Below are 72,089 nucleotides of genomic sequence, written 5' to 3' on the forward strand. Positions count from 1 at the left end.
CAGGGAGTAAACTCATTTCCCGAACGATTTTTTAAATTACTTTTTCACCACTAAAACGCATGAGACTTGTAGTTTTTAAAAATGTTTTCATTTTTGATGAGACGCTGAATAAAAGAAGTTTAATCGCCGGCAAACGAAAACCTGCGATTTTCCGTAAATCCCGGCTTGGCCCGTATAGTCAAAAGTATACAAAGAAAGTACCCAGGGAGTAAACTCATTTCCCGAACGATTTTTTAAATTATTTTTTCACCACTAAAACGCATGAGACTTGTAGTTTTCAAAAATGTTTTCATTTTTGATGAGACGCTGAATAAAAGAAGTTTAATCGCCGGCAAACGAAAACCCGCGATTTCCCGTAAATCCCGGGCTTGGCCCGTATAGTCAAAAGTATACAAAGAAAGTACCCAGGGAGTAAACTCATTTCCCGAACGATTTTTTAAATTACTTTTTCACCACTAAAACGCATGAGACTTGTAGTTTTTAAAAATGTTTTCATTTTTGATGAGACGCTGAATAAAAGAAGTTTAATCGCCGGCAAACGAAAACCTGCGATTTTCCGTAAATCCCGGCTTGGCCCGTATAGTCAAAAGTATACAAAGAAAGTACCCAGGGAGTAAACTCATTTCCCGAACGATTTTTTAAATTATTTTTTCACCACTAAAACGCATGAGACTTGTAGTTTTGAAAAATGTTTTCATTTTTGATGAGACGCTGAACAAAAGCAGTTTAATCGCCGGCAAACGAAAACCTGCAATTTCCCGTAAATCCCGGGCTTGGCCCGTATAGTCAAAAATATACAAAGAAAGTACCCAGGGAGTAAACGCATTTCCCGAACGATTTTATATATTATTTTTTTACCACTAAACGCATGAGACTTGTAGTTTTCAAAAATATTTTCATATTTGATGGGACGCTGAATAAAAGAAGTTTAATCGCCGGCGAACGAAAATCCGCGATTTCCCGTAAATCCCGGACTCGGCCCATATAGTCAAAAGTACACAAAGAAAGTACCCAGGGAGTAAACTCATTTCCCGAACGATTTTTTAAATTATTTTTTCACCACTAAAACGCATGAGACTTGTAGTTTTTAAAAATGTTTTCATTTTTGATGAGACGCTGAATAAAAGAAGTTTAATCGCCGGCAAAAGAAAATCCGCGATTTCCCGTAAATCCCGGACTCGGCCCGTATAGTCAAAAGTATACAAAGAAAGTACCCAGGGAGTAAACCCATTTCCCGAACGATTTTTTAAATTATTTTTTCACCACTAAAACGCATGAGACTTGTAGTTTTGAAAAATGTTTTCATTTTTGATGAGACGCTGAACAAAAGCAGTTTAATCGCCGGCAAACGAAAACCTGCAATTTCCCGTAAATCCCGGGCTTGGCCCGTATAGTCAAAAATATACAAAGAAAGTACCCAGGGAGTAAACTCATTTCCCGAACGATTTTATATATTATTTTTTTACCACTAAACGCATGAGACTTGTAGTTTTCAAAAATATTTTCATATTTGATGGGACGCTGAATAAAAGAAGTTTAATCGCCGGCAAACGAAAATCCGCGATTTCCCGTAAATCCCGGACTCGGCCCATATAGTCAAAAGTACACAAAGAAAGTACCCAGGGAGTAAACGCATTTCCCGAACGATTTTTTATATTATTTTTTTCACACTAAACGCATGAGACTTGTAGTTTTCAAAAATATTTTCATATTTGATGGGACGCTGAATAAAAGAAGTTTAATCGCCGGCAAACGAAAATCCGCGATTTCCCGTAAATCCCGGACTCGGCCCGTATAGTCAAAAGTATACAAAGAAAGTACCCAGGGAGTAAACTCATTTCCCGAACGATTTTTTATATTATTTTTTTCACACCAAATGCATGAGACTTGTAGTTTTCAAAAATATTTTCATATTTGATGGGACGCTGAATAAAAGAAGTTTAATCGCCGGCGAACGAAAATCCGCGATTTCCCGTAAATCCCGGACTCGGCCCATATAGTCAAAAGTATACAAAGAAAGTACCCAGGGAGTAAACTCATTTCCCGAACGATTTTTTAAATTATTTTTTCACCACTAAAACGCATGAGACTTGTAGTTTTCAAAAATGTTTTCATTTTTGATGAGACGCTGAATAAAAGAAGTTTAATCGCCGGCAAACGAAAACCCGCGATTTCCCGTAAATCCCGGGCTTGGCCCGTATAGTCAAAAGTATACAAAGAAAGTACCCAGGGAGTAAACTCATTTCCCGAACGATTTTTTAAATTACTTTTTCACCACTAAAACGCATGAGACTTGTAGTTTTTAAAAATGTTTTCATTTTTGATGAGACGCTGAATAAAAGAAGTTTAATCGCCGGCAAACGAAAACCTGCGATTTTCCGTAAATCCCGGCTTGGCCCGTATAGTCAAAAGTATACAAAGAAAGTACCCAGGGAGTAAACTCATTTCCCGAACGATTTTTTAAATTATTTTTTCACCACTAAAACGCATGAGACTTGTAGTTTTGAAAAATGTTTTCATTTTTGATGAGACGCTGAACAAAAGCAGTTTAATCGCCGGCAAACGAAAACCTGCAATTTCCCGTAAATCCCGGGCTTGGCCCGTATAGTCAAAAATATACAAAGAAAGTACCCAGGGAGTAAACGCATTTCCCGAACGATTTTATATATTATTTTTTTACCACTAAACGCATGAGACTTGTAGTTTTCAAAAATATTTTCATATTTGATGGGACGCTGAATAAAAGAAGTTTAATCGCCGGCGAACGAAAATCCGCGATTTCCCGTAAATCCCGGACTCGGCCCATATAGTCAAAAGTACACAAAGAAAGTACCCAGGGAGTAAACTCATTTCCCGAACGATTTTTTAAATTATTTTTTCACCACTAAAACGCATGAGACTTGTAGTTTTTAAAAATGTTTTCATTTTTGATGAGACGCTGAATAAAAGAAGTTTAATCGCCGGCAAAAGAAAATCCGCGATTTCCCGTAAATCCCGGACTCGGCCCGTATAGTCAAAAGTATACAAAGAAAGTACCCAGGGAGTAAACCCATTTCCCGAACGATTTTTTAAATTATTTTTTCACCACTAAAACGCATGAGACTTGTAGTTTTGAAAAATGTTTTCATTTTTGATGAGACGCTGAACAAAAGCAGTTTAATCGCCGGCAAACGAAAACCTGCAATTTCCCGTAAATCCCGGGCTTGGCCCGTATAGTCAAAAATATACAAAGAAAGTACCCAGGGAGTAAACGCATTTCCCGAACGATTTTTTATATTATTTTTTTCACACTAAACGCATGAGACTTGTAGTTTTCAAAAATATTTTCATATTTGATGGGACGCTGAATAAAAGAAGTTTAATCGCCGGCAAACGAAAATCCGCGATTTCCCGTAAATCCCGGACTCGGCCCGTATAGTCAAAAGTATACAAAGAAAGTACCCAGGGAGTAAACTCATTTCCCGAACGATTTTTTATATTATTTTTTTACCACTAAACGCATGAGACTTGTAGTTTTCAAAAATATTTTCATATTTGATGGGACGCTGAATAAAAGAAGTTTAATCGCCGGCAAACGAAAATCCGCGATTTCCCGTAAATCCCGGACTCGGCCCATATAGTCAAAAGTACACAAAGAAAGTACCCAGGGAGTAAACGCATTTCCCGAACGATTTTTTATATTATTTTTTTCACACTAAACGCATGAGACTTGTAGTTTTCAAAAATATTTTCATATTTGATGGGACGCTGAATAAAAGAAGTTTAATCGCCGGCAAACGAAAATCCGCGATTTCCCGTAAATCCCGGACTCGGCCCGTATAGTCAAAAGTATACAAAGAAAGTACCCAGGGAGTAAACTCATTTCCCGAACGATTTTTTATATTATTTTTTTCACACCAAACGCATGAGACTTGTAGTTTTCAAAAATATTTTCATATTTGATGGGACGCTGAATAAAAGAAGTTTAATCGCCGGCAAACGAAAATCCGCGATTTCCCGTAAATCCCGGACTCGGCCCGTATAGTCAAAAGTATACAAAGAAAGTACCCAGGGAGTAAACCCATTTCCCGAACGATTTTTTAAATTATTTTTTCACCACTAAAACGCATGAGACTTGTAGTTTTTAAAAATGTTTTCATTTTTGATGAGACGCTGAATAAAAGAAGTTTAATCGCCGGCAAACGAAAATCCGCGATTTCCCGTAAATCCCGGACTCGGCCCGTATAGTCAAAAGTATACAAAGAAAGTACCCAGGGAGTAAACCCATTTCCCGAACGATTTTTTAAATTATTTTTTCACCACTAAAACGCATGAGACTTGTAGTTTTGAAAAATGTTTTCATTTTTGATGAGACGCTGAATAAAAGAAGTTTAATCGCCGGCAAACGAAAATCCGCGATTTCCCGTAAATGCCGGACTCGGCCCGTATAGTCAAAAGTATACAAAGAAAGTACCCAGGGAGTAAACCCATTTCCCGAACGATTTTTTAAATTATTTTTTCACCACTAAAACGCATGAGACTTGTAGTTTTGAAAAATGTTTTCATTTTTGATGAGACGCTGAACAAAAGCAGTTTAATCGCCGGCAAAAGAAAACCTGCAATTTCCCGTAAATCCCGGGCTTGGCCCGTATAGTCAAAAATATACAAAGAAAGTACCCAGGGAGTAAACCCATTTCCCGAACGATTTTTTAAATTATTTTTTCACCACTAAAACGCATGAGACTTGTAGTTTTGAAAAATGTTTTCATTTTTGATGAGACGCTGAACAAAAGCAGTTTAATCGCCGGCAAACGAAAACCTGCAATTTCCCGTAAATCCCGGGCTTGGCCCGTATAGTCAAAAATATACAAAGAAAGTACCCAGGGAGTAAACTCATTTCCCGAACGATTTTATATATTATTTTTTTACCACTAAACGCATGAGACTTGTAGTTTTCAAAAATATTTTCATATTTGATGGGACGCTGAATAAAAGAAGTTTAATCGCCGGCAAACGAAAATCCGCGATTTCCCGTAAATCCCGGACTCGGCCCATATAGTCAAAAGTACACAAAGAAAGTACCCAGGGAGTAAACGCATTTCCCGAACGATTTTTTATATTATTTTTTTCACACTAAACGCATGAGACTTGTAGTTTTCAAAAATATTTTCATATTTGATGGGACGCTGAATAAAAGAAGTTTAATCGCCGGCAAACGAAAATCCGCGATTTCCCGTAAATCCCGGACTCGGCCCGTATAGTCAAAAGTATACAAAGAAAGTACAGAGGGAGTAAACTCATTTCCCGAACGATTTTTTATATTATTTTTTTCACACCAAACGCATGAGACTTGTAGTTTTCAAAAATATTTTCATATTTGATGGGACGCTGAATAAAAGAAGTTTAATCGCCGGCAAACGAAAATCCGCGATTTCCCGTAAATCCCGGACTCGGCCCGTATAGTCAAAAGTATACAAAGAAAGTACCCAGGGAGTAAACCCATTTCCCGAACGATTTTTTAAATTATTTTTTCACCACTAAAACGCATGAGACTTGTAGTTTTTAAAAATGTTTTCATTTTTGATGAGACGCTGAATAAAAGAAGTTTAATCGCCGGCAAACGAAAATCCGCGATTTCCCGTAAATCCCGGACTCGGCCCGTATAGTCAAAAGTATACAAAGAAAGTACCCAGGGAGTAAACCCATTTCCCGAACGATTTTTTAAATTATTTTTTCACCACTAAAACGCATGAGACTTGTAGTTTTGAAAAATGTTTTCATTTTTGATGAGACGCTGAATAAAAGAAGTTTAATCGCCGGCAAACGAAAATCCGCGATTTCCCGTAAATCCCGGACTCGGCCCGTATAGTCAAAAGTATACAAAGAAAGTACCCAGGGAGTAAACCCATTTCCCGAACGATTTTTTAAATTATTTTTTCACCACTAAAACGCATGAGACTTGTAGTTTTGAAAAATGTTTTCATTTTTGATGAGACGCTGAACAAAAGCAGTTTAATCGCCGGCAAACGAAAACCTGCAATTTCCCGTAAATCCCGGGCTTGGCCCGTATAGTCAAAAATATACAAAGAAAGTACCCAGGGAGTAAACTCATTTCCCGAACGATTTTATATATTATTTTTTTACCACTAAACGCATGAGACTTGCAGTTTTCAAAAATATTTTCATATTTGACGGGACGCTGAATAAAAGAAGTTTAATCGCCGGCAAACGAAAATCCGCGATTTCCCGTAAATCCCGGACTCGGCCCATATAGTCAAAAGTACACAAAGAAAGTACCCAGGGAGTAAACGCATTTCCCGAACGATTTTTTATATTATTTTTTTCACACTAAACGCATGAGACTTGTAGTTTTCAAAAATATTTTCATATTTGATGGGACGCTGAATCAAAGAAGTTTAATCGCCGGCAAACGAAAATCCGCGATTTCCCGTAAATCCCGGACTCGGCCCGTATAGTCAAAAGTATACAAAGAAAGTACCCAGGGAGTAAACTCATTTCCCGAACGATTTTTTATATTATTTTTTTCACACCAAACGCATGAGACTTGTAGTTTTCAAAAATATTTTAATATTTGATGGGACGCTGAATAAAAGAAGTTTAATCGCCGGCAAACGAAAATCCGCGATTTCCCGTAAATCCCGGACTCGGCCCGTATAGTCAAAATTATACAAAGAAAGTACCCTTGGAGTAAACCCATTTCCCGAACGATTTTTTAAATTATTTTTTCACCACTAAAACGCATGAGACTTGTAGTTTTTAAAAATGTTTTCATTTTTGATGAGACGCTGAATAAAAGAAGTTTAATCGCCGGCAAACGAAAATCCTCGATTTCCCGTAAATCCCGGACTCGGCCCGTATAGTCAAAAGTATACAAAGAAAGTACCCAGGGAGTAAACCCATTTCCCGAACGATTTTTTAAATTATTTTTTCACCACTAAAACGCATGAGACTTGTAGTTTTGAAAAATGTTTTCATTTTTGATGAGACGCTGAATAAAAGAAGTTTAATCGCCGGCAAACGAAAATCCGCGATTTCCCGTAAATCCCGGACTCGGCCCGTATAGTCAAAAGTATACAAAGAAAGTACCCAGGGAGTAAACCCATTTCCCGAACGATTTTTTAAATTATTTTTTCACCACTAAAACGCATGAGACTTGTAGTTTTGAAAAATGTTTTCATTTTTGATGAGACGCTGAACAAAAGCAGTTTAATCGCCGGCAAACGAAAACCTGCAATTTCCCGTAAATCCCGGGCTTGGCCCGTATAGTCAAAAATATACAAAGAAAGTACCCAGGGAGTAAACTCATTTCCCGAACGATTTTATATATTATTTTTTTACCACTAAACGCATGAGACTTGTAGTTTTCAAAAATATTTTCATATTTGATGGGACGCTGAATAAAAGAAGTTTAATCGCCGGCAAACGAAAATCCGCGATTTCCCGTAAATCCCGGACTCGGCCCATATAGTCAAAAGTACACAAAGAAAGTACCCAGGGAGTAAACGCATTTCCCGAACGATTTTTTATATTATTTTTTTCACACTAAACGCATGAGACTTGTAGTTTTCAAAAATATTTTCATATTTGATGGGACGCTGAATAAAAGAAGTTTAATCGCCGGCAAACGAAAATCCGCGATTTCCCGTAAATCCCGGACTCGGCCCGTATAGTCAAAAGTATACAAAGAAAGTACCCAGGGAGTAAACTCATTTCCCGAACGATTTTTTATATTATTTTTTTCACACCAAACGCACGAGAATTGTAGTTTTCAAAAATATTTTCATATTTGATGGGACGCTGAATAAAAGAAGTTTAATCGCCGGCAAACGAAAATCCGCGATTTCCCGTAAATCCCGGACTCGGCCCGTATAGTCAAAATTATACTAAGAAAGTACCCTTGGAGTAAACCCATTTCCCGAACGATTTTTTAAATTATTTTTTCACCACTAAAACGCATGAGACTTGTAGTTTTTAAAAATGTTTTCATTTTTGATGAGACGCTGAATAAAAGAAGTTTAATCGCCGGCAAACGAAAATCCGCGATTTCCCGTAAATCCCGGACTGGGCCCGTATAGTCAAAAGTATACAAAGAAAGTACCCAGGGAGTAAACCCATTTCCCGAACGATTTTTTAAATTATTTTTTCACCACTAAAACGCATGAGACTTGTAGTTTTGAAAAATGTTTTCATTTTTGATGAGACGCTGAACAAAAGCAGTTTAATCGCCGGCAAACGAAAACCTGCAATTTCCCGTAAATCCCGGGCTTGGCCCGTATAGTCAAAAATATACAAAGAAAGTACCCAGGGAGTAAATTCATTTCCCGAACGATTTTATATATTATTTTTTTACCACTAAACGCATGAGACTTGTAGTTTTTAAAAATATTTTCATATTTGATGGGACGCTGAATAAAAGAAGTTTAATCGCCGACAAACGAAAATCCGCGATTTCCCGTAAATCCCGGACTCGGCCCATATAGTCAAAAGTACACAAAGAAAGTACCCAGGGAGTAAACTCATTTCCCGAACGATTTTTTATATTATTTTTTTCACACTAAACGCATGAGACTTGTAGTTTTCAAAAATATTTTCATATTTGATGGGACGCTGAATAAAAGAAGTTTAATCGCCGGCAAACGAAAATCCGCGATTTCCCGTAAATCCCGGACTCGGCCCGTATAGTCAAAAGTATACAAAGAAAGTACCCAGGGAGTAAACCCATTTCCCGAACGATTTTTTAAATTATTTTTTCACCACTAAAACGCATGAGACTTGTAGTTTTTAAAAATGTTTTCATTTTTGATGAGACGCTGAATAAAAGAAGTTTAATCGCCGGCAAACGAAAATCCGCGATTTCCCGTAAATCCCGGACTCGGCCCGTATAGTCAAAAGTATACAAAGAAAGTACCCAGGGAGTAAACCCATTTCCCGAACGATTTTTTAAATTATTTTTTCACCACTAAAACGCATGAGACTTGTAGTTTTGAAAAATGTTTTCATTTTTGATGAGACGCTGAACAAAAGCAGTTTAATCGCCGGCAAACGAAAACCTGCAATTTCCCGTAAATCCCGGGCTTGGCCCGTATAGTCAAAAATATACAAAGAAAGTACCCAGGGAGTAAACTCATTTCCCGAACGATTTTATATATTATTTTTTTACCACTAAACGCATGAGACTTGTAGTTTTTAAAAATATTTTCATATTTGATGGGACGCTGAATAAAAGAAGTTTAATCGCCGACAAACGAAAATCCGCGATTTCCCGTAAATCCCGGACTCGGCCCATATAGTCAAAAGTACACAAAGAAAGTACCCAGGGAGTAAACTCATTTCCCGAACGATTTTTTAAATTATTTTTTCACCACTAAAACGCATGAGACTTGTAGTTTTCAAAAATGTTTTCATTTTTGATGAGACGCTGAACAAAAGCAGTTTAATCGCCGGCAAACGAAAACCTGCGATTTCCCGTAAATCCCGGGCTTGGCCCGTATAGTCAAAAATATACAAAGAAAGTACCCAGGGAGTAAACTCATTTCCCGAACGATTTTATATATTATTTTTTTACCACTAAACGCATGAGACTTGTAGTTTTCAAAAATATTTTCATATTTGATGGGACGCTGAATAAAAGAAGTTTAATCGCCGGCGAACGAAAATCCGCGATTTCTCGTAAATCCCGGACTCGGCCCATATAGTCAAAAGTACACAAAGAAAGTACCCAGGGAGTAAACTCATTTCCCGAACGATTTTTTAAATTATTTTTTCACCACTAAAACGCATGAGACTTGTAGTTTTTAAAAATGTTTTCATTTTTGATGAGACGCTGAATAAAAGAAGTTTAATTGCCGGCAAACGAAAACCTGCGATTTCCCGTAAATCCTGGACTCGGCCCGTATAGTCAAAAGTATACAACGAAAGTACCCAGGGAGTAAACTCATTTCCCGAACGATTTTTTATATTATTTTTTTCACACTAAACGCATGAGACTTGTAGTTTTCAAAAATATTTTCATATTTGATGGGACGCTGAATAAAAGAAGTTTAATCGCCGGCAAACGAAAATCCGCGATTTCCCGTAAATCCCGGACTCGGCCCATATAGTCAAAAGTACACAAAGAAAGTACCCAGGGAGTAAACGCATTTCCCGAACGATTTTTTATATTATTTTTTTCACACTAAACGCATGAGACTTGTAGTTTTCAAAAATATTTTCATATTTGATGGGACGCTGAATAAAAGAAGTTTAATCGCCGGCAAACGAAAATCCGCGATTTCCCGTAAATCCCGGACTCGGCCCGTATAGTCAAAAGTATACAAAGAAAGTACCCAGGGAGTAAACTCATTTCCCGAACGATTTTTTATATTATTTTTTTCACACCAAACGCATGAGACTTGTAGTTTTCAAAAATATTTTCATATTTGATGGGACGCTGAATAAAAGAAGTTTAATCGCCGGCAAACGAAAATCCGCGATTTCCCGTAAATCCCGGACTCGGCCCGTATAGTCAAAAGTATACAAAGAAAGTACCCAGGGAGTAAACCCATTTCCCGAACGATTTTTTAAATTATTTTTTCACCACTAAAACGCATGAGACTTGTAGTTTTTAAAAATGTTTTCATTTTTGATGAGACGCTGAATAAAAGAAGTTTAATCGCCGGCAAACGAAAATCCGCGATTTCCCGAAAATCCCGGACTCGGCCCGTATAGTCAAAAGTATACAAAGAAAGTACCCAGGGAGTAAACCCATTTCCCGAACGATTTTTTAAATTATTTTTTCACCACTAAAACGCATGAGACTTGTAGTTTTGAAAAATGTTTTCATTTTTGATGAGACGCTGAATAAAAGAAGTTTAATCGCCGGCAAACGAAAATCCGCGATTTCCCGTAAATCCCGGACTCGGCCCGTATAGTCAAAAGTATACAAAGAAAGTACCCAGGGAGTAAACCCATTTCCCGAACGATTTTTTAAATTATTTTTTCACCACTAAAACGCATGAGACTTGTAGTTTTGAAAAATGTTTTCATTTTTGATGAGACGCTGAACAAAAGCAGTTTAATCGCCGGCAAACGAAAACCTGCAATTTCCCGTAAATCCCGGGCTTGGCCCGTATAGTCAAAAATATACAAAGAAAGTACCCAGGGAGTAAACTCATTTCCCGAACGATTTTATATATTATTTTTTTACCACTAAACGCATGAGACTTGCAGTTTTCAAAAATATTTTCATATTTGACGGGACGCTGAATAAAAGAAGTTTAATCGCCGGCAAACGAAAATCCGCGATTTCCCGTAAATCCCGGACTCGGCCCATATAGTCAAAAGTACACAAAGAAAGTACCCAGGGAGTAAACGCATTTCCCGAACGATTTTTTATATTATTTTTTTCACACTAAACGCATGAGACTTGTAGTTTTCAAAAATATTTTCATATTTGATGGGACGCTGAATCAAAGAAGTTTAATCGCCGGCAAACGAAAATCCGCGATTTCCCGTATATCCCGGACTCGGCCCGTATAGTCAAAAGTATACAAAGAAAGTACCCAGGGAGTAAACTCATTTCCCGAACGATTTTTTATATTATTTTTTTCACACCAAACGCATGAGACTTGTAGTTTTCAAAAATATTTTCATATTTGATGGGACGCTGAATAAAAGAAGTTTAATCGCCGGCAAACGAAAATCCGCGATTTCCCGTAAATCCCGGACTCGGCCCGTATAGTCAAAATTATACAAAGAAAGTACCCTTGGAGTAAACCCATTTCCCGAACGATTTTTTAAATTATTTTTTCACCACTAAAACGCATGAGACTTGTAGTTTTTAAAAATGTTTTCATTTTTGATGAGACGCTGAATAAAAGAAGTTTAATCGCCGGCAAACGAAAATCCGCGATTTCCCGTAAATCCCGGACTCGGCCCGTATAGTCAAAAGTATACAAAGAAAGTACCCAGGGAGTAAACCCATTTCCCGAACGATTTTTTAAATTATTTTTTCACCACTAAAACGCATGAGACTTGTAGTTTTGAAAAATGTTTTCATTTTTGATGAGACGCTGAATAAAAGAAGTTTAATCGCCGGCAAACGAAAATCCGCGATTTCCCGTAAATCCCGGACTCGGCCCGTATAGTCAAAAGTATACAAAGAAAGTACCCAGGGAGTAAACCCATTTCCCGAACGATTTTTTAAATTATTTTTTCACCACTAAAACGCATGAGACTTGTAGTTTTGAAAAATGTTTTCATTTTTGATGAGACGCTGAACAAAAGCAGTTTAATCGCCGGCAAACGAAAACCTGCAATTTCCCGTAAATCCCGGGCTTGGCCCGTATAGTCAAAAATATACAAAGAAAGTACCCAGGGAGTAAACTCATTTCCCGAACGATTTTATATATTATTTTTTTACCACTAAACGCATGAGACTTGTAGTTTTCAAAAATATTTTCATATTTGATGGGACGCTGAATAAAAGAAGTTTAATCGCCGGCAAACGAAAATCCGCGATTTCCCGTAAATCCCGGACTCGGCCCATATAGTCAAAAGTACACAAAGAAAGTACCCAGGGAGTAAACGCATTTCCCGAACGATTTTTTATATTATTTTTTTCACACTAAACGCATGAGACTTGTAGTTTTCAAAAATATTTTCATATTTGATGGGACGCTGAATAAAAGAAGTTTAATCGCCGGCAAACGAAAATCCGCGATTTCCCGTAAATCCCGGACTCGGCCCGTATAGTCAAAAGTATACAAAGAAAGTACCCAGGGAGTAAACTCATTTCCCGAACGATTTTTTATATTATTTTTTTCACACCAAACGCATGAGACTTGTAGTTTTCAAAAATATTTTCATATTTGATGGGACGCTGAATAAAAGAAGTTTAATAGCCGGCAAACGAAAATCCGCGATTTCCCGTAAATCCCGGACTCGGCCCGTATAGTCAAAATTATACAAAGAAAGTACCCTTGGAGTAAACCCATTTCCCGAACGATTTTTTAAATTATTTTTTCACCACTAAAACGCATGAGACTTGTAGTTTTTAAAAATGTTTTCATTTTTGATGAGACGCTGAATAAAAGAAGTTTAATCGCCGGCAAACGAAAATCCGCGATTTCCCGTAAATCCCGGACTCGGCCCGTATAGTCAAAAGTATACAAAGAAAGTACCCAGGGAGTAAACCCATTTCCCGAACGATTTTTTAAATTATTTTTTCACCACTAAAACGCATGAGACTTGTAGTTTTGAAAAATGTTTTCATTTTTGATGAGACGCTGAACAAAAGCAGTTTAATCGCCGGCAAACGAAAACCTGCAATTTCCCGTAAATCCCGGGCTTGGCCCGTATAGTCAAAAATATACAAAGAAAGTACCCAGGGAGTAAACTCATTTCCCGAACGATTTTATATATTATTTTTTTACCACTAAACGCATGAGACTTGTAGTTTTTAAAAATATTTTCATATTTGATGGGACGCTGAATAAAAGAAGTTTAATCGCCGACAAACGAAAATCCGCGATTTCCCGTAAATCCCGGACTCGGCCCATATAGTCAAAAGTACACAAAGAAAGTACCCAGGGAGTAAACTCATTTCCCGAACGATTTTTTATATTATTTTTTTCACACTAAACGCATGAGACTTGTAGTTTTCAAAAATATTTTCATATTTGATGGGACGCTGAATAAAAGAAGTTTAATCGCCGGCAAACGAAAATCCGCGATTTCCCGTAAATCCCGGACTCGGCCCGTATAGTCAAAAGTATACAAAGAAAGTACCCAGGGAGTAAACCCATTTCCCGAACGATTTTTTAAATTATTTTTTCACCACTAAAACGCATGAGACTTGTAGTTTTCAAAAATGTTTTCATTTTTGATGAGACGCTGAACAAAAGCAGTTTAATCGCCGGCAAACGAAAACCTGCGATTTCCCGTAAATCCCGGGCTTGGCCCGTATAGTCAAAAATATACAAAGAAAGTACCCAGGGAGTAAACTCATTTCCCGAACGATTTTATATATTATTTTTTTACCACTAAACGCATGAGACTTGTAGTTTTCAAAAATATTTTCATATTTGATGGGACGCTGAATAAAAGAAGTTTAATCGCCGGCGAACGAAAATCCGCGATTTCCCGTAAATCCCGGACTCGGCCCATATAGTCAAAAGTACACAAAGAAAGTACCCAGGGAGTAAACTCATTTCCCGAACGATTTTTTAAATTATTTTTTCACCACTAAAACGCATGAGACTTGTAGTTTTTAAAAATGTTTTCATTTTTGATGAGACGCTGAATAAAAGAAGTTTAATTGCCGGCAAACGAAAACCTGCGATTTCCCGTAAATCCTGGACTCGGCCCGTATAGTCAAAAGTATACAACGAAAGTACCCAGGGAGTAAACTCATTTCCCGAACGATTTTTTATATTATTTTTTTCACACTAAACGCATGAGACTTGTAGTTTTCAAAAATATTTTCCTATTTGATGGGACGCTGAATAAAAGAAGTTTAATCGCCGGCAAACGAAAATCCGCGATTTCCCGTAAATCCCGGACTCGGCCCGTATAGTCAAAAGTATACAAAGAAAGTACCCAGGGAGTTAACCCATTTCACGAACGATTTTTTAAATTATTTTTTCACCACTGAAACGCATGAGACTTGTAGTTTTCAAAAATATTTTCATATTTGATGGGACGCTGAATAAAAGAAGTTTAATCGCCGACAAACGAAAATCCGCGATTTCCCGTAAATCCCGGACTCGGCCCATATAGTCAAAAGTACACAAAGAAAGTACCCAGGGAGTAAACTCATTTCCCGAACGATTTTTTATATTATTTTTTTCACACTAAACGCATGAGACTTGTAGTTTTAAAAAATATTTTCATATTTGATGGGACGCTGAATAAAAGAAGTTTAATCGCCGGCAAACGAAAATCCGCGATTTCCCGTAAATCCCGGACTCGGCCCGTATAGTCAAAAGTATACAAAGAAAGTACCCAGGGAGTAAACCCATTTCCCGAACGATTTTTTAAATTATTTATTCACCACTAAAACGCATGAGACTTGTAGTTTTCAAAAATGTTTTCATTTTTGATGAGACGCTGAACAAAAGCAGTTTAATCGCCGGCAAACGAAAACCTGCGATTTCCCGTAAATCCCGGGCTTGGCCCGTATAGTCAAAAATATACAAAGAAAGTACCCAGGGAGTAAACTCATTTCCCGAACGATTTTATATATTATTTTTTTACCACTAAACGCATGAGACTTGTAGTTTTTAAAAATGTTTTCATTTTTGATGAGACGCTGAATAAAAGAAGTTTAATTGCCGGCAAACGAAAACCTGCGATTTCCCGTAAATCCTGGACTCGGCCCGTATAGTCAAAAGTATACAACGAAAGTACCCAGGGAGTAAACTCATTTCCCGAACGATTTTTTATATTATTTTTTTCACACTAAACGCATGAGACTTGTAGTTTTCAAAAATATTTTCATATTTGATGGGAGGCTGAATAAAAGAAGTTTAATCGCCGGCAAACGAAAATCCGCGATTTCCCGTAAATCCCGGACTCGGCCCGTATAGTCAAAAGTATACAAAGAAAGTACCCAGGGAGTAAACCCATTTCACGAACGATTTTTTAACTTATTTTTTCACCACTAAAACGCATGAGACTTGTAGTTTTCAAAAATGTTTTCATTTTTGATGAGACGCTGAACAAAAGCAGTTTAATCGCCGGCAAACAAAAACCTGCGATTTTCCGTAAATCCCGGGCTTGGGCCGTATAGTCAAAAGTATACAAAGAAAGTACCCAGGGAGTAAACTCATTTCCCGAACGATTTTTTATATTATTTTTTTACCACTAAACGCATGAGACTTGTAGTTTTCAAAAATATTTTCATATTTGATGGGACGCTGAATAAAAGAAGTTTAATCGCCGGCGAACGAAAATCCGCGATTTCCCGTAAATCCCGGACTCGGCCCATATAGTCAAAAGTATACAAAGAAAGTACCCAGGGAGTAAACTCATTTCCTGAACGATTTTTTAAATTATTTTTTCACCACTAAAACGCATGAGACTTGTAGTTTTCAAAAATGTTTTCATTTTTGATGAGACGCTGAATAAAAGAAGTTTCATCGCCGGCAAACAAAAACCTGCGTTTTCCCGTAAATCCCGGGCTTGGCCCGTATAGTCAAAAGTATACAAAGAAAGTACCCAGGGAGTAAACTCATTTCCCGAACGATTTTTTAAATTACTTTTTCACCACTAAAACGCATGAGACTTGTAGTTTTTAAAAATGTTTTCATTTTTGATGAGACGCTGAATAAAAGAAGTTTAATCGCCGGCAGACGAAAACCTGCGATTTCCCGTAAACCTGGACTCGGCCCGTATAGTCAAAAGTATACAAAGAAAGTACCCAGGGAGTAAACTCATTTCCCGAACGATTTTTTATATTATTTTTTTACCACTAAACGCATGAGACTTGTAGTTTTCAAAAATATTTTCATATTTGATGGGACGCTGAATAAAAGAAGTTTAATCGCCGGCAAACGAAAATCCGCGATTTCCCGTAAATCCCGGACTCGGCACGTATAGTCAAATGTATACAAAGAAAGTACCCAGGGAGTAAACTCATTTCCCGAACGATTTTTTAAATTATTTTTTCACCACTAAAACGCATGAGACTTGTAGTTTTCAAGAATGTTTTCATTTTTGATGAGACGCGGAATAAAAGCAGTTCAATCGCCGGCAAACGAAAACCAGCGATTTCCCGTAAATCCCGGGCTTGGCACGTATAGTCGCATGTATACAAAGAAAGTACCCTGTGAGTAAACTCATTTCCAGAACGATTTTTTATATTATTTTTTTACCACTAAACGCATGAGACTTGTAGTTTTCAAAAATATTTTCATATTTGATGGGACGCTGAATAAAAGAAGTTTAATCGCCGGCAAACGAAAATCTGCGATTTCCCGTAAATCCCGGACTCGGCCCGTATAGTCCAAAGTATACAAAGAAAGTACCCAGGGAGTAAACTCATTTCCAGAACGATTTTTTAAATTAGTTTATCACCACTAAAACGCATGAGACTTGTAGTTTGCAAAAATGTTATCATTTTTGATCAGACGCTGAATAAAAGAAGTTTAATCGCTGGCAAACAAAAACCCGCGATTTCCCGTAAATCCCGGCTTGGCTCGTATAGTCAAAAGTATACAAAGAAAGTACCCAGGGAATAAACTCATTTCCCGAACGATTTTTTAAATTATTTTTTCACCACTAAAACGCATGAGACTGGTAGTTTTCAAAAATATTTTCATTTTTGATGAGACGCTGAACAAAAGCAGTTTAATCGCCGGCAAACGAAAACCTGCGATTTCCCGTAAATCCCGGGCTTGGCCCGTATAGTCAAAAGTATACAAAGAAAGTACCCAGGGAGTAAACTCATTTCCCGAACGATTTTTTATATTATTTTTTTACCACTAAAACGCATGAGACTTGTAGTTTTCAAAAATGTTTTCATTTTTGATGAGACGCTGAACAAAAGCAGTTTAATCGCCGGCAAACAAAAACCTGCGATTTCCCGTAAATCCCGGACTCGGCCCGTATAGTCAAAAGTATACAAAAAAAGTACCCAGGGAGTAAACTCATTTCCAGAACGATTTTTTAAATTATATTTTCCCCACTAAAACGCATAAGACTTGTAGTTTTTAAAAATGTTTTCATTTTTGATGAGACGCTGAATAAAAGAAGTTTAATCGCCGGCAAACGAAAACCCGCGATTTCCCGTAAATCCCGGCTTGGCCCGTATAGTCAAAAGTATACAAAGAAAGTACCCAGGGCGTAAACTCATTTCCCGAACGATTTTTTTACCACTAAAACGCATAAGACTTGTAGTTTTTAAAAATGTTTTCATTTTTGATGAGACGCTGAATAAAAGAAGTTTAATCGCCGGCAAACGAAAACCCGCGATTTCCCGTAAATCCCGGCTTGGCCCGTATAGTCAAAAGTATACAAAAAAAGTACCCAGGGAGTAAACTCATTTCCCGAACGATTTTTTAAATTACTTTTTCACCACTAAAACGCATGAGACTTGTAGTTTTTAAAAATGTTTTCATTTTTAATGAGACGCTGAATAAAAGAAGTTTAATCGCCGGGAAACGAAAACCCGCGATTTCCCGTAAATCCCAGGCTTGGCCCGTATAGTCAAAAGTATACAAAGAAAGTACCCACGGAGTAAACTTATTTCCCGAACGATTTTTTATATTATTTTTTACCACTAAACGCATGAGACTTGTAGTTTTCAAAAATATTTTCATGTTTGATGGGACGCTGAATAAAAGAAGTTTAATCGCCGGCAAACGAAAATCCGCGATTTCCTGTAAATCCCGGACTCGGCCCTTATAGTCGAATGTATACAAAGAAAGTACCCATGGAGTAAACTCATTTCCCGAACGATTTTTTAAATTTTTTTTTCACCACTAAAACGCATGAGAATTGTAGTTTTCAAAAATGTTTTCATTTTTGATGAGACGCTTAATGAAAGAGGTTTAATCGCCGGAAAACGAAAACCCGCGATTTCCCGTAAATCCCGGGCTTGGCCCGTATAGTCGAATATATACAAAGAAAGTACCCTGTGAGTAAACTCATTTCCAGAACGATTTTTTAAATTATTTTTTCACCACTAAAACGCATAACACTTGTAGTTTTTAAAAATGTTTTCATTTTTGATGAGACGCTGAATAAAAGAAGTTTAATGGCCGGAAACGAAAACCCGCGATTTCCCGTAAATCCCGGCTTGGCCCGTATAGTCAAAAGTATACAAAGAAAGTACTCAGGGAGTAAACTCATTTCCCGAACGATTTTTTAAATTATTTTTTCACCACTAAAACACATGAGAATTGTAGTTTTCAAAAATGTTTTCGTTTTTGATGAGATGCTGAATAAAAGAAGTTTAATCGCCGGCAAACAAAAACCTGCGATTTCCCGTAAATCCCGGGCTTGGCCCGTATAGTCAAAAGTATACAAAGAAAGTACCCAGGGAGTAAACTCATTTCCCGAACGATTTTTTAAATTACTTTTTCACCACTAAAACGCATGAGACTTGTAGTTTTTAAAAATGTTTTCGTTCTTGATGAGACGCTGAATAAAAGAAGTTTAATCGCCGGCGAACGAAAACCTGCGATTTCCCGTAAATCCTGGACTCGGCCCGTATAGTCAAAAGTATACAAAGAAAGTACCCAGGGAGTAAACTCATTTCCCCAACGATTTTTTAAATTATTATTTCACCACTAAAACGCATGAGACTTGTAGTTTTCAAGAATGTTTTCATTTTTGATGAGACGCTGAATAAAAGCAGTTTATTCGCCGGCAAACGAAAACCTGCGATTTCCCGTAAATCCCGGACTCGGCCCGTATAGTCAAAAGTATACAAAGAAAGTACCCTGGGAGTAAACTCATTTCCAGAACGATTTTTTAAATTATTATTTCACCACTAAAGCCCATGAGACTTGTAGTTTTTAAAAATGTTTTCATTTTTGATGAGACGCTTAATAAAAGAGGTTTAATCGCCGGCAAACGAAATCCCGCAATTTCCCGTAAATCCCGGGCTTGGCCCGTATAGTCGAATGTATACAAAGAAAGAACCCAGGAAGTAACCTCATTTCCCGAACGATTTTTTAAATTTTTTTTTCACCACTAAAACGCATGAGACTTGTAGTTTTCAAAAATGTTTTCATTTTTGATGAGACGCTTAATGAAAGAGGTTTAATCGCCGGCAAACGAAAACCCGCGATTTCCCGTAAATCCCGGGCTTGGCCCGTATAGTCGAATGTATACAAAGAAAGTACCCTGTGAGTAAACTCATTTCCAGAACGATTTTTTGAATTATTTTTTCACCACTAAAACGCACGAGACTTGTAGTTTTCAGAAATCTTTTCATTTTTGATGAGACGCTTAATGAAAGTGGTTTAATCGCCGGCAAACGAAAACATGCGATTTCCCGTAAATCCCGGACTCGGCCCGTATAGTCAAAAGTATACAAAGAAAGTACCCAGGGTGTAAACTCATTTCTCGAACGATTTTTTAATTTATTTTTTCACCACTAAAACGCATGAGACTTGTAGTTTTCAAAAATGTTTTCATTTTTGATGAGACGCTGAATAAAAGAAGTTTAATCGCCGGCAAACGAAAACCTGCGATTTCCCGTAAATCCCGGACTCGGCCCGTATAGTCAAAAGTATACAAAGAAAGTACCCAGGGAGTAAACTCATTTCCCAAACGATTTTTTAAATTTATATTTTACCACTACAGCCCATGAGACTTGTAGTTTTTAAAAATGTTTTCATTTTTGATGAGACGCTGAATGAAAGAAGTTTAATCGCCGGCAAACGAAAACCCGCGATTTCCCGTAAATCCCGGTCTCGGCCTGTATAGTCAAAAGTATACAAGGAAAGTACCCAGTGAGTAAACTCATTTCCCTAACGAATTTTTAAATTATTTTTTCACCACTAAAACGCATGAGACTTGTAGTTTTCAAAAATGTTTTCATTTTTGATGAGACGCGGAATAAAAGAAGTTTAATCGCCGGCAAACGAAAACCTGCGATTTCCCGTAAATCCCGGACTCGGCCCGTATAGTCAAAAGTATACAAAGAAAGTACCCTGTGAGTAAACTCATTTCCAGAACGATTTTTTAAATTATTTTTTCACCACTAAAACGCATGAGACTTGTAGTTTTCAGAAATCTTTTCATTTTTGATGAGACGCTTAATGAAAGTGGTTTAATCGCCGGCAAACGAAAACATGCGATTTCCCGTAAATCCCGGACTCGGCCCGTATAGTCAAAAGTATACAAAGAAAGTACCCAGGGTGTAAACTCATTTCTCGAACGATTTTTTAATTTATTTTTTCACCACTAAAACGCATGAGACTTGTAGTTTTCAAAAATGTTTTCATTTTTGATGAGACGCTGAATAAAAGAAGTTTAATCGCCGGCAAACGAAAACCTGCGATTTCCCGTAAATCCCGGACTCGGCCCGTATAGTCAAAAGTATACAAAGAAAGTACCCAGGGAGTAAACTCATTTCCCAAACGATTTTTTAAATTTATATTTTACCACTACAGCCCATGAGACTTGTAGTTTTTAAAAATGTTTTCATTTTTGATGAGACGCTGAATGAAAGAAGTTTAATCGCCGGCAAACGAAAACCCGCGATTTCCCGTAAATCCCGGTCTCGGCCTGTATAGTCAAAAGTATACAAGGAAAGTTTCCAGTGAGTAAACTCATTTCCCTAACGAATTTTTAAATTATTTTTTCACCACTAAAACGCATGAGACTTGTAGTTTTCAAAAATGTTTTCATTTTTGATGAGACGCGGAATAAAAGAAGTTTAATCGCCGGCAAACGAAAACCTGCGATTTCCCGTAAATCCCGGACTCGGCCCGTATAGTCAAAAGTATACAAAGAAAGTACCCAGGGTGTAAACGCATTTCCCGAACGATTTTTTAAATTATTTTTTCACCACTAAAACGCATGAGACTTGTATTTTTCAAAAATGTTTTCATTTTTGATAAGACGCTGAATAAAAGAAGTTTAATCGCCGGCAAACGAAAACCTGCCATTTCCCGTAAATCCCGGACTCGGCCCGTATAGTCAAAAGTATACAAAGAAAGTACCCAGGGTGTAAACTCATTTCTCGAACGATTTTTTAATTTATTTTTTCACCACTAAAACGCATGAGACTTGTAGTTTTCAAAAATGTTTTCATTTTTGATGAGACGCTGAATAAAAGAAGTTTAATCGCCGGCAAACGAAAACCTGCGATTTCCCGTAAATCCCGGACTCGGCCCGTATAGTCAAAAGTATACAAAGAAAGTACCCAGGGAGTAAACTCATTTCCCAAACGATTTTTTAAATTTATATTTTACCACTACAGCCCATGAGACTTGTAGTTTTTAAAAATGTTTTCATTTTTGATGAGACGCTGAATGAAAGAAGTTTAATCGCCGGCAAACGAAAACCCGCGATTTCCCGTAAATCCCGGTCTCGGCCTGTATAGTCAAAAGTATACAAGGAAAGTACCCAGTGAGTAAACTCATTTCCCTAACGAATTTTTAAATTATTTTTTCACCACTAAAACGCATGAGACTTGTAGTTTTCAAAAATGTTTTCATTTTTGATGAGACGCTGAATAAAAGAAGTTTAATCGCCGGCAAACGAAAACCTGCGATTTCCCGTAAATCCCGGACTCGGCCCGTATAGTCAAAAGTATACAAAGAAAGTACCCAGGGTGTAAACGCATTTCCCGAACGATTTTTTAAATTATTTTTTCACCACTAAAACGCATGAGACTTGTATTTTTCAAAAATGTTTTCATTTTTGATAAGACGCTGAATAAAAGAAGTTTAATCGCCGGCAAACGAAAACCTGCCATTTCCCGTAAATCCCGGACTCGGCCCGTATAGTCAAAAGTATACAAAGAAAGTACCCAGGGAGTAAACTCATTTCCCAAACGATTATTTAAATTATTATTTCACCACTAAATCCCATGAGACTTGTAGTTTTTAAAAATGTTTTCATTTTTGATGAGACGCTGAATAAAAGAAGTTTAATCGCCGGCAAACGAAAACCCGCGATTTCCCGTAAATCCCGGACTCGGCCCGTATAGTCAAAAGTATAGAAGGAAAGCACCCAGTGAGTAAACTCATTTTCCGAACGAATTTTTAAACTATTTTTTCACCACTAAAACGCATGAGAATTGTAGTTTTCAGAAATGTTTTCATTTTTGATGAGACGCTGAATAAAAGAAGTTTAATCGCCGGCAAACGAAAACCCGCGACTTCCCGTAAATCCCGGATTTGGCCCGTATAGTCGAATGTATACAAAGAAAGTACCCTGTGAGTAAACTCATTTCCAAAACGATTTTTTAAATTATCTTTTCACCACTAAAACGCTTGAGACTTGTAGTTCTCAAAAATGTTTTCATTTTTGATGAGACGCTTAATAAAAGAGGTATATTCGCCGGCAACCGAAATCCCGCGATTTCCCGTAAATCCCGGGATTGGCCCGTATAGTCGAATGTATACAAAGAAAGTACCCAGGAAGTAAACTCATTTCCCGAACGATTTTTTAAATTTTTTTTTCACCACTAAAACGCATGAGACTTGCAGTTTTCAAAAATGTTTTCATTTTTGATGAGACGCCTAATGAAAGAGGTTTAATCGCCGGCAAACGAAAACCTGCGATTTCCCGTAATTCCCGGGCTTGGCCCGTATAGTCGAATGTATACAAAGAAAGTACCCTGTGAGTAAACTCATTTCCGGAACGATTTTTTAAATTATTATTTCACCACTAAAGCCCATGAGACTTGTAGTATTTAAAAATATTTTCATTTTTGATGAGACGCTGAATAAAAGAAGTTTAATCGCCGGCAAACGAAAACCCGCAACTTCCCGTAAATCCCGGACTCGGCCCGTATAGTCAAAAGTATACAAAGAAAGTACCCAGGGAGTAAACTCATTTCCCGAACGATTTTTTAAATTATTTTTTCACCACTAAAACGCATGAGACTTGTAGTTTTCAAAAATGTTTTCATTTTTGATGGGACGCTGAATAAAAGAAGTTTAATCGCCGGCAAACGAAAACCTGCGATTTCCCGTAAATCCCGGACTCGGCCCGTATAGTCAAAAGTATACAAAGAAAGTACCCAGGGTGTAAACTCATTTTACAAACGATTTTTTAAGTTATTATTTCACCACTAAAGCCCATGAGACTTGTAGTATTTAAAAATATTTTCATTTTTGATGAGACGCTGAATAAAAGAAGTTTAATCGCCGGCAAACGAAAACCCGCGACTTCCCGTAAATCCCGGACTCGGCCCGTATACTCAAAAGTATACAAAGAAAGTACCCAGGGAGTAAACTCATTTCACGAACGATTTTTTAAATTATTTTTTTACCACTAAAACGCATGAGACTTGCAGTTTTAAAAATGTTTTCATTTTTGATGAGACGCTTAATAAAAGAGGTTTATTCGCCGGCAAATGAAATCCCGCGATTTCCCGTAAATCCCGGGATTGGCCCGTATAGTCGAATGTATACAAAGAAAGTCCCCAAGAAGTAAACTCATTTCCCGAACGATTTTTTAAATTTTTTTTTCACCACTAAAACGCATGAGACTTGCAGTTTTCAAAAATGTTTTCATTTTTGATGAGACGCTTAATGAAAGAGGTTTAATCGCCGGCAAACGAAAACCTGCGATTTCCCGTAATTCCCGGGCTTGGCCCGTATAGTCGAATGTATACAAAGAAAGTACCCTGTGAGTAAACTCATTTCCGGAACGATTTTTTAATTTATTTTTTCACCACTAAAACGCATGAGACTTGTAGTTTTCAATAATGTTTTCATTTTTGATGAGACGCTTAATGAAAGAGGTTTAATCGCCGGCAAACGAAAACCCGCGATTTTCCGTAAATCCCGGACTCGGACCGTATAGTCAAAAGTATACAAAGAAAGTGCCCAGGGAGTAAACTCATTTCCCGAACGATTTTTTAAATGATTTTTTCACCACTAAAACGCATGAGACTTGTAGTTTTCAGGAATGTTTTCATTTTTGATGAGACGCTTAATGAAAGTAGTTTAATCGCCGGCAAACGAAAACCCGCGATTTCCCGTAAATCCCGGGCTTGGCCGGTATAGTCGAATGTATACAAAAAAAGTACCCTGTGAGTAAACTCATTTCCAAAACGATTTTTAAAATTACCTTTTCACCACTAAAACGCATGAGATTTGTAGTTTTCAAAAATGTTTTCATTTTTGATGAGACGCTGAATAAAAGAAGTTTAATCGCCGGCAAACGAAAACCTGCGATTTCCCGTAAATCCCGGACTCGGCCCGTATAGTCAAAAGTATACAAGGAAAGTACCCAGTGAGTAAACTCATTTCCCTAACGAGTTTTTAAATTATTTTTTCACCACTAAAACGCATGAGACTGGTAGTTTTCAAAAATGTTTTCATTTTTGATGAGACGCGGAATAAAAGAAGTTTAATCACCGGCAAACGAAAACCTGCGATTTCCCGTAAATCCCGGTCTCGGCCTGTATAGTCAAAAGTATACAAGGAAAGTACCCAGTGAGTAAACTCATTTCCCTATCGAATTTTTAAATTATTTTTTCACCACTAAAACGCATGAGACTTGTAGTTTTCAAAAATGTTTTCATTTTTGATGAGACGCGGAATAAAAGAAGTTTAATCGCCGGCAAACTAAAACCTGCGATTTCCCGTAAATCCCGGACTCGGCCCGTATAGTCAAAAGTGTACAAAGAAAGTACCCAGGGAGTAAACTCATTTCCCAAACGATTATTTAAATTATTATTTCACCACTAAAGCCCATGAGACTTGTAGTTTTTAAAAATGTTTTCTATTTTGATGAGACGCTGAATAAAAGAAGTTTAATCGCCGGCAAACGAAAACCCGCGATTTCCCGTAAACCCCGGACTCGGCCCGCATAGTCAAAAGTATACAAAGAAAGTACCCAGGGAGTAAACTCATTTCCCGAAGGATTTTTTAAATTATTTTTTCACCACTAAAACGCATGAGACTTGTAGTTTTCGAAAATGTTTTCATTTTTGATGAGACGCTGAATAAAAGAAGTTTAATCGCCGGCAAACGAAAACCTGCGATTTTCCGTAAATCCCGGACTCGGCCCGTATAGTCAAAAGTATACAAAGAAAGTACCCAGGGTGTAAACTCATTTCCCGAACGATTATTTAAATTATTATTTCACCACTAAAGCCCATGAGACTTGTAGTATTTAAAAATGTTTTCATTTTTGATGAGACGCTAAATAAAAGAAGTTTAATCGCCGGCAAACGAAAACCCGCGACTTCCCGTAAATCCCGGACTCGGCCCGTATAGTCAAAAGTATACAAAGAAAGTACCCAGGGAGTAAACTCATTTCCCGAACGATTTTTTAAATTATTTTTTCACCACTAAAACGCATGAGACTTGTAGTTTTCAAAATGTTTTCATTTTTGATGAGACGCTGAATAAAAGAGGTTTAATCGCCGGCAAACGAAAACCTGCGATTTCCCGTAAATCCCGGACTCGGCCCGTATAGTCAATAGTATACAAAGAAAGTACCCGGGGTGTAAACTCATTTCCCGAACGATTTTTTAAATTATTATTTCACCACTAAAGCCCATGAGACTTGTAGTATTTAAAAATATTTTCATTTTTGATGAGAAGCTGAATAAAAGAGGTTTATTCGCCGGCAAATGAAATCCCGCGATTTCCCGTAAATCCCGGGATTGGCCCGTATAGTCGAATGTATACAAAGAAAGTCCCCAAGAAGTAAACTCATTTCCCGAACGATTTTTTAAATTTTTTTTTCACCACTAAAACGCATGAGACTTTCAGTTTTCAAAAATGTTTTCATTTTTGATGAGACGCCTAATGAAAGAGGTTTAATCGCCGGCAAACGAAAACCTGCGATTTCCCGTAATTCCCGGGCTTGGCCCGTATAGTCGAATGTATACAAAGAAAGTACCCTGTGAGTAAACTCATTTCCGGAACGATTTTTTAATTTATTTTTTCACCACTAAAACGCATGAGACTTGTAGTTTTCAATAATGTTTTCATTTTTGATGAGACGCTTAATGAAAGAGGTTTAATCGCCGGCAAACGAAAACCCGCGATTTTCCGTAAATCCCGGACTCGGACCGTATAGTCAAAAGTATACAAAGAAAGTGCCCAGGAAGTAAACTCATTTCCCGAACGATTTTTTAAATTATTTTTTCACCACTAAAACGCATGAGACTTGTAGTTTTCAGGAATGTTTTCATTTTTGATGAGACGCTTAATGAAAGTGGTTTAATCGCCGGCAAACGAAAACCCGCGATTTCCCGTAAATCCCGGGCTTGGCCGGTATAGTCGAATGTATACAAAAAAAGTACCCTGTGAGTAAACTCATTTCCAAAACGATTTTTAAAATTACCTTTTCACCACTAAAACGCATGAGATTTGTAGTTTTCAAAAATGTTTTCATTTTTGATGAGACGCTGAATAAAAGAAGTTTAATCGCCGGCAAACGAAAACCTGCGATTTCCCGTAAATCCCGGACTCGGCCCGTATAGTCAAAAGTATACAAGGAAAGTACCCAGTGAGTAAACTCATTTCCCTAACGAGTTTTTAAATTATTTTTTCACCACTAAAACGCATGAGACTGGTAGTTTTCAAAAATGTTTTCATTTTTGATGAGACGCGGAATAAAAGAAGTTTAATCACCGGCAAACGAAAACCTGCGATTTCCCGTAAATCCCGGTCTCGGCCTGTATAGTCAAAAGTATACAAGGAAAGTACCCAGTGAGTAAACTCATTTCCCTATCGAATTTTTAAATTATTTTTTCACCACTAAAACGCATGAGACTTGTAGTTTTCAAAAATGTTTTCATTTTTGATGAGACGCGGAATAAAAGAAGTTTAATCGCCGGCAAACGAAAACCTGCGATTTCCCGTAAATCCCGGACTCGGCCCGTGTAGTCAAAAGTGTACAAAGAAAGTACCCAGGGAGTAAACTCATTTCCCAAACGATTATTTAAATTATTATTTCACCACTAAAGCCCATGAGACTTGTAGTTTTTAAAAATGTTTTCTATTTTGATGAGACGCTGAATAAAAGAAGTTTAATCGCCGGCAAACGAAAACCCGCGATTTCCCGTAAATCCCGGACTCAGCCCGTATAGTCAAAAGTATACAAGGAAAGTACCCAGTGAGTAAACTCATTTCCCAAACGAATTTTTAAATTATTTTTTCACCACTAAAACGCATGAGACTTGTAGTTTTCAGAAATGTTTTCATTTTTGATGAGACGCTGAATAAAAGAAGTTTAATCGCCGGCAAACGAAAACCTGCGATTTTCCGTAAATCCCGGACTCGGCCCGTATAGTCAAAAGTGTACAAAGAAAGTACCCAGGGAGTAAACTCATTTCCCAAACGATTATTTAAATTATTATTTCACCACTAAAGCCCATGAGACTTGTAGTTTTTAAAAATGTTTTCTATTTTGATGAGACGCTGAATAAAAGAAGTTTAATCGCCGGCAAACGAAAACCCGCGATTTCCCGTAAATCCCGGACTCAGCCCGTATAGTCAAAAGTATACAAGGAAAGTACCCAGTGAGTAAACTCATTTCCCAAACGAATTTTTAAATTATTTTTTCACCACTAAAACGCATGAGACTTGTAGTTTTCAGAAATGTTTTCATTTTTGATGAGACGCTTAATGAAAGTGGTTTAATCGCCGGCAAACGAAAACCCGCGATTTCCCGTAAACCCCGGACTCGGCCCGTATAGTCAAAAGTATACAAAGAAAGTACCCAGGGAGTAAACTCATTTCCCGAAGGATTTTTTAAATTATTTTTTCACCACTAAAACGCATGAGACTTGTAGTTTTCGAAAATGTTTTCATTTTTGATGAGACGCTGAATAAAAGAAGTTTAATCGCCGGCAAACGAAAACCTGCGATTTTCCGTAAATCCCGGACTCGGCCCGTATAGTCAAAAGTATACAAAGAAAGTACCCAGGGTGTAAACTCATTTCCCGAACGATTATTTAAATTATTATTTCACCACTAAAGCCCATGAGACTTGTAGTATTTAAAAATGTTTTCATTTTTGATGAGACGCTAAATAAAAGAAGTTTAATCGCCGGCAAACGAAAACCTGCGATTTCCCGTAAATCCCGGACTCGGCCCGTATAGTCAAAAGTGTACAAAGAAAGTACCCAGGGAGTAAACTCATTTCCCAAACGATTATTTAAATTATTATTTCACCACTAAAGCCCATGAGACTTGTAGTTTTTAAAAATGTTTTCTATTTTGATGAGACGCTGAATAAAAGAAGTTTAATCGCCGGCAAACGAAAACCCGCGATTTCCCGTAAATCCCGGACTCAGCCCGTATAGTCAAAAGTATACAAGGAAAGTACCCAGTGAGTAAACTCATTTCCCAAACGAATTTTTAAATTATTTTTTCACCACTAAAACGCATGAGACTTGTAGTTTTCAGAAATGTTTTCATTTTTGATGAGACGCTTAATGAAAGTGGTTTAATCGCCGGCAAACGAAAACCCGCGATTTCCCGTAAACCCCGGACTCGGCCCGTATAGTCAAAAGTATACAAAGAAAGTACCCAGGGAGTAAACTCATTTCCCGAAGGATTTTTTAAATTATTTTTTCACCACTAAAACGCATGAGACTTGTAGTTTTCGAAAATGTTTTCATTTTTGATGAGACGCTGAATAAAAGAAGTTTAATCGCCGGCAAACGAAAACCTGCGATTTTCCGTAAATCCCGGACTCGGCCCGTATAGTCAAAAGTGTACAAAGAAAGTACCCAGGGAGTAAACTCATTTCCCAAACGATTATTTAAATTATTATTTCACCACTAAAGCCCATGAGACTTGTAGTTTTTAAAAATGTTTTCTATTTTGATGAGACGCTGAATAAAAGAAGTTTAATCGCCGGCAAACGAAAACCCGCGATTTCCCGTAAATCCCGGACTCAGCCCGTATAGTCAATAGTATACAAAGAAAGTACCCGGGGTGTAAACTCATTTCCCGAACGGTTTTTTAAATTATTATTTCACCACTAATGCCCATGAGACTTGTAGTTTTTAAAAATGTTTTCATATTTGATGAGACGCTGAATAAAAGAAGTTTAATTGCCGGCAAACGAAAACCCCCGACTTCCCGTAAATCCCGGACTCGGCCCGTATAGTCAAAAGTATACAAAGAAAGTACCCAGGGAGTAAACTCATTTCCCGAACGATTTTTTAAATTAATTTTCACCACTAAAACGCATGAGACTTGTAGTTTTCAGAAATGTTTTCATTTTTGATGAGACGCTTAACGAAAGTTGTTTAATTGCCGGCAAACGAAAAGCCGCGATTTCCCGTAAATCCCGGGCTTGGCCCGTATAGTCGAATGTATACAAAGAAAGTACCCTGTGAGTAAACTCATTTCCAAAACGATTTTTTAAATTATCTATTCACCACTAAAACGCTTGAGACTTGTAGTTTTCAAAAATGTTTTCATTTTTGATGAGACGCTAAATAAAAGAAGTTTAATCGCCGGCAAACGAAAACCCGCCATTTCCCGTAAATCCCGGACTCGGCCCGTATAGTCAAAAGTAAACAAAGAAAGTACCCAGGGAGTAAACTCATTTCCCGAACGATTTTTTAAATTATTTTTTCACCACTAAAACGCATGAGACTTGTAGTTTTCAAAATGTTTTCATTTTTGATGAGACGCTGAATAAAAGAGGTTTAATCGCCGGCAAACGAAAACCCGCGATTTCCCGTAAATCCCGGGCTTGGCCGGTATAGTCGAATGTATACAAAAAAGTACCCTGTGAGTAAACTCATTTCCAAAACGATTTTTAAAATTACCTTTTCACCACTAAAACGCATGAGATTTGTAGTTTTCAAAAATGTTTTCATTTTTGATGAGACGCTGAATAAAAGAAGTTTAATCGCCGGCAAACGAAAACCTGCGATTTCCCGTAAATCCCGGACTCGGCCCGTATAGTCAAAAGTATACAAAGAAAGTACCCAGGGTGTAAACTCATTTCTCGAACGATTTTTTAATTTATTTTTTCACCACTAAAACGCATGAGACTTGTAGTTTTCAAAAATGTTTTCATTTTTGATGAGACGCTGAATAAAAGAAGTTTAATCGCCGGCAAACGAAAACCTGCGATTTCCCGTAAATCCCGGACTCGGCCCGTATAGTCAAAAGTATACAAGGAAAGTACCCAGTGAGTAAACTCATTTCCCTAACGAGTTTTTAAATTATTTTTTCACCACTAAAACGCATGAGACTGGTAGTTTTCAAAAATGTTTTCATTTTTGATGAGAAGCGGAATAAAAGAAGTTTAATCGCCGGCAAACGAAAACCTGCGATTTCCCGTAAATCCCGGTCTCGGCCTGTATAGTCAAAAGTATACAAGGAAAGTACCCAGTGAGTAAACTCATTTCCCTATCGAATTTTTAAATTATTTTTTCACCACTAAAACGCATGAGACTTGTAGTTTTCAAAAATGTTTTCATTTTTGATGAGACGCGGAATAAAAGAAGTTTAATCGCCGGCAAACGAAAACCTGCGATTTCCCGTAAATCCCGGACTCGGCCCGTATAGTCAAAAGTGTACAAAGAAAGTACCCAGGGAGTAAACTCATTTCCCAAACGATTATTTAAATTATTATTTCACCACTAAAGCCCAGGAGACTTGTAGTTTTTAAAAATGTTTTCTATTTTGATGAGACGCTTTATAAAAGAAGTTTAATCGCCGGCAAACGAAAACCCGCGATTTCCCGTAAATCCCGGACTCAGCCCGTATAGTCAAAAGTATACAAGGAAAGTACCCAGTGAGTAAACTCATTTCCCGAACGAATTTTTAAATTATTTTTTCACCACTAAAACGCATGAGACTTGTAGTTTTCAGAAATGTTTTCATTTTTGATGAGACGCTTAATGAAAGTGGTTTAATCGCCGGCAAACGAAAACCCGCGATTTCCCGTAAACCCCGGACTCGGCCCGCATAGTCAAAAGTATACAAAGAAAGTACCCAGGGAGTAAACTCATTTCCCGAAGGATTTTTTAAATTATTTTTTCACCACTAAAACGCATGAGACTTGTAGTTTTCGAAAATGTTTTCATTTTTGATGAGACGCTGAATAAAAGAAGTTTAATCGCCGGCAAACGAAAACCTGCGATTTTCCGTAAATCCCGGACACGGCCCGTATAGTCAAAAGTATACAAAGAAAGTACCCAGGGTGTAAACTCATTTCCCGAACGATTATTTAAATTATTATTTCACCACTAAAGCCCATGAGACTTGTAGTATTTAAAAATGTTTTCATTTTTGATGAGACGCTAAATAAAAGAAGTTTAATCGCCGGCAAACGAAAACCCGCGACTTCCCGTAAATCCCGGACTCGGCCCGTATAGTCAAAAGTATACAAAGAAAGTACCCAGGGAGTAAACTCATTTCCCGAACGATTTTTTAAATTATTTTTTCACCACTAAAACGCATGAGACTTGTAGTTTTCAAAATGTTTTCATTTTTGATGAGACGCTGAATAAAAGAGGTTTAATCGCCGGCAAACGAAAACCTGCGATTTCCCGTAAATCCCGGACTCGGCCCGTATAGTCAATAGTATTCAAAGAAAGTACCCGGGGTGTAAACTCATTTCCCGAACGATTTTTTAAATTATTATTTCACCACTAATGCCCATGAGACTTGTAGTTTTTAAAAATGTTTTCATATTTGATGAGACGCTGAATAAAAGAAGTTTAATTGCCGGCAAACGAAAACCCGCGACTTCCCGTAAATCCCGGACTCGGCCCGTATAGTCAAAAGTATACAAAGAAAGTACCCAGGGAGTAAACTCATTTCCCGAACGATTTTTTAAATTAATTTTCACCACTAAAACGCATGAGACTTGTAGTTTTCAGAAATGTTTTCCTTTTTGATGAGACGCTTAACGAGAGTTGTTTAATTGCCGGCAAACGAAAAGCCGCGATTTCCCGTAAATCCCGGGCTTGGCCCGTATAGTCGAATGTATACAAAGAAAGTACCCTGTGAGTAAACTCATTTCCAAAACGATTTTTTAAATTATCTATTCACCACTAAAACGCTTGAGACTTGTAGTTTTCAAAAATGTTTTCATTTTTGATGAGACGCTAAATAAAAGAAGTTTAATCGCCGGCAAACGAAAACCCGCCATTTCCCGTAAATCCCGGACTCGGCCCGTATAGTCAAAAGTATACAAAGAAAGTACCCAGGGAGTAAACTCATTTCCCGAACGATTTTTTAAATTATTTTTTCACCACTAAAACGCATGAGACTTGTAGTTTTCAAAATGTTTTCATTTTTGATGAGACGCTGAATAAAAGAGGTTTAATCGCCGGCAAACGAAAACCTGCGATTTCCCGTAAATCCCGGACTCGGCCCGTATAGTCAAAAGTATACAAAAAAGTACCCAGGGTGTACACTCATTTCTCGAACGATTTTTTAAATTATTTTTTCACCACTAAAATGCATGAGACTTGTAGTTTTCAAAAATGTTTTCATTTTTGATGAGACGCTGAATAAAAGAAGTTTAATCGCCGGCAAACGAAAACCTGCGATTTCCCGTAAATCCCGGACTCAGCCCGTATAGTCAAAAGTATACAAAGAAAGTACCCAGGGAGTAAACTCATTTCCCGAACGATTTTTTAAATTAATTTTCACCACTAAAACGCATGAGACTTGTAGTTTTCAGAAATGTTTTCATTTTTGATGAGACGCTTAATGAAAGTTGTTTAATTGCCGGCAAACGAAAACCCGCGATTTCCCGTAAATCCCGGGCTTGGCCCGTATAGTCGAATGTATACAAAGAAAGTACCCTGTGAGTAAACTCATTTCCGAAAGGATTTTTTCAATTATCTTTTCACCACTAAAACGCATGAGACTTGCAGTTTTCAAAAATGTTTTCATTTTTGATGAGACGCTTAATAAAAGAGGTTTAATCGCCGGCAAACGAAATCCCGCGATTTCCCGTAAATCCCGGGCTTGGCCCGTATAGTCGAATGTATACAATGAAAGTACCCAGGGAGTAAACTCATTTCCCGAACGATTTTTTAATTTTTTTTTTCACCACTAAAACGCATGAGACTTGTAGTTTTCAAAAATGTTTTCATTTTTGATGAGACGCTTAATAAAAGAGGTTTAATCGCCGGCAAACGAAAACCCGCGATCTCCCGTAAATCCCGGGCTTGGCCCGTATAGTCGAATGTATACAATGAAAGTACCCAGGGAGTAAACTCATTTCCCGAACGATTTTTTAATTCATTTTTTCACCACTAAAACGCATGAGACTTGTAGTTTTCAAAAATGTTTTCATTTTTGATGAGACGCTGAATAAAAGAAGTTTAATCGCCGGCAAACGAAAACCTGCGATTTCCCGTAAATGCCGGACTCGGCCCGTATAGTCAAAAGTATACAAAGAAAGTACCCTGTGAGTAAACTCATTTCCGGAACGATTTTTTAATTTATTTTTTCACCACTAAAACGCATGAGACTTGTAGTTTTCAATAATGTTTTCATTTTTGATGAGACGCTTAATGAAAGAGGTTTAATCGCCGGCAAACGAAAACCCGCGATTTCCCGTAAATCCCGGACTCGGACCGTATAGTCAAAAGTATACAAAGAAAGTACCCAGGGAGTAAACTCATTTCCCGAACGATTTTTTAAATTATTTTTTCACCACTAAAACGCATGAGACTTGTAGTTTTCAGGAATGTTTTCATTTTTGATGAGACGCTTAATGAAAGTGGTTTAATCGCCGGCAAACGAAAACCCGCGATTTCCCGTAAATCCCGGGCTTGGCCGGTATAGTCGAATGTATACAAAAAAAGTACCCTGTGAGTAAACTCATTTCCCAAACGATTATTTAAATTATTATTTCACCACTAAAGCCCAGGAGACTTGTAGTTTTTAAAAATGTTTTCTATTTTGATGAGACGCTGAATAAAAGAAGTTTAATCGCCGGCAAACGAAAACCCGCGATTTCCCGTAAATCCCGGACTCAGCCCGTATAGTCAAAAGTATACAAGGAAAGTACCCAGTGAGTAAACTCATTTCCCGAACGAATTTTTAAATTATTTTTTCACCACTAAAACGCATGAGACTTGTAGTTTTCAGAAATGTTTTCATTTTTGATGAGACGCTTAATGAAAGTGGTTTAATCGCCGGCAAACGAAAACCCGCGATTTCCCGTAAACCCCGGACTCGGCCCGCATAGTCAAAAGTATACAAAGAAAGTACCCAGGGAGTAAACTCATTTCCCGAAGGATTTTTTAAATTATTTTTTCACCACTAAAACGCATGAGACTTGTAGTTTTCGAAAATGTTTTCATTTTTGATGAGACGCTGAATAAAAGAAGTTTAATCGCCGGCAAACGAAAACCTGCGATTTTCCGTAAATCCCGGACTCGGCCCGTATAGTCAAAAGTATACAAAGAAAGTACCCAGGGTGTAAACTCATTTCCCGAACGATTATTTAAATTATTATTTCACCACTAAAGCCCATGAGACTTGTAGTATTTAAAAATGTTTTCATTTTTGATGAGACGCTAAATAAAAGAAGTTTAATCGCCGGCAAACGAAAACCCGCGACTTCCCGTAAATCCCGGACTCGGCCCGTATAGTCAAAAGTATACAAAGAAAGTACCCAGGGAGTAAACTCATTTCCCGAACGATTTTTTAAATTATTTTTTCACCACTAAAACGCATGAGACTTGTAGTTTTCAAAATGTTTTCATTTTTGATGAGACGCTGAATAAAAGAGGTTTAATCGCCGGCAAACGAAAACCTGCGATTTCCCGTAAATCCCGGACTCGGCACGTATAGTCAATAGTATACAAAGAAAGTACCCGGGGTGTAAACTCATTTCCCGAACGATTTTTTAAATTATTATTTCACCACTAATGCCCATGAGACTTGTAGTTTTTAAAAATGTTTTCATATTTGATGAGACGCTGAATAAAAGAAGTTTAATTGCCGGCAAACGAAAACCCGCGACTTCCCGTAAATCCCGGACTCGGCCCGTATAGTCAAAAGTATACAAAGAAAGTACCCAGGGAGTAAACTCATTTCCCGAACGATTTTTTAAATTAATTTTCACCACTAAAACGCATGAGACTTGTAGTTTTCAGAAATGTTTTCCTTTTTGATGAGACGCTTAACGAGAGTTGTTTAATTGCCGGCAAACGAAAAGCCGCGATTTCCCGTAAATCCCGGGCTTGGCCCGTATAGTCGAATGTATACAAAGAAAGTACCCTGTGAGTAAACTCATTTCCAAAACGATTTTTTAAATTATCTATTCACCACTAAAACGCTTGAGACTTGTAGTTTTCAAAAATGTTTTCATTTTTGATGAGACGCTAAATAAAAGAAGTTTAATCGCCGGCAAACGAAAACCCGCCATTTCCCGTAAATCCCGGACTCGGCCCGTATAGTCAAAAGTATACAAAGAAAGTACCCAGGGAGTAAACTCATTTCCCGAACGATTTTTTAAATTATTTTTTCACCACTAAAACGCATGAGACTTGTAGTTTTCAAAATGTTTTCATTTTTGATGAGACGCTGAATAAAAGAGGTTTAATCGCCGGCAAACGAAAACCTGCGATTTCCCGTAAATCCCGGACTCGGCCCGTATAGTCAAAAGTATACAAAAAAGTACCCAGGGTGTACACTCATTTCTCGAACGATTTTTTAAATTATTTTTTCACCACTAAAATGCATGAGACTTGTAGTTTTCAAAAATGTTTTCATTTTTGATGAGACGCTGAATAAAAGAAGTTTAATCGCCGGCAAACGAAAACCTGCGATTTCCCGTAAATCCCGGACTCAGCCCGTATAGTCAAAAGTATACAAAGAAAGTACCCAGGGAGTAAACTCATTTCCCGAACGATTTTTTAAATTAATTTTCACCACTAAAACGCATGAGACTTGTAGTTTTCAGAAATGTTTTCATTTTTGATGAGACGCTTAATGAAAGTTGTTTAATTGCCGGCAAACGAAAACCCGCGATTTCCCGTAAATCCCGGGCTTGGCCCGTATAGTCGAATGTATACAAAGAAAGTACCCTGTGAGTAAACTCATTTCCGAAAGGATTTTTTCAATTATCTTTTCACCACTAAAACGCATGAGACTTGCAGTTTTCAAAAATGTTTTCATTTTTGATGAGACGCTTAATAAAAGAGGTTTAATCGCCGGCAAACGAAATCCCGCGATTTCCCGTAAATCCCGGGCTTGGCCCGTATAGTCGAATGTATACAATGAAAGTACCCAGGGAGTAAACTCATTTCCCGAACGATTTTTTAATTTTTTTTTTCACCACTAAAACGCATGAGACTTGTAGTTTTCAAAAATGTTTTCATTTTTGATGAGACGCTTAATAAAAGAGGTTTAATCGCCGGCAAACGAAAACCCGCGATCTCCCGTAAATCCTGGGCTTGGCCCGTATAGTCGAATGTATACAATGAAAGTACCCAGGGAGTAAACTCATTTCCCGAACGATTTTTTAATTCATTTTTTCACCACTAAAACGCATGAGACTTGTAGTTTTCAAAAATGTTTTCATTTTTGATGAGACGCTGAATAAAAGAAGTTTAATCGCCGGCAAACGAAAACCTGCGATTTCCCGTAAATGCCGGACTCGGCCCGTATAGTCAAAAGTATACAAAGAAAGTACCCTGTGAGTAAACTCATTTCTGGAACGATTTTTTAATTTATTTTTTCACCACTAAAACGCATGAGACTTGTAGTTTTCAATAATGTTTTCATTTTTGATGAGACGCTTAATGAAAGAGGTTTAATCGCCGGCAAACGAAAACCCGCGATTTCCCGTAAATCCCGGACTCGGACCGTATAGTCAAAAGTATACAAAGAAAGTACCCAGGGAGTAAACTCATTTCCCGAACGATTTTTTAAATTATTTTTTCACCACTAAAACGCATGAGACTTGTAGTTTTCAGGAATGTTTTCATTTTTGATGAGACGCTTAATGAAAGTGGTTTAATCGCCGGCAAACGAAAACCCGCGATTTCCCGTAAATCCCGGGCTTGGCCGGTATAGTCGAATGTATACAAAAAAAGTACCCTGTGAGTAAACTCATTTCCAAAACGATTTTTTAAATTACCTTTTCACCACTAAAACGCATGAGATTTGTAGTTTTCAAAAATGTTTTCATTTTTGATGAGACGCTGAATAAAAGAAGTTTAATCGCCGGCAAACGAAAACCTGCGATTTCCCGTAAATCCCGGACTCGGCCCGTATAGTCAAAAGTATACAAAGAAAGTACTCAGGGAGTAAACTCATTTCCCAAACGAGTTTTTAAATTCATATTTTACCACTAAAGCCCATGACACTTGTAGTTTTTAAAAATGTTTTCATTTTTGATGAGACGCTGAATAAAAGAAGTTTAATCGCCGGCAAACGAAAACCTGCGATTTCCCGTAAATCCCGGTCTCGGCCTGTATAGTCAAAAGTATACAAGGAAAGTACCCAGTGAGTAAACTCATTTCCCTAACGAGTTTTTAAATTATTTTTTCACCACTAAAACGCTTGAGACTGGTAGTTTTCAAAAATGTTTTCATTTTTGATGAGACGCGGAATAAAAGAAGTTTAATCGCCGGCAAACGAAAACCTGCGATTTCCCGTAAATCCCGGACTCGGCCCGTATAGTCAAAAGTATACAAAGAAAGTACCCAGGGAGTAAACTCATTTCCCAAACGATTATTTAAATTATTATTTCACCACTAAAGCCCATGAGACTTGTAGTTTTCAGAAATGTTTTCATTTTTGATGAGACGCTTAATGAAAGGGGTTTAATCGCCGGCAAACGAAAACCCGCGATTTCCCGTAAACCCCGGACTCGGCCCGTATAGTCAAAAGTATACAAAGAAAGTACCCAGGGAGTAAACTCATTTCCCAAACGATTTTTTAAATTCATATTTTACCACTAAAGCCCATGACACTTGTAGTTTTTAAAAATGTTTTCATTTTTGATGAGACGCTGAATAAAAGAAGTTTAATCGCCGGCAAACGAAAACCTGCGATTTCCCGTAAATCCCGGTCTCGGCCTGTATAGTCAAAAGTATACAAGGAAAGTACCCAGTGAGTAAACTCATTTCCCTAACGAATGTTTAAATTATTTTTTCACCACTAAAACGCATGAGACTTGTAGTTTTCAAAAATGTTTTCATTTTTGATGAGACGCGGAATAAAAGAAGTTTAATCGCCGGCAAACGAAAACCTGCGATTTCCCGTAAATCCCGGACTCGGCCCGTATAGTCAAAAGTGTACAAAGAAAGTACCCAGGGTGTAAACGCATTTCCCGAACGGTTTTTTAAATTATTTTTTCACCACTAAAACGCATGAGACTTGTAGTTTTCAAAAATGTTTTCATTTTTGATGAGACGCTTAATGAAAGGGGTTTAATCGCCGGCAAACGAAAACCCGCGATTTCCCGTAAACCCCGGACTCGGCCCGTATAGTCAAAAGTATACAAAGAAAGTACCCAGGGAGTAAACTCATTTCCCAAACGATTTTTTAAATTCATATTTTACCACTAAAGCCCATGACACTTGTAGTTTTTAAAAATGTTTTCATTTTTGATGAGACGCTGAATAAAAGAAGTTTAATCGCCGGCAAACGAAAACCTGCGATTTCCCGTAAATCCCGGTCTCGGCCTGTATAGTCAAAAGTATACAAGGAAAGTACCCAGTGAGTAAACTCATTTCCCTAACGAATGTTTAAATTATTTTTTCACCACTAAAACGCATGAGACTTGTAGTTTTCAAAAATGTTTTCATTTTTGATGAGACACGGAATAAAAGAAGTTTAATCGCCGGCAAACGAAAACCTGCGATTTCCCGTAAATCCCGGACTCGGCCCGTATAGTCAAAAGTGTACAAAGAAAGTACCCAGGGTGTAAACGCATTTCCCGAACGGTTTTTTAAATTATTTTTTCACCACTAAAACGCATGAGACTTGTAGTTTTCAAAAATGTTTTCATTTTTGATGAGACGCTGAAAAAAAGAAGTTTAATCGCCGGCAAACGAAAACCTGCGATTTCCCGTAAATCCCGGACTCGGCCCGTATAGTCAAAAGTATACAAAGAAAGTACCCAGGGAGTAAACTCATTTACCAAACGATTATTTAAATTATTATTTCACCACTAAAGCCCATGAGACTTGTAGTTTTTAAAAATGTTTTCATTTTTGATGAGACACTGAATAAAAGAAGTTTAATCGCCGGCAAACGAAAACCCGCGATTTCCCGTAAATCCCGGACTCAGCCCGTATAGTCAAAAGTATACAAGGAAAGTACCCAGTGAGTTAGCGCATTTCCCGAACGAATTTTTAAATTATTTTTTCACCACTAAAACGCATGAGACTTGTAGTTTTCAGAAATGTTTTCATTTTTGATGAGACGCTTAATGAAAGTGGTTTAATCGCCGGCAAACGAAAACCCGCGATTTCCCGTAAACCCCGGACTCGGCCCGCATAGTCAAAAGTATACAAAGAAAGTACCCAGGGAGTAAACTCATTTCCCGAAGGATTTTTTAAATTATTTTTTCACCACTAAAACGCATGAGACTTGTAGTTTTCGAAAATGTTTTCATTTTTGATGAGACGCTGAATAAAAGAAGTTTAATCGCCGGCAAACGAAAACCTGCGATTTTCCGTAAATCCCGGACTCGGCCCGTATAGTCAAAAGTATACAAAGAAAGTACCCAGGGTGTAAACTCATTTCCCGAACGATTATTTAAATTATTATTTCACCACTAAAGCCCATGAGACTTGTAGTATTTAAAAATGTTTTCATTTTTGATGAGACGCTAAATAAAAGAAGTTTAATCGCCGGCAAACGAAAACCCGCGACTTCCTGTAAATCCCGGACTCGGCCCGTATAGTCAAAAGTATACAAAGAAAGTACCCAGGGAGTAAACTCATTTCCCGAACGATTTTTTAAATTATTTTTTCACCACTAAAACGCATGAGACTTGTAGTTTTCAAAATGTTTTCATTTTTGATGAGACGCTGAATAAAAGAGGTTTAATCGCCGGCAAACGAAAACCTGCGATTTCCCGTAAATCCCGGACTCGGCCCGTATAGTCAATAGTATACAAAGAAAGTACCCGGGGTGTAAACTCATTTCCCGAACGATTTTTTAAATTATTATTTCACCACTAAAGCCCATGAGACTTGTAGTTTTTAAAAATGTTTTCATATTTGATGAGACGTTGAATAAAAGAAGTTTAATTGCCGGCAAACGAAAACCCGCGACTTCCCGTAAATCCCGGACTCGGCCCGTATAGTCAAAAGTATACAAAGAAAGTACCCATGGAGTAAACTCATTTCCCGAACGATTTTTTAAATTAATTTTCACAACTAAAACGCATGAGACTTGTAGTTTTCAGAAATGTTTTCATTTTTGATGAGACGCTTAATGAAAGTTGTTTAATTGCCGGCAAACGAAAACCCGCGATTTCCCGTAAATCCCGGGCTTGGCCCGTATAGTCGAATGTATACAAAGAAAGTACCCTGTGAGTAAACTCATTTCCGAAAGGATTTTTTCAATTATCTTTTCACCACTAAAACGCATGAGACTTGCAGTTTTCAAAAATGTTTTCATTTTTGATGAGACGCTTAATAAAAGAGGTTTAATCGCCGGCAAACGAAATCCCGCGATTTCCCGTTAATCCCGGGCTTGGTCCGTATAGTCGAATGTATACAATGAAAGTACCCAGGGAGTAAACTCATTTCCCAAACGATTTTTTAAATTTTTTTTTCACCACTAAAACGCATGAGACTTGTAGTTTTCAAAAATGTTTTCATTTTTGATGAGACGCTTAATAAAAGAGGTTTAATCGCAGGCAAACGAAAACCTGCCATTTCCCGTAAATCCCGGACTCGGCCCGTATAGTCAAAAGTATACAAAGAAAGTACCCAGGGTGTAAACTCATTTCTCGAACGATTTTTTAATTTATTTTTTCACCACTAAAACGCATGAGACTTGTAGTTTTCAAAAATGTTTTCATTTTTGATGAGACGCTGAATAAAAGAAGTTTAATCGCCGGCAAACGAAAACCTGCGATTTCCCGTAAATGCCGGACTCGGCCCGTATAGTCAAAAGTATACAAAGAAAGTACCCAGGGAGTAAACTCATTTCCCAAACGATTATTTAAATTATTATTTCACCACTAAAGCCCATGAGACTTGTAGTTTTTAAAAATGTTTTCATTTTTGATGAGACGCTGAATAAAAGAAGTTTAATCGCCGGCAAACGAAAACCCGCGATTTCCCGTAAATCCCGGACTCAGCCCGTATAGTCAAAAGTATACAAGGAAAGTACCTAGTGAGTAAACTCATTTCCCGAACGAATTTTTAAATTATTTTTTCACCACTAAAACGCATGAGACTTGTAGTTTTTAGAAATGTTTTCATTTTTGATGAGACGCTTAATGAAAGTGGTTTAATCGCCGGCAAACGAAAACCCACGATTTCCCGTAAACCCCGGACTCGGCCCGCATAGTAAAAAGTATACAAAGAAAGTACCCAGGGAGTAAACTCATTTCCCGAAGGATTTTTTAAATTATTTTTTCACCACTAAAACGCATGAGACTTGTAGTTTTCAAAAATGTTTTCATTTTTGATGAGACGCTGAATAAAAGAAGTTTAATCGCCGGCAAACGAAAACCTGCGATTTTCCGTAAATCCCGGACTCGGCCCGTATAGTCAAAAGTATACAAAGAAAGTACCCAGGGTGTAAACTCATTTCCCGAACGATTTTTTAAATTATTATTTCACCACTAAAGCCCATGAGACTTGTAGTATTTAAAAATATTTTCATTTTTGATAACACGCTGAATAAAAGAAGTTTAATTGCCGGCAAACGAAAACCCGCGACTTCCCGTAAATCCCGGACTCGGCCCGTATAGTCAAAAATATACAAAGAAAGTACCCAGGGAGTAAACTCATTTCCCGAACGATTTTTTAAATTATTTTTTCACCACTAAAACGCATGAGACTTGTAGTTTTCAGAAATGTTTTCATTTTTGAAGAGACGCTTAATGAAAGTTGTTTAATCGCCGGCAAACGAAAACCCGCGATTTCCCGTAAATCCCGGGCTTGGCCCGTATAGTCGAATGTATACAAAGAAAGTACCCTGTGAGTAAACTCATTTCCGAAAGGATTTTTTCAATTATCTTTTCACCACTAAAACGCATGAGACTTGCAGTTTTCAAAAATGTTTTCATTTTTGATGAGACGCTTAATAAAAGAGGTTTAATCGCCGGCAAACGAAAACCCGCGATTTCCCGTAAATCCCGGGCTTGGCCCGTATAGACGAATGTATACAAAGAAAGTACCCAGGGAGTAAACTCATTTCCCGAAGGATTTTTAAATTTATTTTTTCACCACTAAAACGCATGAGACTTGTAGTTTTCAGGAATGTTTTCATTTTTGATTAGACGCCTAATGAAAGTGGTTTAATCGCCGGCAAACGAAAACACCGCGATTTCCCGTAAATCCCGGACTCGGCCCGTATAGTCAAAAGTATACAAAGAAAGTACCCAGGGAGTAAACTCATTTCCCAAACGAGTTTTTAAATTATTTTTTCACCGCTAAAACGCATGAGACTTGTAGTATTAAAAAATATTTTCATTTTTGATGAGACGCTGAATAAAAGAAGTTTAATCGCCGTCAAACGAAAACCCGCGACTTCCCGTAAATCCCGGACTCGGCCCGTATAGTCAAAAGCATACAAAGAAAGTACCCAGGGAGTAAACTCATTTCCCGAACGATTTTTTAAATTATTTTTTCACCACTAAAGCCCATGAGACTTGTAGTTTTTAAGAATGTTTTCATATTTGATGAGACGCTGAATAAAAGAAGTTTAATTGCCGGCAAACTAAAACCCGCGACTTCCCGTAAATCCCGGACTCGGCCCGTATAGTCAAAAGTATACAAAGAAAGTACCCAGGGAGTAAACTCATTTCCCGAACGATTTTTTAAATTAATTTTCACCACTAAAACGCATGAGACTTGTAGTTTTCAGAAATGTTTTCATTTTTGATGAGACGCTTAATGAAACTTGTTTAATCGCCGGCAAACTAAATCCCGCGATTTCCCGTAAATCCCGGGCTTGGCCCGTATAGTCGAATGTATACAATGAAAGTACCCAGGGAGTAAACTCATTTCCCGAACGATTTTTTAAATTTTTTTTTCACCACTAAAACGCATGAGACTTGTAGTTTTCAAAAATGTTTTCATTTTTGATGAGACGCTTAATAAAAGAGGTTTAATCGCCGGCAAACGAAAACCCGCGATTTCCCGTAAATCCCGGGCTTGGCCCGTATAGTCAAAAGTATACAAAGAAAGTACCCAGGGTGTAAACTCATTTCCCGAACGATTTTTTAAATTATTATTTCACCACTAAAGCCCATGAGACTTGTAGTATTTAAAAATATTTTCATTTTTGATAACACGCTGAATAAAAGAAGTTTAATTGCCGGCAAACGAAAACCCGCGACTTCCCGTAAATCCCGGACTCGGCCCGTATAGTCAAAAATATACAAAGAAAGTACCCAGGGAGTAAACTCATTTCCCGAACGATTTTTTAAATTATTTTTTCACCACTAAAACGCATGAGACTTGTAGTTTTCAGAAATGTTTTCATTTTTGAAGAGACGCTTAATGAAAGTTGTTTAATCGCCGGCAAACGAAAACCCGCGATTTCCCGTAAATCCCGGGCTTGGCCCGTATAGTCGAATGTATACAAAGAAAGTACCCTGTGAGTAAACTCATTTCCGAAAGGATTTTTTCAATTATCTTTTCACCACTAAAACGCATGAGACTTGCAGTTTTCAAAAATGTTTTCATTTTTGATGAGACGCTTAATAAAAGAGGTTTAATCGCCGGCAAACGAAAACCCGCGATTTCCCGTAAATCCCGGGCTTGGCCCGTATAGACGAATGTATACAAAGAAAGTACCCAGGGAGTAAACTCATTTCCCGAAGGATTTTTAAATTTATTTTTTCACCACTAAAACGCATGAGACTTGTAGTTTTCAGGAATGTTTTCATTTTTGATTAGACGCCTAATGAAAGTGGTTTAATCGCCGGCAAACGAAAACACCGCGATTTCCCGTAAATCCCGGACTCGGCCCGTATAGTCAAAAGTATACAAAGAAAGTACCCAGGGAGTAAACTCATTTCCCAAACGAGTTTTTAAATTATTTTTTCACCACTAAAACGCATGAGACTTGTAGTATTAAAAAATATTTTCATTTTTGATGAGACGCTGAATAAAAGAAGTTTAATCGCCGTCAAACGAAAACCCGCGACTTCCCGTAAATCCCGGACTCGGCCCGTATAGTCAAAAGCATACAAAGAAAGTACCCAGGGAGTAAACTCATTTCCCGAACGATTTTTTAAATTATTTTTTCACCACTAAAGCCCATGAGACTTGTAGTTTTTAAGAATGTTTTCATATTTGATGAGACGCTGAATAAAAGAAGTTTAATTGCCGGCAAACTAAAACCCGCGACTTCCCGTAAATCCCGGACTCGGCCCGTATAGTCAAAAGTATACAAAGAAAGTACCCAGGGAGTAAACTCATTTCCCGAACGATTTTTTAAATTAATTTTCACCACTAAAACGCATGAGACTTGTAGTTTTCAGAAATGTTTTCATTTTTGATGAGACGCTTAATGAAACTTGTTTAATCGCCGGCAAACTAAATCCCGCGATTTCCCGTAAATCCCGGGCTTGGCCCGTATAGTCGAATGTATACAATGAAAGTACCCAGGGAGTAAACTCATTTCCCGAACGATTTTTTAAATTTTTTTTTCACCACTAAAACGCATGAGACTTGTAGTTTTCAAAAATGTTTTCATTTTTGATGAGACGCTTAATAAAAGAGGTTTAATCGCCGGCAAACGAAAACCCGCGATTTCCCGTAAATCCCGGGCTTGGCCCGTATAGTCGAATGTATACAAAGAAAGTACCCTGTGAGTAAACTCATTTTCAGAACGATTTTTAAATTTATTTTTTCACCACTAAAACGCATGAGACTTGTAGTTTTCAGGAATGTTTTCATTTTTGATGAGACGCCTAATGAAAGTGGTTTAATCGCCGGCAAACGAAAACACCGCGATTTCCCGTAAATCCCGGACTCGGCCCGTATAGTCAAAAGTATACAAAGAAAGTACCCAGGGAGTAAACTCATTTCCCAAACGATTTTTTAAATTATTTTTTCACCACTAAAACGCATGAGACTTGTAGTTTTCAAAAATGTTTTCATTTTTGATGAGACGCTGAATAAAAGAAGTTTAATCGCCGGCAAACGAAAACCTGCGATTTTCCGTAAATCCCGGACTCGGCCCGTATAGTCAAAAGTATACAAAGAAAGTACCCAGGGTGTAAACTCATTTCCCGAACGATTTTTTAAATTATTATTTCACCACTAAAGCCCATGAGACTTGTAGTATTTAAAAATATTTTCATTTTTGATAACACGCTGAATAAAAGAAGTTTAATTGCCGGCAAACGAAAACCCGCGACTTCCCGTAAATCCCGGACTCGGCCCGTATAGTCAAAAATATACAAAGAAAGTACCCAGGGAGTAAACTCATTTCCCGAACGATTTTTTAAATTATTTTTTCACCACTAAAACGCATGAGACTTGTAGTTTTTAGAAATGTTTTCATTTTTGAAGAGACGCTTAATGAAAGTTGTTTAATCGCCGGCAAACGAAAACCCGCGATTTCCCGTAAATCCCGGGCTTGGCCCGTATAGTCGAATGTATACAAAGAAAGTACCCTGTGAGTAAACTCATTTCCGAAAGGATTTTTTCAATTATCTTTTCACCACTAAAACGCATGAGACTTGCAGTTTTCAAAAATGTTTTCATTTTTGATGAGACGCTTAATAAAAGAGGTTTAATCGCCGGCAAACGAAAACCCGCGATTTCCCGTAAATCCCGGGCTTGGCCCGTATAGACGAATGTATACAAAGAAAGTACCCAGGGAGTAAACTCATTTCCCGAAGGATTTTTAAATTTATTTTTTCACCACTAAAACGCATGAGACTTGTAGTTTTCAGGAATGTTTTCATTTTTGATTAGACGCCTAATGAAAGTGGTTTAATCGCCGGCAAACGAAAACACCGCGATTTCCCGTAAATCCCGGACTCGGCCCGTATAGTCAAAAGTATACAAAGAAAGTACCCAGGGAGTAAACTCATTTCCCAAACGAGTTTTTAAATTATTTTTTCACCACTAAAACGCATGAGACTTGTAGTATTAAAAAATATTTTCATTTTTGATGAAACGCTGAATAAAAGAAGTTTAATCGCCGTCAAACGAAAACCCGCGACTTCCCGTAAATCCCGGACTCGGCCCGTATAGTCAAAAGCATACAAAGAAAGTACCCAGGGAGTAAACTCATTTCCCGAACGATTTTTTAAATTATTTTTTCACCACTAAAACGCATGAGACTTGTAGTTTTTAAAAATGTTTTCATATTTGATGAGACGCTGAATAAAAGAAGTTTAATTGCCGGCAAACTAAAACCCGCGACTTCCCGTAAATCCCGGACTCGGCCCGTATAGTCAAAAGTATACAAAGAAAGTACCCAGGGAGTAAACTCATTTCCCGAACGATTTTTTAAATTAATTTTCACCACTAAAACGCATGAGACTTGTAGTTTTCAGAAATGTTTTCATTTTTGATGAGACGCTTAATGAAACTTGTTTAATCGCCGGCAAACGAAATCCCGCGATTTCCCGTAAATCCCGGGCTTGGCCCGTATAGTCGAATGTATACAATGAAAGTACCCAGGGAGTAAACTCATTTCCCGAACGATTTTTTAAATTTTTTTTTCACCACTAAAACGCATGAGACTTGTAGTTTTCAAAAATGTTTTCATTTTTGATGAGACGCTTAATAAAAGAGGTTTAATCGCCGGCAAACGAAAACCCGCGATTTCCCGTAAATCCCGGGCTTGGCCCGTATAGTCGAATGTATACAAAGAAAGTACCCTGTGAGTAAACTCATTTTCAGAACGATTTTTAAATTTATTTTTTCACCACTAAAACGCATGAGACTTGTAGTTTTCAGGAATGTTTTCATTTTTGATGAGACGCCTAATGAAAGTGGTTTAATCGCCGGCAAACGAAAACACCGCGATTTCCCGTAAATCCCGGACTCGGCCCGTATAGTCAAAAGTATACAAAGAAAGTACTCAGGGAGTAAACTCATTTCCCAAACGATTTTTTAAATTATTTTTTCACCACTAAAACGCATGAGACTTGTAGTTTTCAAAAATGTTTTCATTTTTGATGAGACGCTGAATAAAAGAAGTTTAATCGCCGGCAAACGAAAACCAGCGATTTCCCGTAAATCCCGGACTCGGCCCGTATAGTCAAAAGTATACAAAGAAAGTACCCAGGAAGTAAACACATTTCCCGAACGATTTTTTAAATTATTTTTTCACCACTAAAACGCATGAGACTTGTAGTTTTCAGGAATGTTTTCATTTTTGATGAGACGCCTAATGAAAGTGGTTTAATCGCCGGCAAACGAAAACCCGCGATTTCCCGTAAATCCCGGGCTTGGCCCGTATAGTCGAATGTATACAAAGAAAGTACCCTGTGAGTAAACTCATTTTCAGAACGATTTTTAAATTTATTTTTTCACCACTAAAACGCATGAGACTTGTAGTTTTCAGGAATGTTTTCATTTTTGATGAGACGCCTAATGAAAGTGGTTTAATCGCCGGCAAACGAAAACACCGCGATTTCCCGTCAATCCCGGACTCGGCCCGTATAGTCAAAAGTATACAAAGAAAGTACCCAGGGAGTAAACTCATTTCCCAAACGATTTTTTAAATTATTTTTTCACCACTAAAACGCATGAGACTTGTAGTTTTCAAAAATGTTTTCATTTTTGATGAGACGCTGAATAAAAGAAGTTTAATCGCCGGGAAACGAAAACCCGCGATTTCCCGTAAATCCCGGACTCGGCCCGTATAGTCAAAAGTATACAAAGAAAGTACCCAGGAAGTAAACTCATTTCCCGAACGATTTTTTAAATTATTTTTTCACCACTAAAACGCATGAGACTTGTAGTTTTCAGGAATGTTTTCATTTTTGATGAGACGCCTAATGAAAGTGGTTTAATCGCCGGCAAACGAAAACCCGCAATTTCCCGTAAATCCCGGGCTTGGCCGGTATGGTCGAATGTATACAAAGAAAGTACCCTGTGAGTAAACTCATTTCCAAAACGATTTTTTAAATTTTTTTTTCACCACTAAAACGCATGAGACTTGTAGTTTTCAAAAATGTTTTCATTTTTGATGAGACGCTTAATAAAAGAGGTTTAATCGCCGGCAAACGAAAACCCGCGATTTCCCGTAAATCCCGGGCTTGGCCCGTATAGTCGAATGTATACAAAGAAAGTACCCTGTGAGTAAACTCATTTTCAGAACGATTTTTAAATTTATTTTTTCACCACTAAAGCGCATGAGACTTGTAGTTTTCAGGAATGTTTTCATTTTTGATGAGACGCCTAATGAAAGTGGTTTAATCGCCGGCAAACGAAAACACCGCGATTTCCTGTAAATCCCGGACTCGGCCCGTATAGTCAAAAGTATACAAAGAAAGTACCCAGGGAGTAAACTCATTTCCCAAACGATTTTTTAAATTATTTTTTCACCACTAAAACGCATGAGACTTGTAGTTTTCAAAAATGTTTTCATTTTTGATGAGACGCTGAATAAAAGAAGTGTAATCGCCGGCAAACGAAAACCCGCGATTTCCCGTAAATCCCGGACTCGGCCCGTATAGTCAAAAGTATACAAAGAAAGTACCCAGGAAGTAAACTCATTTCCCGAACGATTTTTTAAATTATTTTTTCACCACTAAAACGCATGAGACTTGTAGTTTTCAGGAATGTTTTCATTTTTGATGAGACGCCTAATGAAAGTGGTTTAATCGCCGGCAAACGAAAACCCGCGATTTCCCGTAAATCCCGGGCTTGGCCCGTATAGTCGAATGTATACAAAGAAAGTACCCTGTGAGTAAACTCATTTTCAGAACGATTTTTAAATTTATTTTTTCACCACTAAAACGCATGAGACTTGTAGTTTTCAGGAATGTTTTCATTTTTGATGAGACGCCTAATGAAAGTGGTTTAATCGCCGGCAAACGAAAACACCGCGATTTCCCGTCAATCCCGGACTCGGCCCGTATAGTCAAAAGTATACAAAGAAAGTACCCAGGGAGTAAACTCATTTCCCAAACGATTTTTTAAATTATTTTTTCACCACTAAATCGCATGAGACTTGTAGTTTTCAAAAATGTTTTCATTTTTGATGAGACGCTGAATAAAAGAAGTTTAATCGCCGGCAAACGAAAACCCGCGATTTCCCGTAAATCCCGGACTCGGCCCGTATAGTCAAAAGTATACAAAGAAAGTACCCAGGAAGTAAACTCATTTCCCGAACGATTTTTTAAATTATTTTTTCACCACTAAAACGCATGAGACTTGTAGTTTTCAGGAATGTTTTCATTTTTGATGAGACGCCTAATGAAAGTGGTTTAATCGCCGGCAAACGAAAACCCGCGATTTCCCGTAAATCCCGGGGTTGGCCGGTATGGTCGAATGTATACAAAGAAAGTACCCTGTGAGTAAACTCATTTCCAAAACGATTTTTTAAATTATCTTTTCACCACTAAAACGCATGAGACTTGTAGTTTTCAAAAATTTTTTCATTTTTGATGAGACGCTGAATAAAAGAAGTTTAATCGCCAGCAAACGAAAACCTGCGATTTCCCGTAAATCCCGTACTCGGCCCGTATAGTCAAAAGTATACAAAGAAAGTACCCAGAGAGTAAACTCATTTCCCAAACGATTTTTTAAATTATTATTTCACCACTAAAGCCCATGAGACTTGTAGTTTTTAATAATGTTTTCATTTTAGATGAGACGCTGAATAAAAGAAGTTTAATCGCCGGCAAACAAAAACCCGCAATTTCCCGTAAATCCCGGTCTCGGCCCGTATAGTCAAAAGTATAAAAGGAAAGTACCCAGTGAGTAAACTCATTTCCCTAACGAATTTTTAAATTATTTTTCACCACTAAAACGCATGAGACTTGTAGTTTTCAAAAATGTTTTCATTTTTGATGAGACGCTGAATAAAAGAAGTTTAATCGCCTGCAAACGAAAACCTGCGATTTCCCGTAAATCCCGGACTCGGGCCGAATAGTCAAAAGTATACAAAGGAAGTACCCAGGGAGTAAACTCATTTCCCAAACGATTTTTTAAATTATTTTTTCACCACTAAAACGCATGAGACTTGTAGTTTTCAGAAATGTTTTCAATTTTGATGAGACGCTTAATGAAAGTGGTTTAATCGCCGGCAAACGAAAACCCGCGATTTCCCGTAAATCCCAGACTGGGCCCGTATAGTCAAAAGTATACAAAGAAAGTACCCAGGGAGTAAACTCATTTCCCGAACGATTTTTTAAATTATTTTTTCACCACTAAAACGCATGAGACTTGTAGTTTTCAGGAATGTTTTCATTTTTGATGAGACGCTTAATGAAAGTGGTTTAATCGCCGGCAAACGAAAACCCGCGATTTCCCGTAAGTCCCGGGCTTGGCCGGTATAGTCGAATGTATACAAAGAAAGTACCCTGTGAGTAAACTCATTTCCAAAACGATTTTTTAAATTATCTTTTCACCACTAAAACGCATGAGACTTGTAGTTTTCAAAAATGTTTTCATTTTTGATGAGACGCTGAATAAAAGAAGTTTAATCGCCGGCAAACGAAAACCTGTGATTTCCCGTAAATCCCGTACTCGGCCCGTATAGTCAAAAGTATACAAAGAAAGTACCCAGGGAGTAAACTCATTTCCCAAACGATTTTTTAAATTATTATTTCACCACTAAAGCCCATGAGACTTGTAGTTTTTAAAAATGTTTTCATTTTTGATGAGACGCTGAATAAAAGAAGTTTAATCGCCGGCAAACGAAAACCCGCAATTTCCCGTAAATCCCGGTATCGGCCCGTATAGTCAAAAGTATACAAGGAAAGTACCCAGTGAGAAAACTCATTTCCCAAACGATTTTTTAAATTATTATTTCACCACTAAAGCCCATGAGACTTGTAGTTTTTAAAAATGTTTTCATTTTCGATGAGACGCTGAATAAAAGAAGTTTAATCGCCGGCAAACGAAAACCGGCGATTTCCCGTAAATCCCAAACTCGGCCCGTATAGTCAAAAGTATACAAAGAAAGTACCCAGGGAGTAAACTCATTTCCCGAACGATTTTTTAAAATAATTTTTCACCACTAAAACGCATGAGACTTGTAGTTTTCAGGAATGTTTTCATTTTTGATGAGACGCTTAATAAAAGTGGTTTAATCGCCGGCAAACGAAAACCGCGATTTCCCGTAAATCCCGGCTTGGCCGGTATAGTCGAATGTATACAAAGAAAGTACCCTGTGAGTAAACTCATTTCCAAAACGATTTTTTAAATTATCTTTTCACCACTAAAACGCATGAGACTTGTAGTTTTCAAAAATGTTTTCATTTTTGATGAGACGCTGAATAAAAGAAGTTTAATCGCCGGCAAACAAAAACCTGTGATTTCCCGTAAATCCCGTACTCGGCCCGTATAGTCAAAAGTATACAAAGAAAGTACCCAGGGAGTAAACTCATTTCCCAAACCATTTTTTAAATTATTATTTCACCACTAAAGCCCATGAGACTTGTAGTTTTTAAAAATGTTTTCATTTTTGATGAGACGCTGAATAAAAGAAGTTTAATCGCCGGCAAACGAAAACCCGCAATTTCCCGTAAATCCCTGTCTCGGCCCGTATAGTCAAAAGTATACAAGGAAAGTACCCAGTGAGTAAACTCATTTCCCTCACGAATTTTTAAAATATTTTTTCACCACTAAAACGCATGAGACTTGTAGTTTTCAAAAATGTTTTCATTTTTGATGAGACGCTGAATGAAAGAAGTTTAATCGCCGGCAAACGAAAACCTGCGATTTCCCGTAAATCCCGGACTCGGCCCGTATAGTCAAAAGTATACAAAGAAAGTACCCAGGGAGTAAACTCATTTCCCGAACGATTTTTTAAATTATTTTTCACCACTAAAACGCATGAGACTTGTAGTTTTCAGGAATGTTTTCATTTTTGATGAGACGCTTAATAAAAGTGGTTTAATCGCCGGCAAACGAAAACCCGCGATTTCCCGTAAATCCCGGGCTTTGCCGGTATAGTCGAATGTATACAAAGAAAGTACCCTGTGAGTAAACTCATTTCCAAAACGATTTTTTAAATTATCTTTTCACCACTAAAACGCATGAGACTTGTAGTTTTCAAAAATGTTTTCATTTTTGATGAGACGCTGAATAAAAGAAGTTTAATCGCCGGCAAACAAAAACCTGTGATTTCCCGTAAATCCCGTACTCGGCCCGTATAGTCAAAAGTATACAAAGAAAGTACCCAGGGAGTAAACTCATTTCCCAAACCATTTTTTAAATTATTATTTCACCACTAAAGCCCATGAGACTTGTAGTTTTTAAAAATGTTTTCATTTTTGATGAGACGCTGAATAAAAGAAGTTTAATCGCCGGCAAACGAAAACCCGCAATTTCCCGTAAATCCCTGTCTCGGCCCGTATAGTCAAAAGTATACAAGGAAAGTACCCAGTGAGTAAACTCATTTCCCTCACGAATTTTTAAAATATTTTTTCACCACTAAAACGCATGAGACTTGTAGTTTTCAAAAATGTTTTCATTTTTGATGAGACGCTGAATGAAAGAAGTTTAATCGCCGGCAAACGAAAACCTGCGATTTCCCGTAAATCCCGGACTCGGCCCGTATAGTCAAAAGTATACAAAGAAAGTACCCAGGGAGTAAACTCATTTCCCGAACGATTTTTTAAATTATTTTTCACCACTAAAACGCATGAGACTTGTAGTTTTCAGGAATGTTTTCATTTTTGATGAGACGCTTAATAAAAGTGGTTTAATCGCCGGCAAACGAAAACCCGCGATTTCCCGTAAATCCCGGGCTTTGCCGGTATAGTCGAATGTATACAAAGAAAGTACCCTGTGAGTAAACTCATTTCCAAAACGTTTTTTTAAATTATCTTTTCACCACTAAAACGCATGAGACTTGTAGTTTTCAAAAATGTTTTCATTTTTGATGAGACGCTGAATGAAAGAAGTTTAATCGCCGGCAAACGAAAACCTGCGATTTCCCGTAAATCCCGGACTCGGCCCGTATAGTCAAAAGTATACAAAGAAAGTACCCAGGGAGTAAACTCATTTCCCAAACGATTTTTTAAATTATTATTTCACCACTAAAGCCCATGAGACTTGTAGTTTTTAAAAATGTTTTCATTTTTGATGAGACGCTGAATAAAAGAAGTTTAATCGCCTTCAAACGAAAACCCGCGATTTCCCGTAAATCCCGGACTCGGCCCGTATAGTCAAAAGTATACAAGGAAAGTACCCAGTAAGTAAACTCATTTCCCGAACGAATTTTTAAATTTCTTTTTCACCACTAAAACGCATGGGACTTGTAGTTTTCAGAAATGTTTTCTTTTTTGATGAGACGCTTAATCAAAGTGGTTTAATCGCCGGCAAACGAAAACCCGCGATTTCCCGTAAATCCCGGGCTTGGCCCGTATAGTCGAATGTATACAAAGAAAGTACCCTGTGAGTAAACTCATTTCCAAAACGATTTTTTAAATTATCTTTTCACCACTAAAACGCTTGAGACTTGTAGTTTTCAAAAATGTTTTAATTTTTGATGAGACGCTAAATAAAAGAAGTTTAATCGCCGGCAAACAAAAACCTGCGACTTCCCGTAAATCCCGGACTCGGCCCGTATAGTCAAAAGTATACAAAGAAAGTACCCAGGGAGTAAACTCATTTCCCGAACGATTTTTTAAATTATTTTTTCACCACTAAAGCCCATGAGACTTGTAGTTTTTAAAAATGTTTTCATTTTTGATGAGACGCTTAATAAAAGAGGTTTAATCGCCGGCAAACGAAATCCCGCGATTTCCCGTAAATCCCGGGCTTGGCCCGTATAGTCGAATGTATACAAAGAAAGTACCCAGAAAGTAAACTCATTTCCCGAACGATTTTTTAAATTTTTTTTTCACCACTAAAACGCATGATACTTGTAGTTTTCAAAAATGTTTTCATTTCTGATGAGACGCTGTATAAAAGAAGTTTAATCGCCAGCAAACGAAAACCCGCGATTTCCCGTAAATCCCGGGCTTGGCCCGTATAGTCAAAAGTATACAAAGATAGTACCCAGGGAGTAAACTCATTTCCCGAACGATTTTTTAATTCATTTTTTCACCACTAAAACGCATGAGACTTGTAGTTTTAAAAAAATGTTGTCATTTTTGATGAGACGCTGAATAAAAGAAGTTTAATTGCCGGCAAACGAAAACCTGCGATTTCCCGTAAATCCTGGACTCGGTCCGTATAGTCAAAAGTATACAAAAAAAGTACCCAGGGAGTAAACTAATTTCCCAAATGATTTTTTAAATTATTATTTCACCACTAAAGCCCATGAGTCTTGTAGTTTTTAAAAATGTTTTCATTTTTGATGAGACGCTGAATAAAAGAAGTTTAATCGCCGGCAAACGAAAACCCGTGATTTCCCGTAAATCCCGGACTCGGCCCGTATAGTCAAAAGTATACAAAGAAAGTACCCGGGGAGTAAACTCATTTCCCGAACGATTTTTTAAATTATTTTTTCACCACTAAAACGCATGAGACTTGTAGTTTTCAAAAATGTTTTCATTTTTGATGAGACGCTGAATAAAAGAAGTTCAATCGCCGGCAAACGAAAACCTGCGATTTCCCGTAAATCCCGGACTCGGCCCGTATAGTCAAAAGTATACAAAGAAAGTATCCGGGGTGTAAACTCATTTCCCGAACGATTTTTTAAATTATTATTTCACCACTAAAGCTCATGAGACTTGTAATTTTTAAAAATGTTTTCATTTTTGATGAGACGTTTAATAAAAGAGTTTTAATTGCCGGCAAACGAAATCCCGCGATTTCCCGTAAATCCCGGGCTTGGCCCTTATAGTCGAATGTATACAAAGAAAGTACCCAGGAAGTAAACTCATTTCCCGAACGATTTTTTAAATTATTATTTCACCACTAAAGCCCATAAGACTTGTAGTTTTTAAAAATGTTTTCATTTTTGATGAGACGCTTAATAAAAGAGGTTTAATCGCCGGCAAACGAAATCCCGCGATTTCCTGTAAATCCCGGGCTTGGCCCGTATAGTCGAATGTATACAAAGAAAGTACCCAGGAAGTAAACTCATTTCCCGAACGATTTTTTAAATTTTTTTTTCACCACTAAAACGCATGATACTTGTAGTTTTCAAAAATGTTTTCATTTCTGATGAGACGCTGAATAAAAGAAGTTTAATCGCCAGCAAACGAAAACCCGCGATTTCCCGTAAATCCCGGGCTTGGCCCGTATAGTCAAAAGTATACAAAGATAGTACCCAGGGAGTAAACTCATTTCCCGAACGATTTTTTAATTCATTTTTTCACCACTAAAACGCATGAGACTTGTAGTTTTCAAAAATGTTGTCATTTTTGATGAGACGCTGAATAAAAGAAGTTTAATCGCCGGCAAACGAAAACCTGCGATTTCCCGTAAATCCTGGACTCGGTCCGTATAGTCAAAAGGATACAAAGAAAGTACCTAGGGAGAAAACTCATTTCCCAAACGATTTTTTAAATTTATATTTTACCACTAAAGCCCATGAGACTTGTAGTTTTTAAAAATGTTTTCATTTTTGATGAGACGCTGAATAAAAGAAGTTTAATCGCCGGCAAACGAAAACCCGCGATTTCCCGTAAATCCCGGACTCGGCCCGAATAGTCAAAAGTATACAAAGAAAGTACCCAGGGTGTAAACGCATTTCCCGAACGATTTTTTAAATTATTTTTTCACCACTAAAACGCATGAGACTTGTAGTTTTCAAAAATGTTTTCATTTTTGATGAGACGCTGAATAAAAGAAGTTTAATCGCCGGCAAACGAAAACCTGCGATTTCCCGTAAATCCCGGACTCGGCCCATATAGTCAAAAGTATACAAAGAAAGTACCCAGGGAATACACTCATTTCCCAAACGATTATTTAAATTATTGTTTCACCACTAATGCCCATGAGACTTGTAGTTTTTAAAAATGTTTTCATTTTTGATGAGACGCTTAATAAAAGAGGCTTAATCGCCGGCAAACGAAATCCCGCGATTTCCCGTAAATCCCGGGCTTGGCCCGTATAGTCGAATGTATACAAAGAAAGTACCCAGGAAGTAAACTCATTTCCCGAACGATTTTTTAAATTTTTTTTTCACCACTAAAACGCATGATACTTGTAGTTTTCAAAAATGTTTTCATTTCTGATGAGACGCTGAATAAAAGAAGTTTAATCGCCAGCAAACGAAAACCCGCGATTTCCCGTAAATCCCGGGCTTGGCCCGTATAGTCAAAAGTATACAAAGATAGTACCCAGGGAGTAAACTCATTTCCCGAACGATTTTTTTATTCATTTTTTCACCACTAAAACGCATGAGATTTGTAGTTTTCAAAAATGTTGTCATTTTTGATGAGACGCTGAATAAAAGAAGTTTAATCGCCGGCAAACGAAAACCTGCGATTTCCCGTAAATCCTGGACTCGGTCCGTATAGTCAAAAGTATACAAAGAAAGTACCCAGGGAGTAAACTAATTTCCCAAACGATTTTTTAAATTATTATTTCACCACTAAAGCCCATGAGACTTGTAGTTTTTAAAAATGTTTTCATTTTTGATGAGACGCTGAATAAAAGAAGTTTAATCGCCGGCAAACGAAAACCCGCGATTTCACGTAAATCCCGGACTCGGCCCGTATAGTCAAAAGTATACAAAGAAAGTACCCAGGGAGTAAACTCATTTCCCGAACGATTTTTTAAATTATTTTTTCACCACTAAAACGCATGAGACTTGTAGTTTTCAAAAATGTTTTCATTTTTGATGAGACGCTGAATAAAAGAAGTTTAATCGCCGGCAAACGAAAACCTGCGATTTCCCGTAAATCCCGGACTCGGCCCATATAGTCAAAAGTATACAAAGAAAGTACCCAGGGAATACACTCATTTCCCAAACGATTATTTAAATTATTGTTTCACCACTAATGCCCATGAGACTTGTAGTTTTTAAAAATGTTTTCATTTTTGATGAGACGCTTAATAAAAGAGGCTTAATCGCCGGCAAACGAAATCCCGCGATTTCCCGTAAATCCCGGGCTTGGCCCGTATAGTCGAATGTATACAAAGAAAGTACCCAGGAAGTAAACTCATTTCCCGAACGATTTTTTAAATTTTTTTTTCACCACTAAAACGCATGATACTTGTAGTTTTCAAAAATGTTTTCATTTCTGATGAGACGCTGAATAAAAGAAGTTTAATCGCCAGCAAACGAAAACCCGCGATTTCCCGTAAATCCCGGGCTTGGCCCGTATAGTCAAAAGTATACAAAGATAGTACCCAGTGAGTAAACTCATTTCCCGAACGATTTTTTTATTCATTTTTTCACCACTAAAACGCATGAGACTTGTAGTTTTCAAAAATGTTGTCATTTTTGATGAGACGCTGAATAAAAGAAGTTTAATCGCCGGCAAACGAAAACCTGCGATTTCCCGTAAATCCTGGACTCGGTCCGTATAGTCAAAAGTATACAAAGAAAGTACCCAGGGAGTAAACTAATTTCCCAAACGATTTTTTAAATTATTATTTCACCACTAAAGCCCATGAGACTTGTAGTTTTTAAAAATGTTTTCATTTTTGATGAGACGCTGAATAAAAGAAGTTTAATCGCCGGCAAACGAAAACCCGCGATTTCCCGTAAATCCCGGACTCGGCCCGTATAGTCAAAAGTATACAAAGAAAGTACCCAGGGAGTAAACTCATTTCCCGAACGATTTTTTAAATTATTTTTTCACCACTAAAACGCATGAGACTTGCAGTTTTCAGAAATCTTTTCATTTTTGATGAGACGCTTAATGAAAGTGGTTTAATCGCCGACAAACGAAAACCTGCGATTTCCCGTTAATCCCAGACTCGGCCCGTATAGTCAAAAAAATACAAAAAAGTACCCAGGGTGTAAAATCATTTCTCGAACGATTTTTTAAATTATTTTTTCACCACTAAAACGCATGAGACTTGTAGTTTTCAGAAATGTTTTTATTTTTGATGAGACGCAGAATAAAAGCAGTTTAATCGCCGGCAAACGAAAACCTACGATTTCCCGTAAATCCCGGACTCGGCCCGTATAGTCAAAAGTATACAAAGAAAGTACCTAGGGAGAAAACTCATTTCCCTAACGATTTTTTAAATTATTTTTCACCACTAAAACGCATGAGACTTGTAGTTTTCAAAAATGTTTTCATTTTTGATGAGACGCTGAATAAAAGAAGTTTAATCGCCGGCAAACGAAAACCTGCGATTTCCCGTAAATCCCGGACTCGGCCCATATAGTCAAAAGTATACAAAGAAAGTACCCAGGGAGTACACTCATTTCCCAAACGATTATTTAAATTATTGTTTCACCACTAATGCCCATGAGACTTGTAGTTTTTAAAAATGTTTTCATTTTTGATGAGACGCTTAATAAAAGAGGCTTAATCGCCGGCAAACGAAATCCCGCGATTTCCCGTAAATCCCGGGCTTGGCCCGTATAGTCGAATGTATACAAAGAAAGTACCCAGGAAGTAAACTCATTTCCCGAACGATTTTTTAAATTTTTTTTTCACCACTAAAACGCATGATACTTGTAGTTTTCAAAAATGTTTTCATTTCTGATGAGACGCTGAATAAAAGAAGTTTAATCGCCTGCAAACGAAAACCCGCGATTTCCCGTAAATCCCGGGCTTGGCCCGTATAGTCAAAAGTATACAAAGATAGTACCCAGGGAGTAAACTCATTTTCCGAACGATTTTTTTATTCATTTTTTCACCACTAAAACGCATGAGACTTGTAGTTTTCAAAAATGTTGTCATTTTTGATGAGACGCTGAATAAAAGAAGTTTAATCGCCGGCAAACGAAAACCTGCGATTTCCCGTAAATCCTGGACTCGGTCCGTATAGTCAAAAGTATACAAAGAAAGTACCCAGGGAGTAAACTAATTTCCCAAACGATTTTTTAAATTATTATTTCACCACTAAAGCCCATGAGACTTGTAGTTTTTAAAAATGTTTTCATTTTTGATGAGACGCTGAATAAAAGAAGTTTAATCGCCGGCAAACGAAAACCCGCGATTTCCCGTAAATCCCGGACTCGGCCCGTATAGTCAAAAGTATACAAAGAAAGTACCCAGGGAGTAAACTCATTTCCCGAACGATTTTTTAAATTATTTTTTCACCACTAAAACGCATGAGACTTGCAGTTTTCAGAAATCTTTTCATTTTTGATGAGACGCTTAATGAAAGTGGTTTAATCGCCGACAAACGAAAACCTGCGATTTCCCGTTAATCCCAGACTCGGCCCGTATAGTCAAAAAAATACAAAAAAGTACCCAGGGTGTAAACTCATTTCTCGAACGATTTTTTAAATTATTTTTTCACCACTAAAACGCATGAGACTTGTAGTTTTCAGAAATGTTTTTATTTTTGATGAGACGCAGAATAAAAGCAGTTTAATCGCCGGCAAACGAAAACCTACGATTTCCCGTAAATCCCGGACTCGGCCCGTATAGTCAAAAGTATACAAAGAAAGTACCTAGGGAGAAAACTCATTTCCCAAACGATTTTTTAAATTTATATTTTACCACTAAAGCCCATGAGACTTGTAGTTTTTAAAAATGTTTTTATTTTTGATGAGACGCTGAATAAAAGAAGTTTAATCGCCGGCAAACGAAAACCCGCGATTTCCCGTAAATCCCGTACTCGGCCCGTATAGTCAAAAGTATACAAAGAAAGTACCCAGGGTGTAAATTCATTTCCCGAACGATTTTTTAAATTATTATTTCACCACTAAAGCACATGAGACTTGTAGTATTTAAAAATATTTTTATATTTGATGAGACGCTGAATAAAAGAAATTTAATCGCCGGCAAACGAAAACCCGCGATTTCCCGTAAATCCCGGACTCGGCCCGTATAGTCAAAAGTATACAAAGAAAGTACCCAGGGAGTAAACTCATTTCCCGAACGATTTTTTAAATTATTTTTTCACCACTAAAACGCATGAGACTTGTAGTTTTCAGAAATCTTTTCATTTTTGATGAGACGCTTAATGAAAGTGGTTTAATCGCCGAGAAACGAAAACCTGCGATTTCCCGTAAATCCCGGACTCGGCCCGTATAGTCAAAAGTATACAAAAAAGTACCCAGGTTGTAAACTCATTTCTCGAACGATTTTTTAAATTATTTTTTCACCACTAAAACGCATGAGACTTGTAGTTTTCAAAAATGTTTTCATTTTTGATGAGACGCAGAATAAAAGAAGTTTAATCGACGGCAAACGAAAACCTGCGATTTCCCGTAAATCCCGGACTCGGCCCGTATAGTCAAAAGTATACAAAGAAAGTACCCAGGGAGAAAACACATTTCCCAAACGATTTTTTAAATTATTTTTTCACCACTAAAACGCATGAGACTTGTAGTTTTCAAAAATGTTTTCATTTTTGATGAGACGCAGAATAAAAGAAGTTTAATCGACGGCAAACGAAAACCTGCGATTTCCCGTAAATCCCGGACTCGGCCCGTATAGTCAAAAGTATACAAAGAAAGTACCCAGGGAGAAAACACATTTCCCAAACGATTTTTTAAATTTATATTTTACCACTAAAGCCCATGAGACTTGTAGTTTTTAAAAATGTTTTCATTTTTGATGAGACGCTGAATAAAAGAAGTTTAATCGCCGGCAAACGAAAACCCGCGATTTCCCGTAAATCCCGGACTCGGCCCGTATAGTCAAAAGTATACAAAGAAAGTACCCAGGGTGTAAACGCATTTCCCGAACGATTTTTTAAATTATTTTTTCACCACTAAAACGCATGAGACTTGTAGTTTTCAAAAATGTTTTCATTTTTGATGAGACGCTGAATAAAAGAAGTTTAATCGCTGGCAAACGAAAACCTGCGATTTCCCGTAAATCCCGGACTCGGCCCATATAGTCAAAAGTATACAAAGAAAGTACCCAGGGAGTAAACTCATTTCCCAAACGATTATTTAAATTATTATTTCACCACTAAAGCCCATGAGACTTGTAATTTTTAAAAATGTTTTCATTTTTGATGAGACGCTGAATAAAAGAAGTTTAATCGCCGGCAAACGAAAACCCGCGATTTCCCGTAAATCCCGTACTCGGCCCGTATAGTCAAAAGTATACAAAGAAAGTACCCAGGGTGTAAATTCATTTCCGGAACGATTTTTTAAATTATTATTTCACCACTAAAGCCCATGAGACTTGTAGTATTTAAAAATATTTTTATTTTTGATGAGACGCTGAATAAAAGAAATTTAATCGCCGGCAAACGAAAACCCGCGATTTCCCGTAAATCCCGGACTCGGCCCGTATAGTCAAAAGTATACAAAGAAAGTACCCAGGGAGTAAACTCATTTCCCGAACGATTCTTTAAATTATTTTTTCACCACTAAAACGCATGAGACTTGTAGTTTTCAGAAATCTTTTCATTTTTGATGAGACGCTTAATGAAAGTGGTTTAATCGCCGAGAAACGAAAACCTGCGATTTCCCGTAAATCCCGGACTCGGCCCGTATAGTCAAAAGTATACAAAGAAAGTACCCAGGGAGTAAACTCATTTCCCGAACGATTCTTTAAATTATTTTTTCACCACTAAAACGCATGAGACTTGTAGTTTTCAGAAATCTTTTCATTTTTGATGAGACGCTTAATGAAAGTGGTTTAATCGCCGAGAAACGAAAACCTGCGATTTCCCGTAAATCCCGGACTCGGCCCGTATAGTCAAAAGTATACAAAAAAGTACCCAGGTTGTAAACTCATTTTTCGAACGATTTTTTAAATTATTTTTTCACCACTAAAACGCATGAGACTTGTAGTTTTCAAAAATGTTTTCATTTTTGATGAGACGCTGAATAAAAGAAGTTTAATCGACGGCAAACGAAAACCTGCGATTTCCGGTAAATCCCGGACTCGGCCCGTATAGTCAAAAGTATACAAAGAAAGTACCCAGGGAGAAAACTCATTTCCCAAACGATTTTTTAAATTTATATTTTACCACTAAAGCCCATGAGACTTGTAGTTTTTAAAAATGTTTTCATTTTTGATGAGACGCTGAATAAAAGAAGTTTAATCGCCGGCAAACGAAAACCCGCGATTTCCCGTAAATCCCGGACTCGGCCCGTATAGTCAAAAGTATACAAAGAAAGTACCGAGGGTGTAAACGCATTTCCCGAACGATTTTTTAAATTATTTTTTCACCACTAAAACGCATGAGACTTGTAGTTTTCAAAAATGTTTTCATTTTTGATGAGACGCTGAATAAAAGAAGTTTAATCGCTGGCAAACGAAAACCTGCGATTTCCCGTAAATCCCGGACTCGGCCCATATAGTCAAAAGTATACAAAGAAAGTACCCAGGGAGTAAACTCATTTCCCAAACGATTATTTAAATTATTATTTCACCACTAAAGCCCATGAGACTTGTAATTTTTAAAAATGTTTTCATTTTTGATGAGACGCTGAATAAAAGAAGTTTAATCGCCGGCAAACGAAAAGCCGCGATTTCCCGTAAATCCCCGACTCGGCCCGTATAGTCAAAAGTATACAAGGAAAGTACCAAGTGAGTAAACTCATTTCCCGAACGAATTTTTAAATTATTTTTTCACCACTAAAACGCATGAGACTTGTAGTTTGCAGAAATGTTTTCGTTTTTGATGAGACGCTTAATGAAAGTGGTTTAATCGCCGGCAAACGAAAACCTGCGATTTCCCGTAAATCCTGGGCTTGGCCCGTATAGTCGAATGTATACAAAGAAAGTACCCTGTGAGTAAACTCATTTCCAAAACAATTTTTTAAATTATTATTTCACCACTAAAGCCCATTAGACTTGTAGTATTTAAAAATATTTTTATTTTTGATGAGACGCTGAATAAAAGAAGTTTAATCGCCGGCAAACGAAAACCCGCGACTTCCCGTAAATCCCGGAATCGGCCCGTATAGTCAAAAGTATACAAAGAAAGTACCCAGGGAGTAAACTCATTTCCCGAACGATTTTTTAAATTATTTTTTCACCACTAAAACGCATGAAACTTGTAGTTTTCAAAAATGTTTTCATTTTGGATGAGACGCTGAATAAAAGCAGTTTAATCGCCGGCAAACGAAAACCTGCGATTTCCCGTAAATCCCGGACTCAGTCCGTATAGTCAAAAGTATACAAAGAAAGTGCCCGGGGTGTAAACTCATTTCCCGAACGATTTTTTAAATTATTATTTCACCACTAAAGCCCATGAGACTTGTAGTTTTTAAAAATGTTTTCATATTTGATGAGACGCTGAATAAAAGAAGTTTAATTGCCGGCAAACGAAAACCCGCGACTTCCCGTAAATCCCGGACTCGGCCGGTATAGTCAAAAGTATACAAAGAAAGTACTCAGGGAGTAAACTCATTTCCGGAACGATTTTTTAAATTAATTTTCACCACTAAAACGCACGAGACTTGTAGTTTTCAGAAATGTTTTCATTTTTGATGAGACGCTTAATGAAAGTGGTTTAATCGCTGAGAAACGAAAACCTGCGATTTCCCGTAAATCCCGGACTCGGCCCGTATAGTCAAAAGTATACAAAAAAGTACCCAGGTTGTAAACTCATTTCTCGAACGATTTTTTAAATTATTTTTTCACCACTAAAACGCATGAGACTTGTAGTTTTCAAAAATGTTTTCATTTTTGATGAGAGGCTGAATAAAAGAAGTTTAATCGCCGGCAAACGAAAACCCGCTATTTCCCGTAAATCCCGGACTCGGCCCGTATAGTCAAAAGTATACAAAGAAAGTACCCAGGGTGTAAACGCATTTCCCGAACGATTTTTTAAATTATTTTTTCACCACTAAAACGCATGAGACTTGTAGTTTTCAAAAATGTTTTCATTTTTGATGAGACGCTGAATAAAAGAAGTTTAATCGCTGGCAAACGAAAACCTGCGATTTCCCGTAAATCCCGGACTCGGCCCATATAGTCAAAAGTATACAAAGAAAGTACCCAGGGAGTAAACTCATTTCCCGAACGAATTTTTAAATTATTTTTTCACCACTAAAACGCATGAGACTTGTAGTTTTCAGAAATGTTTTCGTTTTTGATGAGACGCTTAATGAAAGTGGTTTAATCGCCGGCAAACGAAAACCTGCGATTTCCCGTAAATCCTGGGCTTGGCCCGTATAGTCGAATGTATACAAAGAAAGTACCCTGTGAGTAAACTCATTTCCAAAACAATTTTTTAAATTATCTTTTCACCACTAAAACGCTTGAGACTTGTAGTTTTCAAAAATGTTTTCATTTTTGGTGAGACGCTGAATAAAAGAAGTTTAATCGCCGGCAAACGAAAACCTGCGATCTCCCGTAAATCCCGTACTCGGCCCGTATAGTCAAAAGTATACAAAGAAAGTACCCAGGGTGTAAACTCATTTCCCGAACGATTTTTTAAATTATTATTTCACCACTAAAGCCCATTAGACTTGTAGTATTTAAAAATATTTTTATTTTTGATGAGACGCTGAATAAAAGAAGTTTAATCGCCGGCAAACGAAAACCCGCGACTTCCCGTAAATCCCGGACTCGGCCCGTATAGTCAAAAGTATACAAAGAAAGTACCCAGGGAGTAAACTCATTTCCCGAACGATTTTTTAAATTATTTTTTCACCACTAAAACGCATGAAACTTGTAGTTTTCAAAAATGTTTTCATTTTGGATGAGACGCTGAATAAAAGCAGTTTAATCGCCGGCAAACGAAAACCTGCGATTTCCCGTAAATCCCGGACTCAGTCCGTATAGTCAAAAGTATACAAAGAAAGTACCCGGGGTGTAAACTCATTTCCCGAACGATTTTTTAAATTATTATTTCACCACTAAAGCCCATGAGACTTGTAGTTTTTAAAAATGTTTTCATATTTGATGAGACGCTGAATAAAAGAAGTTTAATTGCCGGCAAACGAAAACCCGCGACTTCCCGTAAATCCCGGACTCGGCCGGTATAGTCAAAAGTATACAAAGAAAGTACTCAGGGAGTAAACTCATTTCCCGAACGATTTTTTAAATTAATTTTCACCACTAAAACGCACGAGACTTGTAGTTTTCAGAAATGTTTTCATTTTTGATGAGACGCTTAATGAAAGTGGTTTAATCGCTGAGAAACGAAAACCTGCGATTTCCCGTAAATCCCGGACTCGGCCCGTATAGTCAAAAGTATACAAAAAAGTACCCAGGTTGTAAACTCATTTCTCGAACGATTTTTTAAATTATTTTTTCACCACTAAAACGCATGAGACTTGTAGTTTTCAAAAATGTTTTCATTTTTGATGAGACGCTGAATAAAAGAAGTTTAATCGCCGGCAAACGAAAACCCGCGATTTCCCGTAAATCCCGGACTCGGCCCGTATAGTCAAAAGTATACAAAGAAAGTACCCAGGGTGTAAACGCATTTCCCGAACGATTTTTTAAATTATTTTTTCACCACTAAAACGCATGAGACTTGTAGTTTTCAAAAATGTTTTCATTTTTGATGAGACGCTGAATAAAAGAAGTTTAATCGCTGGCAAACGAAAACCTGCGATTTCCCGTAAATCCCGGACTCGGCCCATATAGTCAAAAGTATACAAAGAAAGTACCCAGGGAGTAAACTCATTTCCCAAACGATTATTTAAATTATTATTTCACCACTTAAGCCCTTGAGACTTGTAATTTTTAAAAATGTTTTCATTTTTGATGAGACGCTGAATAAAAGAAGTTTAATCGCCGGCAAACGAAAAGCCGCGATTTCCCGTAAATCCCCGACTCGGCCCGTATAGTCAAAAGTATACAAGGAAAGTACCAAGTGAGTAAACTCATTTCCCGAACGAATTTTTAAATTATTTTTTCACCACTAAAACGCATGAGACTTGTAGTTTTCAGAAATGTTTTCGTTTTTGATGAGACGCTTAATGAAAGTGGTTTAATCGCCGGCAAACGAAAACCTGCGATTTCCCGTAAATCCTGGGCTTGGCCCGTATAGTCGAATGTATACAAAGAAAGTACCCTGTGAGTAAACTCATTTCCAAAACAATTTTTTAAATTATCTTTTCACCACTAAAACGCTTGAGACTTGTAGTTTTCAAAAATGTTTTCATTTTTGGTGAGACGCTGAATAAAAGAAGTTTAATCGCCGGCAAACGAAAACCTGCGATCTCCCGTAAATCCCGTACTCGGCCCGTATAGTCAAAAGTAAACAAAGAAAGTACCCAGGGTGTAAACTCATTTCCCGAACGATTTTTTTAATTATTATTTCACCACTAAAGCCCATTAGACTTGTAGTATTTAAAAATATTTTTATTTTTGATGAGACGCTGAATAAAAGAAGTTTAATCGCCGGCAAACGAAAACCCGCGACTTCCCGTAAATCCCGGACTCGGCCCGTATAGTCAAAAGTATACAAAGAAAGTACCCAGGGAGTAAACTCATTTCCCGAACGATTTTTTAAATTATTTTTTCACCACTAAAACGCATAAAACTTGTAGTTTTTAAAAATGTTTTCATTTTGGATGAGACGCTGAATAAAAGCAGTTTAATCGCCGGCAAACGAAAACCTGCGATTTCCCGTAAATCCCGGTCTCGGTCCGTATAGTCAAAAGTATACAAAGAAAGTACCCGGGGTGTAAACTCATTTCCCGAACGATTTTTTAAATTATTATTTCACCACTAAAGCCCATGAGACTTGTAGTTTTTAAAAATGTTTTCATATTTGATGAGACGCTGAATAAAAGAAGTTTAATTGCCGGCAAACGAAAACCCGCGACTTCCCGTAAATCCCGGACTCGGCCAGTATAGTCAAAAGTATACAAAGAAAGTACTCAGGGAGTAAACTCATTTCCCGAACGATTTTTTAAATTAATTTTCACCACTAAAACGCACGAGACTTGTAGTTTTCAGAAATGTTTTCATTTTTGATGAGACGCTTAATGAAAGTGGTTTAATCGCCGAGAAACGAAAACCTGCGATTTCCCGTAAATCCCGGACTCGGCCCGTATAGTCAAAAGTATACAAAAAAGTACCCAGGTTGTAAACTCATTTCTCGAACGATTTTTTAAATTATTTTTTCACCACTAAAACGCATGAGACTTGTAGTTTTCAAAAATGTTTTCATTTTTGATGAGACGCTGAATAAAAGAAGTTTAATCGACGGCAAACGAAAACCTGCGATTTCCCGTAAATCCCGGACTCGGCCCGTATAGTCAAAATTATACAAAGAAAGTACCCAGGGAGAAAACTCATTTCCCAAACGATTTTTTAAATTTATATTTTACCACTAAAGCCCATGAGACTTGTAGTTTTTAAAAATGTTTTCATTTTGATGAGACGCTGAATAAAAGAAGTTTAATCGCCGGCAAACGAAAACCCGCGATTTCCCGTAAATCCCTTGTCGATTTAAATTAGTTATTTGTCGATTTAAATTAGTTATTTAAATACTATTGTATGTATCGACGTTAAATAAAGAGAAAATCAAAAAAAAAAATCAAAAAAAATCCCGGACTCGGCCCGTATAGTCAAAAGTATACAAAGAAAGTACCCACCCAGGGTGTAAACGCATTTCCCGAACGATTTTTTAAATTATTATTTCACCACTAAAACGCATGAGACTTGTAGTTTTCAAAAATGTTTTCATTTTTGATGAGACGCTGAATAAAAGAAGTTTAATCGCTGGGAAACGAAAACCTGCGATTTCCCGTAAATCCCGGACTCGGCCCATATAGTCAAAAGTATACAAAGAAAGTACCCAGGGAGTAAACTCATTTCCCAAACGATTATTTAAATTATTATTTCACCACTAAAGCCCATGAGACTTGTAATTTTTAAAAATGTTTTCATTTTTGATGAGACGCTGAATAAAAGAAGTTTAATCGCCGGCAAACGAAAACCCGCGATTTCCCGTAAATCCCGTACTCGGCCCGTATAGTCAAAAGTATACAAAGAAAGTACCCAGGGTGTAAATTCATTTCCCGAACGATTTTTTAAATTATTATTTCACCACTAAAGCCCATGAGACTTGTAGTATTTAAAAATATTTTTATTTTTGATGAGACGCTGAATAAAAGAAATTTAATCGCCGGCAAACGAAAACCCGCGATTTCCCGTAAATTCCGGACTCGGCCCGTATAGTCAAAAGTATACAAAGAAAGTACCCAGGGAGTAAACTCATTTCCCGAACGATTTTTTAAATTATTTTTTCACCACTAAAACGCATGAGACTTGTAGTTTTCAGAAATCTTTTAATTTTTGATGAGACGCTTAATGAAAGTGGTTTAATCGCCGAGAAACGAAAACCTGCGATTTCCCGTAAATCCCGGACTCGGCCCGTATAGTCAAAAGTATACAAAGAAAGTACTCAGGGAGTAAACTCATTTCCCGAACGATTTTTTAAATTAATTTTCACCACTAAAACGCACGAGACTTGTAGTTTTCAGAAATGTTTTCATTTTTGATGAGACGCTTAATGAAAGTGGTTTAATCGCCGAGAAACGAAAACCTGCGATTTCCCGTAAATCCCGGACTCGGCCCGTATAGTCAAAAGTATACAAAAAAGTACCCAGGTTGTAAACTCATTTCTCGAACGATTTTTTAAATTATTTTTTCACCACTAAAACGCATGAGACTTGTAGTTTTCAAAAATGTTTTCATTTTTGATGAGACGCTGAATAAAAGAAGTTTAATCGACGGCAAACGAAAACCTGCGATTTCCCGTAAATCCCGGACTCGGCCCGTATAGTCAAAAGTATACAAAGAAAGTACCCAGGGAGAAAACTCATTTCCCAAACGATTTTTTAAATTTATATTTTACCACTAAAGCCCATGAGACTTGTAGTTTTTAAAAATGTTTTCATTTTGATGAGACGCTGAATAAAAGAAGTTTAATCGCCGGCAAACGAAAACCCGCGATTTCCCGTAAATCCCTTGTCGATTTAAATTAGTTATTTGTCGATTTAAATTAGTTATTTAAATACTATTGTATGTATCGACGTTAAATAAAGAGAAAATCAAAAAAAAAAAATCAAAAAAAATCCCGGACTTGGCCCGTATAGTCAAAAGTATACAAAGAAAGTACCCACCCAGGGTGTAAACGCATTTCCCGAACGATTTTTTAAATTATTTTTTCACCACTAATACGCATGAGACTTGTAGTTTTCAAAAATGTTTTCATTTTTGATGAGACGCTGAATAAAAGAAGTTTAATCGCTGGGAAACGAAAACCTGCGATTTCCCGTAAATCCCGGACTCGGCCCATATAGTCAAAAGTATACAAAGAAAGTACCCAGGGAGTAAACTCATTTCCCAAACGATTATTTAAATTATTATTTCACCACTAAAGCCCATGAGACTTGTAATTTTTAAAAATGTTTTCATTTTTGATGAGACGCTGAATAAAAGAAGTTTAATCGCCGGCAAACGAAAACCCGCGATTTCCCGTAAATCCCGTACTCGGCCCGTATAGTCAAAAGTATACAAAGAAAGTACCCAGGGTGTAAATTCATTTCCCGAACGATTTTTTAAATTATTATTTCACCACTAAAGCCCATGAGACTTGTAGTATTTAAAAATATTTTTATTTTTGATGAGACGCTGAATAAAAGAAATTTAATCGCCGGCAAACGAAAACCCGCGATTTCCCGTAAATTCCGGACTCGGCCCGTATAGTCAAAAGTATACAAAGAAAGTACCCAGGGAGTAAACTCATTTCCCGAACGATTTTTTAAATTATTTTTTCACCACTAAAACGCATGAGACTTGTAGTTTTCAGAAATCTTTTCATTTTTGATGAGACGCTGAATGAAAGTGGTTTAATCGCCGAGAAACGAAAACCTGCGATTTCCCGTAAATCCCGGACTCGGCCCGTATAGTCAAAAGTACACAAAAAAGTACCCAGGTTGTAAACTCATTTCTCGAACGATTTTTTAAATTATTTTTTCACCACTAAAACGCATGAGACTTGTAGTTTTCAAAAATGTTTTCATTTTTGATGAGACGCTGAATAAAAGAAGTTTAATCGACGGCAAACGAAAACCTGCGATTTCCCGTAAATCCCGGACTCGGCCCGTATAGTCAAAAGTATACAAAGAAAGTACCCAGGGAGAAAACTCATTTCCCAAACGATTTTTTAAATTTATATTTTACCACTAAAGCCCATGAGACTTGTAGTTTTTAAAAATGTTTTCATTTTTGATGAGACGCTGAATAAAAGAAGTTTAATCGCCGGCAAACGAAAACCCGCGATTTCCCGTAAATCCCGGACTCGGCCCGTATAGTCAAAAGTATACAAAGAAAGTACCCAGGGTGTAAACGCATTTCCCGAACGATTTTTTAAATTATTTTTTCACCACTAAAACGCATGAGACTTGTAGTTTCAAAAATGTTTTCATTTTTGATGAGACGCTGAATAAAAGAAGTTTAATCGCTGGCAAACGAAAACCTGCGATTTCCCGTAAATCCCGGACTCGGCCCATATAGTCAAAAGTATACAAAGAAAGTACCCAGGGAGTAAACTCATTTCCCAAACGATTATTTAAATTATTATTTCACCACTAAAGCCCATGAGACTTGTAATTTTTAAAAATGTTTTCATTTTTGATGAGACGCTGAATAAAAGAAGTTTAATCGCCGGCAAACGAAAAGCCGCGATTTCCCGTAAATCCCCGACTCGGCCCGTATAGTCAAAAGTATACAAGGAAAGTACCAAGTGAGTAAACTCATTTCCCGAACGAATTTTTAAATTATTTTTTCACCACTAAAACGCATGAGACTTGTAGTTTTCAGAAATATTTTCGTTTTTGATGAGACGCTTAATGAAAGTGGTTTAATCGCCGGCAAACGAAAACCTGCGATTTCCCGTAAATCCTGGGCTTGGCCCGTATAGTCGAATGTATACAAAGAAAGTACCCTGTGAGTAAACTCATTTCCAAAACAATTTTTTAAATTATCTTTTCACCACTAAAACGCTTGAGACTTGTAGTTTTCAAAAATGTTTTCATTTTTGGTGAGACGCTGAATAAAAGAAGTTTAATCGCCGGCAAACGAAAACATGCGATCTCCCGTAAATCCCGTACTCGGCCCGTATAGTCAAAAGTATACAAAGAAAGTACCCAGGGTGTAAACTCATTTCCCGAACGATTTTTTAAATTATTATTTCACCACTAAAGCCCATTAGACTTGTAGTATTTAAAAATATTTTTATTTTT

The sequence above is a fragment of the Hydractinia symbiolongicarpus genome, chromosome 4, assembly GCF_029227915.1.
Source record: "Hydractinia symbiolongicarpus strain clone_291-10 chromosome 4, HSymV2.1, whole genome shotgun sequence".
In the NCBI taxonomy this organism is placed as follows: domain Eukaryota; kingdom Metazoa; phylum Cnidaria; class Hydrozoa; order Anthoathecata; family Hydractiniidae; genus Hydractinia; species Hydractinia symbiolongicarpus.